The sequence below is a fragment of the Marmota monax genome, unplaced genomic scaffold (genome assembly GCF_021218885.2).
Source record: "Marmota monax isolate L192 unplaced genomic scaffold, Marmota_monax_Labrador192_F-V1.1 WCK01_AAM20220418_F8-fsc00056, whole genome shotgun sequence".
In the NCBI taxonomy this organism is placed as follows: domain Eukaryota; kingdom Metazoa; phylum Chordata; class Mammalia; order Rodentia; family Sciuridae; genus Marmota; species Marmota monax.
Window position 1 is genome coordinate 4,247,901 of NW_026695212.1, and position 72,089 is coordinate 4,319,989.

A 72,089-nucleotide genomic window follows, 5' to 3' on the forward strand; every position below is an offset into this window, starting at 1 on the left:
GTAAGACAACATTTAAAGGTTTATATTTAATACGACTATCAGAATGAGATTGAATTTTCCTTGTCTCTCACTTAACTCTTTCCAGACAGCTAGAACAGATAGCTCCAGTCTTACTAAAATTTTTTAGGTGTTGATCCCTAGCTGGAAAAATTTATGTGAAAACTCCCAAATAGATTAAAAAAAAAAAAAAAAAGAAAAAAAACCTTGGATAGTGAACAAAGATATTGCTTCTCTATGTATATGAGGGCACAATAAAATAAACAGCTGTAGGATCGTCAAATGCACAAAATCGAATGCAGAAGATAGTCTTTGAACATTCTAAAACGAGTGTCCCCCAATAAAATCGTCCGTAGCTGTATATTATTCTTACTAAGGTCCTGCGGCTTTAGAACTGGTTTTTTGATTCACGAAAGATGTGGGTCTAGCCAGAAGTGAGGCTCCGGGCCTTCGGATGGGTAAGGAAGCACCAATTGATCCGCAATGCGCTTGCCCAAACCGCAACAGCCTAGCTCTGCAAACATCGCAAATGGGGGTGTGTGTGGGGGGAGGTCTGTGTGGGAGGGGCGCGCGGAGGAAAACAAGAACCCAAGGCAGAAACGAAGAGCACGCTGATTGAAAGGTTGTATCCAGCACAGCAGCTTAGATCGCCTGCAAATCCCAGCATCCCCGCCTCTCACGGGAGCCAGTGAGGAAGAGACAAGTTCCTACAGCCAATCACATCCCAATGCAGCCTATCACCCTACTGAATTCTGGGACTTGTGGTTTTCACGTGGCAACACTACATCACGGTGGTTAAGGCTAAAAGCCACGCACGCGTCCGTATTAAAATGAGAGCTCCATTTTATGTCTTCTGTTGTTCTCTAAGCTAGTTCCCTATTATTATTACTCCCAGACCTTACACGTCTTAGGAGTCATAAACGTTTTCTGTCAATGTCATACGGAAGAAAACATTCAACCTATTTTCTGAAAACATGTTTGTCCCACTAGTCTTCCGTCCATTAACCGTTGCCCTAGAGTCTCGCGAGAACAGCCCCGTTGAATCGTTGACATGCCTCCTGAAGGCGGTTCATGCGAAGACTGACATTGGCTTCAGCCAACAGAATTGCCCTTTAACTAGCCCCTCCACGGCGTGCCTGAAGAGGCCTCGTGAACTCTGACCTCAGCTTTCCGTAGCGTCCCGCGTCTGCCACCCCCGCCCGCGGAGCGAAGGAGGCGGGTTTTGGCCTCTTGCCCTAGGGAGCGAGTGCGGAGGGAGTGGGAGCGAGACGGCCCGAGTGGAAGTGTCTGGCTTCCTCCCGTAGAGGCCCTGCTGTACGCCCCGCCGCCCATGTACGCCGCCGTCGTTAGGCCGGCCCCCTAACTCTGCTTCCCCCGGGACAGGCTCACGTCTCTTCGGGGAGGGGGCATCCTGTAGAGGCGCCTCCAGTCAGCGCCAGCGTCGCTCTGCGACCCTGGAAGCGGGAGCCGCGGCAAGCGAGAGGAGGAGCCCCAGCAGCGGCGGCAGCGGGCAGCAGCAGCCACAGCGCCAGCGGGCGGGATCGAGGCCGTCAATATGGCGAGCGCTTCGTACCATATTTCCAATTTGCTGGAAAAAATGACATCCAGCGACAAGGACTTTAGGTGAGGTCGAAATCCGATTCTAACCCACCTCGGGGGTCCCCCATCCACGGCCCCGGCCTGCACGCCGGCCTGGCCCCACCCCTTCGGCCTTGGCCCGGCTGCCCCTCTTCCCCGAGGTTTTCAGCCCACCGCTCGCTCCCGCTTCCCCGCGGGCCTCCTCCAGCCCCCGCCCCCAGCCTTTCCTCTAGGCGGTTGTCCGCCGCTGCTCGGATCCCTTCCTTCTGGGTCTCTAAGCGTCCCCGCCGCATTCTTCGGCCCCGGCGACGAGGTTCCCGCGTCCCCGGCAGTGCGGAGGCCCAGAGTCACCCAGTATTGTAGTGGAGGGAGTCGCTCTAGGCGCGGAGACCCGGCGGCTAGGCCTACTCGCCGGCCCTCCAAGACGCTAGGCCTCCGAACGCACCCGGGCCCTAGCTGCTGCCTGCTCAGGGACGCAGCATCTGCCCGCTCTCCCACAGATGTGGACCTGGCTGCGTTCAGCTGGAACGATGAACTTTTTTGAGCTCTTCGCTGATTGGGTTATGTACTCTTTCTTCGGATAATGCTTTTTTGAGAAGGTGGGGAGAAGGGGGAGGGGAGCTGGGATGAAGGAAACTTGGCCGGTAGGGTTTTCCCGCCAGCATCTTGTCAGTCTTCCTTGTCAGGTGAAACCCACGCAAGATCACGGGATTTCTGAAAGTCTGGTATCCTTAGATCCAAAATCACTGCCAGAGGGTTGAATTGCTGAACCTTAAACCACGCAAACGAATCTTCTTGAAAGACGGGCTGGTGAACATGAAGCTTTAGTACAGTAGTTCTGATCCAGGAGACTTGTACTGTTGATTTCAAATTCTTGTAACATGCACATTTAAGATTTGTTATATTTTCACATTTTTTTTTGGTTTGTTTTTCACACTACAGGGATTGTTACATTCCTTACTGCCTGCCTTATATTTCTAAACAAATAAATAAGCTCTCCATCAAAAAGAAAAAAAGCTATTGATAACCTAAGTTTTCTTCTCTTGTGCTGTAGTAACTGTAATTAGCGTTCTATTTAAAAGAACCGGCAATCTTCAATTAAAATTATGGGTAAAGAACTTCCTTTTCTATTTGTATGAACAATAAGTTTTAACCCCTGAAAATGTGTTCAGACCTTGCCTCTTGGGAAGAAATTTTCCAATTTCTGAAAAAAGGAACCATGAAAAAAATCAACGATGGTGTTCCAAAACAAATTTGAAAGTTTTGCTACCAAGAGAGCTTTTAAGTGTTCTATTTGTAATTTCTAAAAACTAATTTGCTGAAGATAGTTTAGTGCCCTGTTTGGGTTTTTTGGAATTTTAGATTTGTGTAGTTCTAGGAACAAAATCAAGATTATTGGAGGAAATAAAATTTCTATGTATTGTATGATGGGGTTGTAGTTCAGTGGTAGAGCGTTGGCCTAGCATGTGCAAGACCCTGGGTTGGATCCACAGCACCACATAAAAATAAATAAAATAAAGGTATTGTGTACAACTACAATTAAAAAACAAATATTAAAAAAAAAATTATGTATTGTTTTAAGGATTGGGATGCTGTTTGATTCCCTTTGGAGTTTTGCTTTTTCACAATTCCAGTCTTGAAATTTAAATAAATGTTTGAATAGAACATACATACATACATACATACATACCTTTGGATCATATAAGGTGTGTGGTGTGATTTCCTCATACCTTATGTCAGATTGGTTATTCCTATAAAAGTACTAAATTTCATTCTGATTTTAATTTTAGTCTACAGGTAGTGCTTCCATCATACTAATACAATTTTGTTCAACTAGACTGAATCAGATATGGATAATATGTTTAGGAAGAGTAAAGAAATCATGTCATGTGGTGATACCATGGATGTGATTATTGATTGAAGTTCCCTTATATTTCTGGCAAAAGAAAGTAATGCATATATACCTGAGTTTTTGTTTTCTAAATAAACTATATGAAAGAAATAACACTTTGATGTTCAACTATAGTGATTGCTGAACTTGATAAGAATTATCTATTTACTTGGGTTGGGATGCATCAAAACTTTGCTTAGAGGGTTGGTTTATTGATATAGTTCTAATGGTTGGTGAATGCTATTAAATGTATCTTGAGGAACAATAAGTGACTTTCAGTAATTTGGCATCTTTAACGTTTTTATTAACTGTTTTAAAGATTTTCTTGTAATATGCTTTAGCCATCTGTTAACAAACAAGTCCTTGGAACTAAAGCACCTTGTGTATTAATTAACAGATATTTAAAGATTAAAATAGCATTTGAAGTTTTTTGAGGATTTTTCTCCATATTTTCTATATAGGCATTTATTTTACATTTTTTAAATGATGCTTTGTTCACATAAAAATTTAGTTATTTTGATGTAAGTACTGGAATCCTGATTACATATTTTAAAATAATTAGTGCCAAGAGGATCTTGAGGGCAAGGATAATTAACATTATTGGATGCCTAACTAACGTGTCTAAAGTACTCTATCTTGTACAAAGGAAAGCGGAAGAAAATAGTGCTGCCAAAATGAAGAAAGTTCTATTTTCTTGATAGAATCCTAGGAGAATTTTACCCAGTCACAAGATAGGAGTTCTAGTCATGCACTATTCTTTGTTGTGAACTGTGAGATCTTGGGCAAGTTACTTGAGATTACATTTTCACTTCTGAGAGGCTTGCACAGGTATAATTACAAAAGGTCTCTTATGGGTCTGAAGTTTCAGGTTTCTACTTAGCTAACTACATAGCTCGTTAATGAAGAGAAGGTAGAGAAACATGCAAAATTTAGAATTTTGAAATTCCAACATTTTAAAATCTTTTTATAGATAAAAAACTTATCAGTTTTTAAAATTATTATTATTTCATGTGTTAGTATTCTTCATTGTTTGATGGTAGGATATTAAGAGTTTGGAGAAATGGAGAAGCTTTGGGAAGAGAAATGTCAAGACTGGAACCTTTTAATAAAATGGGACATTTGTGTGTATCCTAATAATGAGGATAGTGCCTGTCACCTATTAGTCTTAATTTTTTGGGAAAAAAAAATCTTTAAAATAATAAATGCTAATTCAGATAACTCTTTAAAATAAAAATGAAGAAACATTCTTTAGGAGAGTACCTTAGAATAGTTCTCATCACTTACTTAAAGGAAACACCTTCTGCTTCTCCCTCCACACCCAGAAAACCTTTATATCAGTATGTTTTGGTGATTAGGTGATTGTGTAGATAACAGAGTGAAAGCTTTGAGGTAAATGAGCCCTGTGAGTGAGTAGTCCATACATGACTATTAATAGTGAGCATTCAGTGGGTGGAGGCAACTTTTCATCTGCTCACTACCAACTTAATTAAAGTATTGCAAAGAATCAAAAGCTAAGGAAAATATTCACTTGTCTCTCTGTACATATATATTTCTGCTTACTGTGAACGTCATATACTTTATTTATTCTTCATAAGTAGTAAAAGTGGACGGTAACTGTATTACCATTAAGGAAACTGAGATTTGGCTTAGTTATTTCCCCTACGTCATGATAGATTTGGGGTTTATAGAACCTCTTTACCCATGAACTCTTATTTCCTGCCCCCTCACTAATAAATGTTTATTTAAATAAAACATGAAGATATATAACCTTTCAGAATCACATAATCTGCCCATGAACTCTTAACTACCATGCTATGCTACTTCTCTAGAGTTTTAACTAGTGGCATTATAAGTCAGGCCTTAAATTTCAGTTGCCTCTAAAATTAGGCTTATGGAATATTTTATGCTGGAAAATGCTTTTAATAATTCTTTGAGAGGAACTTCAGAAAGATCCATTGCTTGCGCTTAGTGAGTATACATGTTTGCTGAGTGGTCAAGACACTATTGTAAAAGATAAATTATACCATGGCAATGTGTAAGTGTCAGGCATTAAGTGCCAGAGAAGATTAAAGTAAGGAGATTCATATTCATGGAGAGATCTTAGTAAGGTCTTGAAATTCTCAGTAGAAAATGTGAGAACAAGTATGCAAGCACACTACAAAATTTCACTAGGGGAGGGGGAGAAAATAATCTTGACTGTAGATGGGCAGGTATTGTTCAGAAACTTGTTAAGGACAGAAACCTTGTCTTACTGAACTGAAACCTGTAGAATTCTTCTTTAGCCTTGTGGTTCTTCAGTAAGTGCTTATTAGATCCAGAGTTAAGAAAAAAAGTGTGTGTGTACACACATATATAAAACAATTGTAAGAAATCTCTTTAATAAACCATTGTAAAATCATTTTGTTTAAATACCTCTCTATACATCTTAATTACTATTATAGAATACGAGTATTTCTCAGTTGCAGAATGGTTTATGATACAAGTTTGTTAAGGTGTTTTGGATATTTGAAGACATTTTCTCTCAAAATGTTTAAAATGCTAAAAAAAAAAATTAGACCTGTTAAGGAATCATAAGCAAAACACTGTTTGAGCATTAACAGGAAATACCAATTGAAATTATTTTGACTACTTGGAGAAAATCAGGTGTCCTGAGAAGAAATATATTTGTAGAGATATTTTATTAATAAGGTGATTCCTGGTACATTTTAAGTACTTAGCAGATTTATGGCAGCAACTTACTTGATTTTACTCAACATGATTTTTCTTTATATAGATACACTACAAACATTATCAGCAATGGTTAGGATTCACTATTGAAGGAGGGAGGGGGATGTTATAGAGGATACTTGGAAGAAGAATAAAAATTAGTTTTATTTACTTGAACATCACTAAGACTACTTACTGTAAGCTAATTTATAGCCTTTCAGGAAATAAATGAGAAAAAGTTAAAACAGTGTTGTGTGCTTAAAGGCTTTGAAATTTGAAAGATAATTGGTTTACTGGGTGATGCAGTTGGCCCATATCACCTAGATTTCTGTTGTAATCAAGGGTGAAATTGTGTTTGGATAAGAGGAGAAAGATTATGGTGGAAGTTACTCAGCGTGCAGTCAAGACATCTACTTTTACTGTGTTCCTGCTTCTCCACATTGGATTTACTAAAGATAAGTTTTTCCAGGAGTATAAGTACCAGACCATGACAGTCTTGTTCATCACTGTGTTCACAGCACAGTTCCTTATGCTGGGACCCCCAAATACGTTTGAGTAAATCCCACTGAAAGTCCAAAGCAGAATACCTTGGTGTCACCCTTATCCTGCCTTTCTTCTCTTTAGTCCTATGATGAGTATTTCTCAAATTAGTGTCCCTACCTCAGCCTTCTTCCTAATCTAGTCTGTTGTTCGCTCTTGCATAAAGGAAATAAATTCTTTATTTTCAGCCAATTACTGCCTGTTTGACTAATTTTCCTGATGACAAAATAAATTCAAACTTTTTGGCTGTTGCCTCTCTGAGTTCACTGAAACTGCCCTACCTGAAGTCTCTAGCATTCAGTCTTCTGATATAACTGATTCAGTGAATATTTTCTTGTTTTTATTTTTTTAATACATGACAGCAGAATGCATCACAATTCTTATTACACATATAGAGCATAATTTTTCATATCTCTGTATATAAAGTATGTTCACACCAATTCATGTTTTCATACATGTACTTTGGATAATGATGTCCATCACATTCCACCATCATTGCTAACCCCCTGCCCCCTCCTTTCCCCTTCCACCCCTCTGCTCTATCTAGAGTTCTTCTATTCCTCCCATGCTCCCTCTCCCTACCCCAGTATGAGTCAGTGAGCTTATATTGGAGAAAACATTCACCATTTGTTTTTGGGGGACTGGCTAACTTCACTTAGCATTATCTTCTCCAACTGCATCCATTTACCTGCAAATGCCATGATTTTGTTCTCTTTTATTGCTGAGTAATATTCCATTGTGTATATATGCCACATTTTTTTAATCCATTCATCTACTGAAGGGCATCTAGGTTGGTTCCACAGTTTAGCTATTGTTAATTGTGCTGCTATAAACCTTGATGTGGCTGTGTCCCTGTAGTATGCTGTTTTTAAGTCCTTTGGGTATAGACCGAAGAGAGGGATAGCTGGGTCAAATGGTGGTTCCATTCCAAGTTAAGGAATTTCCATACTGCTTTCCATATTGGCTGCACCAATTTGCAGTCCTACCAGCAATATATGAGTGTGCCTCTTCCCCCACATCCTTGCCAACACTTATTATTTGTCTTCATAATAGCTGCCATTCTGACTGGAGTGAGATAAAATCTTAGAGTGGTTTTGATTTGCATTTCTCTAATTGCTGGAGATGATGAACACTTTTTCATATATTTGTTGATTGATTGAATATCCTCTTTGATATGTTTTTGTATTTGATTTGCCAGAATTTTACTGAGAATTTTTGCATCTGTGTTCATTAGAAATATTGGTCTGAAGTTTTCTTTCTTTGATATGACTTTGCCTGGTTTTGGAATCAGGGTGATATTGGCCTCATAGAATGAGTTTGGAAGTGCTGCCTCTTTTTCTATTTCCTGAAATAAATTGAAGAGTATTGGTATTAGTGCTTCTTTAAAGGTCTTATAAAACTCAGCAGTGTATCCATCCGGTCCTGGGCTTTTCTTGGTTGGTAGGCTTCTGATGGAATCTTACTATTTCATCACTTGATATTGGTCTGTTTAAACTGTGTATATCTTTGGTTCAGTGAATATTTTCATTGGTCAATCTATTTGATATTTAAGTACTATTTGTCACTTTTTTTTCCTTTCAGAGTTTCTTACATAGGTATCCTGGACACAGGTTAGGCTTAATGTTCATCACAGTGAGGGAGAACACATACAACGCGGTCTTGGAGGTTGTTAGAAGGAACCTATTTATTTGGGTCATTTAAGGAAAGGTCTAAGGAAGTAGGGCTTGGTGTTTCTATGACCTGGCATCTTAAATTTTATAGGGATTTCTGGGCAGTGGTGCATACCTGTAATCCCAGCAACTAGGGAGGCTGAAGCAAGGACTGTAATTGGTAAAGAAGTAGCACTCATTTAACTAGAGAAGGGGGACATTTTGGTATTTGTGGTGTTCAGTGACCTTGTCTGAAATGGATGTTCTATGAGATTGTTTTATGTCAAAGAAAAGTATGTGCTTTAGTTGTAAGCATTAAGTCAGTTTTAATAACATTTGGGTTTAGATATGAGATTCACGTCAGTTTCTGGATGTCAGGGGCTGCATATTTTTGCTGGTGGTTGTTTTTTGTTTGTCTGTTTTTTCTTCCACTTCCTATTTATGGCCAACTGCAGATGAAATTGTGCTACAGGACTTTGATCCATGGTGTTTATATCTTCATTGTGACTGAAGATTTTGTTGATTTAAGATTAGCAACATACCTATTCAGGGTAGTTGTACTTAAACCAGAGTTAATTCTTTCTCATTCTAGTGAAAGATGAGTGATTGAACCATTTGATGTGACAGTGGCTATACAGTTACATTAAGACTAGACAAAGATACATTAGTGGTGGTAATACCCAAGTCTTTCTACTTCTTTCTTCCTCTTTATCCATTACTTTGCTTAAGTCTAATCCATTTTGAAGAACTATTTTACCTGATAATCTCAAATATAGTTAACCCTTATTCTTGTAGTAATTGCTTTCTGTGAAGTTGCCACAAACATCAAATTTTCATATATGGAACCCTTGCTTCTATGGAAATTAAAAGGTTAGATTATTCTGAGCCCCTGGTCAAAACATTTTTTCTAGTTTTATATGTACTTCTGTTTAAAGACATCTTATTTAATATACTTGGCTCATTAACATTGAACTCTGAGTCAGTAGTACTGTAATTCATGCCTGAATGAAGCTTATCTATTTTTTTTTTTCCCTGAAGGCCCATCTCAGCCTTCTTGCACTGAGGGATCCTAGCTGGACAGCATTTTAGAACTGTGCATGGGGGCTGTATTAAATAGTAAAATCACTAATAAAGGTACCAATGTGGAAAACCTGGCACTAAATAAGCTAAGAAGATATTTGTTTATAATTATGAGAGTTGAAACATAGAGTTGAAAATAGGAGGCTGCTGAGAATGTATGTGTTGAGTGATTCAAACTTTTTACCATTCTTTACTTGTTTGCAAATTATTATGAAATGAGGAGTATTAATTTTGGGCTTATGAATAAATTTAGCCAGTAGGCAAATTTGAAGATATGTATCTGCAAAAATTGAGGATCAGCTCTCCATTTTTCCCCATTTTTATTGATAACCGTAATTCAAACTACCATAATTTCTTGGTTTAGACTGCTGTACTGATTCTCCAAACTGGTTTCCATTCAGTCAGGCTAAATGAAGATTGGTTCTCTCTAAAGTGTTGTCCATAGTAGTGGCTAGAATAGTATTTTTGAAAGACAGATCTGTTTATTGCATTTACTTCCCATCTTGAATCCCATATGCCTTTCAGTAACTTTCCATTACTCTTAGAATAAAAACTAAAATCCTAATGTGATCTACAAATCACTTTAATTCCATCTCTTGTTTACCTGACATCAGTTTTCTCCCTACTCCTGAATAATTCTGCCTGTTCTTCAGAATTTTTCTTCTCTGACCCACAACCCCTAATTTAGTCTAGGTCAGGTTACTTTGTTATACCATTTTTTTTCTTGTTGGCATGTTTCTTTATGCATTTATCTCACCTCATGACTCTATAGGTACTTATGTAATTTTAAAAATTAATATGCTTCTTACTAGACTGTAATGTAAGCTTCACATTAGGAAATATGTCTTCTTTGGCTATTCCTTATATCCATAGCAGCTAGTATAGTACTTGATACATTACATAGTGAATAGACATATATATAGGGCCATTCCTAGCTTGGCCTCAACCTACATTTTCATTTTTTTCTATTAAGTTTCTGTGCTTTAGTCACACTAAACAACTACTCATTCCTTCACTGTGATGTTCTCTGTTCCCTGCCATCACTACCACAAAAAGAAAAAAAAAATGTAAATCCCTAGCCAACTTTTCTCCGTGAGATCCAAAATGACAGGCAGTTCTTTGATGTACTCGTTTTTTTATGCTCTTGAGTGCTGTATTAAAGCAAAATGTTTAACAGTAAGAGTTGTCTATTTACACTGAGCGCAGTGGTACACACCTGTAATCCCAGCAGCTCCAGAGTCTGAGACTGGAGAGAGGGCTGAGACGGGAGGATCACAAGTTCAAAGCCAGCTCAGCAATGGAGAGGCACTAAACAACTCAGTGAGACCCTGATTCTAAATAAAATATAAAATAGGGTTGGGATATGGCTCAGTGGTTGAATGCCCCTGAGTTCAATTCCCCATATCAAAAAAAAAAAAAAAAAATGGCTCAGTGGTAGAGTGCTTGCCTAGCATGTATGAGGCACTGGGTTTGATTCTTAGCACAGCATGTAAATAAATGAATAAAATAAAGGTTTATTAATATCTAAAACATATACTTAAAAAAAAAAGGTACAGGACTTAGTCTGCATATATCATCTTGGTCCTTAGCACCATAACCTAAAACGGTAATGTCTGCTGAAGGGTCATTTCCAAATTAGCTGTTGAATCTGCTATGGACAGCCTTTCAACTGGTCTGACAACTTTCCTTAGAAGGAGATATATTGTGCAATTTTTTTTTTTTTTTTTTTTTTTATCAAATTAATGGAAGAAAAGTACTCCCAGAACTTTCTGGCTTCAGAATCACCATTCAGAAGTAATTCTTGATATTACAATATCTCAATCCACTTTTTCTGATGTTTAAAAATACTGTCTATTGCTAATTTCGCTGATGCTCATTTCACCTTTATTTATTTGTTTATTTAAATTTAACCATGGGTTTTCAAAAATTGGTAGACTTCTTTATACAGAATAAGCTTTTTGAGGTCAGGGCCAAGACTTATTCACCTTTTATCTTTCCTTAGCTCTTAGCTTAGCCTTTCCAGCCTATAATAAGCAGTGAATAAGTAAATGACTAAGGAATGAATTTGTGTACTAGAGCTCATTTAGAACCATAAGAACAATTTTTTATTTGGAATTATCTGCATTTTCACTTAAGTTGACGATCAGTGTTTCTCTTGAAGCACTTAACTGGCTTTGCAGAGGTCTTTGGGTTATTTAACTTCTATGGTTATTTAATGTATTTTATTTAAGTAAAATGGTTAAGTTACTTTTCAGTGCATTGTATGTAAAAGTACTTGTATTAATGTGCTATTCAGTTTTCTTCCACTTCAAAATATTATGAAAATTATGTGGTTCTAATTTTGTCTTCATATTTTATAATGGGGAGAAACTTCCAATTTTAAAAAGTACATGCCTCATTTTTCTTTTATTGTCTCGATGTGAATATAAACTTTATAAGCTGTTTTACAGAACTTGATAAGAATTGAACTACATGGCTTACATATAGTTTAAAACTTAATTAGTATTAAATGAAGATCTTGGTTATTAGAATTATCCTTAAAATTATAAGTAGTGAATTGCTAAATTACGGTGTCAGCCTTTACCATAGTTTATTGCCACACTGCCTATCTCCATAGTTGTTTGTCAGTTTAGCTCCAATTGTTGTCACTAGCTGTGTTTTAAAAATTTAAACATGGATTTTAACATTCACGCATAAAACAAAATATTCGATTTTTATTCAAACTGGATCAGGTTCAATAAAAGAGAAAGATGTTAATAAAAAGGTGTTAAGTAGTTGTCATTTAAGTTGGATTATTTTAATGAGTAGAATGTAGCTAAGAATTATGAGAAAAGTTGATTTGGCTTTAAACAGGTCTTAGAGCTTTATTTGAATGTGAGTACCTTATATTCTGAGAAACTAATTTAAAAAAAATAGTAAATTTTGTGGTAATGTACATTCGGGAAAAACCCAAGATCCTATTTATCTTACCCTCTATTCAGCTTTTTTTATTTAAAGCTTAGGGTAGATGATTGATCACTCTAGGGTATTTTCAGACTATTCAGTGCTAAACTTTACTTTCCTTAAGATTCTTAAGGAGGTGGGAGAGGTAGATGTCAGGTACAACAACTTTCTAGAATTACCTCCTCACCATTTTGAAAATATACTTGATTTCTTGTGACAGAGTTGGAATGGGCATGAGACTTTATACTGGAAAATTTCTAGTAATTTATAATATGTGACCCCTGATGGAACATAACACAATTATGGTATGAGGAATGTATTCTTAATGTTTGTGGTTAAGGGCTTCATAGATAAATTAAAATCCTATGCAAAAAGAAAAAAAAATTTTCCCTAAGAACAGTAATAAAATTACTTAGAATGAATGAACATTCACTGCAGGTCATGTTAGTAAATATGAAATCAAGACTGACCAGGGGATAATAATTTTGAATGATGTTACTTAGACCTAATGTAAGAGCATATTGGGACTTAAAAAATATCCATCTGAATATAATAATTTTTAAATATAATCTGTTATCCTCTTTGGTAGCATTTAAATTTATGATCACTTAAAAGAGTTTTTGTAATATACTCTGTTCCTAATATGTAAATGATATAGCATTGGATTTGAAAGATGCTTTATTATTATTATTTGTTATTTATTATTAATGCTTTAAATTTTTTGAATTAACAAATTTTAATTTGTTAATAGGTTTATGGCTACAAATGATTTGATGACAGAATTGCAGAAAGATTCCATCAAGTTGGATGATGATAGTGAAAGGAAAGTAGTAAAAATGATTTTGAAGTTATTGGAAGATAAAAATGGTGAGGTACAGAATTTAGCTGTCAAATGGTAAGTTGTATTTTGCTACTCCTGTGCCTGTAAACACTCCATATGATTGGTAATTATCTTATTTTGTTTCTAGATTTTTAAAAATAAATTTTAGGTAACTAGTGAATGTTTAGTGTTTGTGGTATATATATTTATTTCCATACATAATGTAAATTAATGAGCTTTTCATGGTATTTCTTTTAACGCTTTTAGAATATATATAGGGAATTCCAGAAGCAATGGTTCTCCAACTTATTTGACCATAGCCTAATTTTTCATATGGGTAAAAGCCTGTTTGCCTCTGAAATATTAATTTCAATAGTGATGGGATTTAAAAACCAAATGTTGAAGGAAAATCAACATTGATTTTTTTTTTTTTTTTTTAAGAGAGAGAGAATTTTTTAACATTTATTTCTTAGTTTTTTGGCGGGCACAACATCTTTGCTTGTATGTGGTGCTGAGGATCGAACCCGGGTCGCACGCATGCCAGGCGAGCACGCTACCGCTTGAGCCACATCCCCAGCCCTCAACATTGATTTTTAAAAAACTTCTTATTTAATAAAGAATGGAAGCAATCAAAGCCATAGGTAAAACTGATGACATGATGGTTACAAAGAATCTTTCCTTAAAATAATGGAAATTCTAATTGTTGTTGGATATATAATGCAATAAACAGGAGCTTCTTGTTAGGTACGATGTTGGCAGTTTGGTTTCTGCTTAGAATAATTGGGTACAGAATCTGAATTCTTAAAAATTTTTGTTAATATACCTATTTAATTTGCAAATACTAAATTTTAGAAATCTGTAATTTATATACCAAGTTATTAGTAAGTATGACCTTCAATTTTACACAAAAATCAAACTGAAGTTATGTCATTTTTGTGTTTATCTTTGGTATCCATTTAAATAAAGCATTGTTCCATTATTGCTCCTTTGTTGAATCCTTAATAAAGATTTCAAATTTATTTTAGGCTAAGTTCTTAAATATTTGCTGTAAAAGCAGGCAGAAAATAAAAAATCATTGGTCAACCTAAAATCTGTAGATACACAGTACAAATATCTCTAATTTGGAACATTTGCAAGTTTAAAACACATCTTCAGGAAATGATAAGTGTAGAATAATACAACTGAATTAGTAATTTTATTCTTTCTATGTTATAATTGTTTCCTGTATGCCTGATAAGCAAAATTCAGCTTTGTTCAAAATGTGCTAAACATTTACTATTGTCTTAAAGCAATAATAAGAAGTAGTCTTTGTCCCAAATTGAGAGTAGCAAAGTACATAGTTCTTAATTCACTTAAGTGTGAATCTTTACTCAAAGAGGTTAGAGAAGAAGTATTCAAGAAAGTAAAGGAATTTAAGATAGAAAAGAATTCATTACCCAACAGAAAGATCTAAAAAGGATCTTTGAGGTTTCAGATGTCTCTGAAATCTTAAAGAACAGATACCTCCAGTACAGATAGTTCTAGTACTGTTTCAGAACATAAGATCTGAATACCGTCCACTTTTATTTAAACTAATTACTGACAATAAATCTTGACCAAAGATAACACTAGAAAGGGGCAACTATAGACCTCATTTAAATGTTCAAAAATAAATGTAGCAAAAAGTTAAGAACAACACACCTATGACCTACTGGGGTTTAACACAAGAGTGTAAGGGTAATCACTTCAATATTGTGTGCTTTATGAATATAGTTATTTTGTCATGTTTCCTATTGGCAAAGGAAGAAAGTACATAGTTGTCAACACACTGATAAAATTCAACATTGATTCTTGATTGAAAAAAAAAAACACACAAGTGCATTCATTACAATTAGAAAGGTGAAAACACATCTTCTCAAAAAACCAACACCATACTAAACATGCCATTAAAGTGAAGAGTAGGTCTTTATCTCCTTGACAGAATTCATCACTTGTTTCAGGTAAATCACTTAATAATATAGGAATTGAAGGTCCCTGTTTATCATTAAATATTACATTTCTTTAAAAGCTAATAAAATACCAGATAAATTCACACTAAGTTCAGAGACAAAGCATCCGGGTATGTTTTTGTCTTTCTCTACTTTTTTTTTTTTTTTTTTTAAGAGTATTAGTCACTATAAGGGACAATAGGAAAAAGCAAGTCAGTCAAGAAAAATGTAAATAATTCAGTGGGGTAGCAGAATGTAAAGTTTAAAAAATTAGTAGCTTTTCATTTACTTATGAAAATCAGTAGCTTTTCATATAAGCAGTTATAACCAATTAGAAGCCATAATGGAAATGAATACCTATTTACTATAGCATCAGAAAAGACAAAACACCTAGAAGGAAGTGTAACAAGAAAATTTAACAGTGGTGATCTTGAATGGGAGTGTTGTATAAGGTAAGGTTACAATTTTAACTTTTTCAAAACTTTTAAGAGGAAGCCAGTGCATTAGTATTCACCTGTAATTTTAGCAACTCTAGAGGCTGAAATAGGGGGATCACAAGTTCGAGGCCAGCCTCTGCTACTTGGCAAGACCCAGTCTCAAAATAAAAGCAAACTAAAAGGGCTGAGAACGTGGCTCAGTGATAGAGTGTCCCTGGATTCAGTCCCCAATACTACCAAAGAAAAAAGTTCTGGGAGAAAAACTTTAAAATATTCTTAGATAAAAATGTTCTCAAGCAAATGGAAAGACATCTGTGTCCTTGGATTGGGTAGCTCAGCATCAGCATTGTAGAGTTGAAGCTAAGACAAATTGACTAAAGTTTATTGGGGTGGGGCGGGCCTGTATACATAAAAGTTGAAAAAACTGTAAAAGTAAAACTATTTCTGGTGGTATAGGGGTAGTATTTAGCCCTATGAAACAAAAAAATCATACTATTATGTCTATAATCAAAGCAGTTAGGTACTGGGGTATTCATAGACCAATGAAGCAAGTCATAGGGCGGCATCACAGGGGGAAAGATGGAACACTTCCCCCCAAACTGGAAAACCATTTGAAAAGATGAAATTGTACTCTTATATAGCATCTCAATTCAAGTTTACATCGTTCAGATTTTGTTCACAATAAATTGGCTTCGCCTGTTATAAAACATACAATGGAATATAGTATGTGCTGCTTTATGTCTGGCATTTTTTTCTGTCTTAACATCTGTGAAATTTGTTCATGTTATGTGTATTAATAGTTTATGCTTTTTTTTTTTTTTTAATCGTTAGTAGTTCACCGATGTTATAATTTGCTTATTCATTTGGTTCCTTTCCATGATCTGGCTATTGTGAATAAATGAACATTCTTGAAACAGTCCTTGTTCGGTCATGTATCTTTTTAATTTCATATTGATTGGTGCCTAGGAGTGAAATTGCTATTATCTATTTAGGTCTTTGAGAAGAGTTATTTCCTAAAGTATATGTTCCATTTTCTTAAGATTAACCAAATGTGCCACATTCTCACTATTTTTACTTGGGTTGGTCTTTAGTTTTAGCCATTCTAGTAGATGTTTAACTGTGGTATTAACTTAGTTTCTCTCATAACTAATGATGTTAAAACCTGTTTCGTATGTTTCATTATTGGCCATTCGTTTTCTGTGGATACTTTGATATTGAGTTTGTCCTTTCATTTATTAAGTTGTAGGATTTCTTCATGTATACTGGACACAGGTTCTTTGGCACATACTTTTTGTAAATATTTTATCCCAATTTGCTGAGTTTAAGTTGGTTTGTTTTTTGTGGTACTAGGAGTTAATCCCAAAGCTCATGTGCTAGACATTGACTCTACCACTGACCTATATCCCCAATCCTTAATTTTCTTTTCTGGTTATTGTTTTCTGTTTCCTCAGAAATCTTTGTTTACTTTGGGTTACTAAAACTTTCTCCTGATAATCCTTACAGGTTTAGCTTGTGTTTTTAGTTCTATGATCTATTGTGAATAATTTTTGCAGAAAATTAGATTCACTTTTTTTTTCATGTGGATATCTAGTTGTTGTAGCACTACTTATTGAAAAGACCTTCTTTTCTTACTGAATTACCTTTGCATTTTTGACAACAAATCAGTTGACTATAAAAGTGTCTATGTTTGTAGACTTTCTTCTGTTCCATTGATCTGTTTGTTCTTATACCAGTTTTTTTTTTCTTTTAATATTTATTAAGATTTGTGTTATAGTGTACCTACCATATGGTAGATCTTGGTGAATATTTCCTATTCACTTAAAAAGAGAGTATATTCTTTAATTGTTGGTTAAAGTGTTTTATAAATGTCAGCTCAGGATAGTTGATAGTGTTTTAGATTTATATCTTGTCTGACTTTTTTGTTTGGGTAATCTTGATTACTAAGAGGGATTTTAAAATTTCCAACTATAATTGTTGATTTATCATCTTTCTTTGTAATATCAGTTTTCCTTTCGTTTTAAAATTGTATTATTTAAAGACAAAATTATTGGCATTTGTTTAAACAGTTAGGAAAACTATTCAGGGTTGTTGTGACAGGCGTCAGGATTATTGTAAAAGCAGACATGGAAATTCTATATTCTTTTAATCCCAAACATGAAAGAAAGTTCCAAAAAATATAAAAGCAGTACTGTTTCCAGTTCTTTTTCTGATTTTTGAGAATGTAATTACTTTTCTTAAAAATGATACTATTCCTCAGATATTTGTCTTAACTGTGAATACAAGGATCAGTGGAGATTTATAGCCAGCAAGCAAAATGAAGGAATTAGGAGACACAAAATTACATGAGACACACCAGGGTGGGCCAATTCTTATTACCACTGAGCTGTACAGACCCAGCAAGTACAGAGCAAAGGTCAAGGCCTAATTGAAAAGTGGTCTCAGAGGAACCTAACTAAAATTTGGTGACTGTGAACACATTTATTATAATTGTTATGTCTTCTTGATATTTGAGTCTTTGAGTATGTTTTTCTTGTAGACAACAGGTAATTGGATGTGGCTTTTTTCTTTTATTCAGTTTTATAATTTCTGCTGTTCGGTGGAGTGTTTAGTTGATTCACTGACATTTATTGTGAGTATTGATAAGGCTGGATTTTGGCATGTCATTTACTTTTGTTTTCTAGTTTTGTTATTATTTTCCCCCTACTTTCTTTTGGGGTAATCAAATACTTAACGCAGCACTTCCTGAAGTTTGGTCTAGAGGGGCCCTGGTATAGCCCTTGACCCTGAAAGGGTCAGACTGTCATGAATAATACTGAGGACTTATTTTTCCTTTTGATTCCATTTTTTCATAGCGCACAGCATTAATTTTCTAGAGGCCACATGACGTGCAATAGCACAACAAACAGTGCAAAAGCAGATATGGAAATTCTATATTCTTTTAATCCCAAACATGAAAGAAAGTTGCAAAATGTAAAAGCAGTACGGTTTTGGTAATATTTTTTAATTTTTGAGATTATAATTACTTTTCTTAAAATGTTACTATTCCTAATATGTAAGTAGTTTTATTTAATTTTAATATGGTAAGCATTGACAGATACACCCACTTAAAGATAATTTCTTTAGGGTCTTAAGTGATTTTTAAAGTGGGTCTTAGACTCAAAAAGTTGGGAATTCCTGTTACATGTTTTGTTTTGATTCTTCTGTTGTCTTTTAAGATGTGTCTCTTTATAGACTCTAGGGATTACAATTCATGCCTTAAATTTATCATGGTCTATTTAGTTAATATTGTGCCACTTGATATGGTTTAATTCCTTCCCGCAATAATAGCAGTTCATTTACTTTCCCCACTCTACCACTTCGAATATTAAAAAAAAAACAACTTTATAATATAAAGGCAATCAAGAAATTGCAAGATAGCGGATGCCTTTCTCTCCTTTCCTCCCTTTCTTCCTTCCTTCCTTTGGTACTGGGCCTTGAACCCACCGCTTTATACCTGGTAGGCAAACACTCTACCATTGAGTTACATCCTGGTGCCTTTTATTTTAAATAGGGTCTCACTAATTTGCTGGCCTCTAAACCCTTCTGCTTCTCGGCCACCTGAGTAGCTGGGATTACAGGTGTGTACGACCAAACATGGTTTTACTTCTTTATCTTATAGATAAGTGAGTTCTTACCTCACTAGCTATGTAGTAAATTTTCAATCATAGGGACCATACCTCCTTTGTTATTTAGTAATCTTGAATACAGTGGCTTCTTGATAACTGTTCATCCATCAAACTTACCTACTATGTGTTAAAGTCTATGGGAAGGTAATAAACAAAGGACTTTCCTCCATAAAGAAGTGGTTCAACCTGTGGATATAATGCATACCTTTATTAACAGTATAAGATACTACCAGGAAAAAACTATATGCAAAGTGCTTTGGGAGCAGACTAGTATTACTACTTTCAGTTGTTGCAACCAGTCAGAATAAAAGGAACTTTGTTATATAAATTAAGGATACTCAAGGACGTTCAGAATTCTTTTGGCTCATGAGGTGGAGTATGGTGATAGTATGATAGTATAAGTAAAAATTGTAAGAAAAATTGTGACAACTGCTATAGTAAATAAATCTTCCTGCTAGTAACAGACTCCTAATATAGAAATGAGGATATAAAAGAAACTTGACTGATAAACTCCTTGTAGTTGGTTTCCAATTTTTTCCCCAACTGGAAACCAACTACAAGGAGTTTATCAGTCGAGTTTCTTTTATATCCTCATTTGTATACTACTTACGATACAGGCATAATTGTATACTTAGTTGACAGTTGCTAGCCAGACAAGTTAATTTTAAGGGAATTTTTCTTCTTTATATTTCAGCCTTGGACCTTTAGTGAGTAAAGTGAAAGAATACCAAGTAGAGACAATTGTAGATACCCTCTGCACTAACATGCTCTCTGATAAAGAACAACTTCGAGATATTTCAAGTATTGGCCTTAAAACAGTAATTGGAGAACTTCCTCCAGCTTCCAGTGGTAAGCAAGAACATTTTTTTCTTATTTAATGGAAGTATTTCTCCCCTGTCTTTAACCCCTGGTTTCTTTTTTCGTTTCCTGGCCAGAGAGGGAGAGAGATCATAAGAGATCTTTATAGGTATCCCTTTAAACAATTAAGAAAAATCAAGGCCTGAAGCCTTGTTTTTCTTAAAAATAAATTTAACTTTAAATAATTATGATTTAATTTAAATATATCAGATGAATTTTTATATGTTGGAGCAAAATTTTATATTGTATGTGCCAAAACTGCAGAGTGGAGTTGTGCTAGCCTATATGTTGAGGGGAAATATAAATAATATTTTGAGTTCTGATTACTATTCTATTTCCAATATTAATTTTCCTTTGCATCAGAATTTTCTATGTAAAATGTAGCAGTTAAGACATGGCTGTGAACCTGTTCCATTTACTAGTAACTTTAAACTTTTAATTACTTTGTAAAATAAAAATTTTGAATTATAACTAATGAATTTGTTAATTAATAAGCTTTGACCTCTAATGAAGTGTCTATGTAAGTTTTAGAATTGATCTTGACTTGTAAACTCACTAAAATTAGCAGTCTACTAGTTATTATCTCATCTGCAAATGGGGTAAAATATTATCTCCCTGCTTCATGGGAAGATTTAATTGGTAATAATGTTACCTAGGTATGATGTTTTTACTCATTTGCTTAGTAAATACTTAATAATTCACTATTCTAGCCATCATGCTAAATGCTGCTTATGTATTTCACCCTAGTCTAAACATCAGCCACCCAAGGAGATCTTAAGATTCTCCTAGTTTGTAAATGGAGGAACTGAAATTCAGAGAGATTAGGTTAATTCATCCAAAGTTTTGATGTCCTAGTCCAGTAAAGATTCAATTTCATTATCTTTTGGTTCCAGATTGATGTTTTTTCCACTATATCATACTAATGTAACTTTATTAAGAAGTTCATTTCATTCAAATATTCCACCGGCTCTGACTACTCTATACAACTCATCATTATTTAAAATTGTATTGGCTGTGTTGGTATTTCCTTTATTTTACTTTATTTTTAACCATTCAGATTCTTTCTTTCACAGTTACTTATGTTTTTTTCTCTCATTTTCAGTGGTAACATGAACTACTTTCAATAGTAATTACCTTGATATATGTATGAGTATGGAATAACATTTCTCCTTTATAATGAAACTATGGAATCTGTGCTAAAAAGGACCTTTATTAGAGACTACATAGCTATCAGGTTTTCTTTTAAAGAAACTATTAAGTATTGGAGCTCAGAATGTTTTTTAATTCACTGAAATTTAAAAGGCTAGGTTACTAAAAAAGAGGACTTAAGTAGAGAAGACTATTGTTATTGCCTTCATTTATGTCTAATAAGTTATTTTATTGAAAAACAGCCCATTTTGAAACATGCTTTTCTAGTATGGAGCTTTTGAGTGTCTTCATCAAGTTTAGAATTGTCAAATATTTGATTTCCTCAATGAATATAAGATGGAATTCAACATCTTTGTCTTGAAATTATCATTGGTTTATTATTTATTCAGGTTCTGCATTAGCTGCTAATGTATGTAAAAAGATTACTGGACGTCTTACCAGTGCAATAGCAAAACAGGAAGATGTCTCTGTTCAGCTAGAAGCCTTGGATATTATGGCTGATATGTTAAGCAGGTAAATGTGCCCGTTATTTGCATTACTTGTTTTACAGATATTATGTTCATTTATTAGAAATTCCTTTTGGTAAATGTAAAAAAGGTATCCAAAATTATTCATGTTTAAAGTGTCTTACAAATGTATATGATTGGGGGTAGGGGGACACATAAGCTATTTATGTAAGCATAATTATAAGCATAGTATAGTTCTGAAAATTAATAAGGTTTGTATTTTAAGTTTTTTCAGCACAGTTGTTTTTTCTTTTTTTTTTTTTTAACTATTATATTCTTATGTATATTGATCTACTTAGATAAGAAGTACAAGTGAAAGTTACAAATTTTCCAGTTAAACAAATGCTGGTAATCTTTAGTAATCATTGTTTGTATTGCATGGTTTGTGGGGAGAAAGGAACTTGACTTTTGAGTCATTTGTTGCTTTTCTACTTTTCTACTTTCTCTTAGGAGAAAGTAAGTTAAATGGTCTGCAGTTATTTAATCCTTGGTTCTTGTAATTACACTTGTTCATTATTTGTGGCTAACTCAGTTCAATTTAAAAATAATAAATAATAATAATAAAATTAGTAGGCAAGATTATTCATATGGAAGGGTATGTGTGTATATGTAAATATATAGTGAGGTGCTATCATTCTAGCACATGAAGAGCATATAGTTTACTATAGGAAATGAGAACACAGATGGCTATAAGGCAGAATGGGACTGAAGACTGGTAAGAATGCATTTTAATTGAAGTGCTGAGTTGCACTTTTGTAGATGAATGTGCCTATATTGCAGGGATAGAATATGTCCATGTAAGTGATGTTTTCTAGAATATAGAAGGAATAGAAAAGTAGTAGGAAATCATTCTGATAGATTGGAGTCATGTTGAGGTGGGTAGAGATTTTGTACTTAATTTGATAAGCATTGACAATACAGTCAGGCTTTCTGTCCTGTGTGTGTTTTGATCGCTGGCACTGTCCTGGCATATTATGGATATTTGAGTACTATTAACTTATTGAACTTTACATGTACATATGAGACGATTTTAAAAGAACATTTGGAACCATGAGAATCTCTGAAATTTTTGGTATTTTGATTTATAGAGAAAAGAAGGCAAGGAAGAGAGAGGAATGAGGTGAGACGGAATATAGAAGTGTTGTGAATCACCCCAGAAACTATGACTAATAAACAAAATCATGTAAAGATCATGGAAGGAAAAAAGTGACAAGATCATTGAGTTTTTGCCTAGCCAGTTCATTAGATAGCTTCTAATGGAGAATGTAAGTCTAGATTCCAGGAGTTCTAGTACTAGTTCTATATTTTTTGTTGCATTGGCAAAAAAATAGTGAGAATTCAGTTTTCCCTTCATTATGAATTTGGGTTTGTCTCATCTAAATTTATACCCTATTGCATATTTATGTTGAGTTCAGAGGACAGATATTTTAGTGTGCTCCGACATCTTGAATTCATTCATTTTTTTCTTTCTTTTTTATTTTAAGGCAAGGAGGACTTCTTGTTAATTTCCATCCTTCAATTCTGACCTGTCTACTCCCTCAGTTGACCAGCCCCAGACTTGCAGTGAGGAAAAGAACCATTATTGCTCTTGGCCATCTGGTTATGAGCTGTGGAAATATAGTTTTTGTAGATCTTATTGAACATCTGTTGTCAGAGTTGTCCAAAAATGATTCCATGTCAACAACAAGAACCTACATACAATGTATTGCTGCTATTAGTAGGCAAGCTGGCCATAGGATAGGTAAGAAATGTTTTAAAGCTGTCTTTAATTTAAAAAAAAAGCATGTTTTTAAGAAAAGGTATGTTTTTCTTAGGTGAATATCTTGAGAAGATAATTCCTTTGGTGGTAAAATTTTGTAATGTAGATGATGATGAATTGAGAGAATACTGCATTCAAGCTTTTGAATCATTTGTGAGAAGGTAAGATATTTAGTTTTTTTTTTTTCCCTTAAGAATAGAATAATAGGGCTGGGGCTCAGTGGTAGAGCACTTGCCTGGCATGTGTGAGGCACTGGGTTCAATTCTCAGCAACACATAGAAATAAATAAAATAAAGGTCTATTAACAACTAAAAAATATTTTTAAAAAAGAATAGAATAATAATTAAAATCTAGAGTAGGTTGTATAAGGAAAAACAGTGCTCAAAATTTCAGCTGTATTTTAAATAGTTCTTTAATAACTGATAGCCAATATTTGAAGATAATGTTATTTTTGTTATCAAATGTGATTATCACATTTACTTTGAAATTGTTTCCATCTCATTATTAGGAATTTATTTTTTAAATGTAGGAAAAGCATTTATAATTATTTCTGCCTCTGTAGAGGGAAAGAGATACAATATATGAAGATATATCTGTCTTGAGAGATCAACAAGATAAATTAATTATTTGATCAGTGACTTTCAAATCTTTTCAACAGTTTTTGTTTAGATCCCTCATATCCATTTTGCTAAGAACAGTGATACTCATTTTGAAAATTTTGATTCTAACATTTTTTAAAAGCTTAATAAGAATTTTTGCAAATATGTACTCGAAGGCAATACTAACCTAGTAACAGATTTTTCCTTTGGCTAATATAGCATAGTGTCTTGGTCTCACTGGACTTAGTCTTCCAGTTATTCCTTGCCATTCAGGTTCTTGAGAAATCACTTTATAATCATATCCGATTTATAAAATTGGAAATTTTCTGATTTATTTCTGTTCCTTTGTAAGAAACACAAAATTGTTCCTTTATTTATTAGCCCTATGTGCATTTATGTATTTTATTTCCTCTCAACATAAAGCTAGAAGACCAAACTAGATGAATATACACTTTAACATTTTCAATAATAATTTGAGTTGCTAAAGAGCACATTTATCTGGGCTTGGTCTTCACATATTCTTTCTACTCTTCTACATTAATCATAACATAGTTATAATGTGTGTGAAGAGGAGGATTCTTCATAAAATTAATTAATTAAATAAATATAATTTAAAAGAAATCTTTTAAAATATGAAGACCCTGGAAGAAAAAGTTCAAGGCCAATTGGTGTTAAATCGTCTGGGAAACACTTTCATAGTTATTGATGGTAATAAAGTAAAATGTGGCAGACACTGAATCAAGGAGAAGAGTTGCTTAAAGCAGGTTTTGTTTTTATCTTTAGATGTCCTAAGGAAGTATATCCTCATGTTTCTACTATTATAAACATTTGTCTTAAATATCTTACCTATGATCCAAATTACAATTATGATGATGAAGATGAAGATGAAAATGCTATGGATGCTGATGGTGGTGATGACGATGATCAAGGTATTTCAGATTGGATGGAAGAAAATTTAAATTTTGTGAAAAACTCAGTATTATAGATGGAGGTGATTCTTACCGCAAATTATACTACAGTTTTGTTCTTTAGTTTTCACAGTTTCTACAAAATGTTTTTGTCAGAACATAAATCAGTGTTGTTTTTTGTTTTGTTTTGTTTTTTTTTAATTTTTGAATCTGCTAGGTATGGTGATGCAAGCCAATAATACCAGCTACTTAGGCTGAGGCAGAAGTATCACAAGTACAAGGCCAGTCTGGGAGACTCAATAAGACCTTATCCCAAAATAAAAATTAGAAAAAGAACTGGGGAAGTAGCTCAATGACTGAGTACTTGTCTAGCATGGGCGAGGACCTGGGTAGGGTAACGTTTAAAGACATTCATGAATGACCTAAACATTTCTAAAGTTTCTAAAATTGATGTTACACTGTGATTTGTGGTATTTACTCTGGAGAGGAATGGCACTTAAAGGATATAGGGTTGCTCATGTTTAGTTGTTTCTTTTTGTATTGGAAGAACTTAAGAGAGATTTTATGAGTAAATCGTAGAGATATTTTAATGGGTAAATATTTTTTAATAATACTTTTTATTTAGTTTGATTCTTTGAATTTATGTAAGAAACTTTCCTATAAAGTTTGTAATTTAACCTATCTTTAAAAAAACAACTAAAAATACCTCCCTTAACTTCTCTAGCAGGTACTCCTTGTTTTCCCTCTACAGCAGAACTCTTTAAATTATGTTTTTCTTTTCCTTTCTTCACCTTCCATCTTGAACCCTGTCCTTCAGTGATGTATAATATTGCAAAGGCTGGACTGACTCTGCCTGTTAATTTTAGCAGTATTTTTTTATTTAGCTTTTAGGATACCAAACTTGGCTGGGTTTGGTCCATTGTTGTGGTACTCCTTTTCCAGGACACAGTCCTTATACTTATCTATTGGACTCTTAATTTTGTTCTGGACTTCATGAAGTCTCCTGACTTTATTAGTATGGTGACAACCCATATCTTATCTTTGCTCCGGATCTTTTCTTTAGAGTCCATATATGACTGTTTAATTGATATCACTGGCCAAATATCTGAAATATCTTCTCTCTACCTTTTGTTCATCCATCTTCAAACTTGTTCTTTCTTTGGTCTTTTTTTTTTTTTTGTCTCAGAATGGCACCTCCGTTCCTCTAGTTTCTCAGGACTAAAACCTTGGTGTCATACCTGATTCCTTTCTCTCATATCCCTCCCATCTTGGAGCTTTCCCCTCCTTTGGCATACCTCTATTTTCCTTCTCAGCATTTTAATTTTGTTTATCACAGTTTCTGACACATTGTATGATTATCTTCCACCTACTTGCTGTCTTCAGGGAGACTAGAAATTTTAACCTCTTTATTAACTGCCTTATGTCAGTGCCTAGAACAGTGCCTAGTACACAGTAGGTAATACATGTGTTATATTAATGAAGGGAAACCTTAGCATGTTGTGATGTGAATATCATTTGAACGAAGTAGTAGCAGTGTATGCTCCAGGTTTTGAATGTTGGTGTTTAGCATGCTACTTTATAAGTTATATGAATTATAAGTAACACCTCCTGTCTTTCTTCCATGGTATTATAAAGATTCATTAAGTAAACATAATTTCAGTGATTAGGACATTTGTTAATTTTTTTACATAAAATTGTTTTTAATAACCCTTATATTTCTATAATGTAATTCACATTGTATGTTGAAATTGGAGAAAATTTGATTTATTTATGTAGAAATTGGAGAAAATTCTATTTATTTTCTTTTAAGTCAATAGTCTTTTCTAGCTGTTCCTTTTAAATTTTATTTAAGTAGGTATGGGAGAATGAATCAAATGTCTTGTGTTTAGCAGTATTTTGTTGAATTATCTATAATGACCAAAAATGAATGCAATTAAGTAAACTATTTGGAGATTTGAAATTTTTATTATATATCATAGAGTCTTCTAAAATCTACTTGGCTATACTTGACTGTCACTAAGCTAATTGGGTTATAAGGCGGTAGAGAGATATTACCCCATACCCTCAATGTTCATATACTAAGGAATCATTTCAGAGCTATAGTCTTATCTAAGAATAACAAAACCATTGATAAATAATTTTAGACTGCCGTGAGAATTGCTTTTTTTGTATTTGCTTTCTTTCTTGGTACAGTGCCTTTCACAAAGGCTCTACCACTGACCTGCACCCTCAGCCCATAACACTTGTAGTTTTTAATTTTTTTGTAGTGCTTGGGATTGAACCCAGGGCCTCAAGAACTCTAGGCAAGTGCTGTGCCACTGAGCTGCATCCCTAGTCCAAAACCACTGATGTTTTTGTTGCCTTTCTGACTTTGTTACTCAACTGATTGAACCAATAGTGTTAGGGAATAATTTTTTTTAAGATTTCACATACACTCACATATATACACTTTTTTTTTTTTTTTTTTTTAAATAGTATTGGAGATTGATCGCCCCTGCCCCTGCCCCAGGGTGCTGTACCACTGAGCTAGATCCCTAGCCCTTTTTAAAAACTTTTTGAATTTTGAGACAGTGTCTCTCTTACTTGCCCAGCCTGGCCTTGAACTTGAGATCCTCCTGCCTTAGTCTCTGTGAGTTGATAGGATTACAGGAGTACGGCACTGTTCCTTTGCAAATTATCTATTACATATGCATAAGTGAGATATAATGATTATGCTTGCTGTGTTTGTGGTTTAACATTAGGAATTTGGAGAAGATGGTAATCTGTTAAGTGGGCAGTGTTTTCTTTTTATCATGAAAAATGTACAGTGTCTTCACAAAATTTTGAAAGGTAGTATATGCATATTTGTCCTAATAGCACATCAACCAGTTTAGTGAAAAGCCTTGTCATAAAGAAGTTCATTTATGTGCAAATTTATACAAGTAACAAGTTCTGTGTGTTTTAAGTTCTAGTTCTTTTTAAACTATGCTTGCTGTATATGTTAATAAAAAGTTAGATTAACTGTCTTTGATTAAAAATTACCAATTTGCTTTTTCTAAAATGAGATACTTTTCTTACCATTAATATCTTGTTCACATTAAAACTTCCCTTTAGGTAGTGATGATGAATACAGTGATGATGATGACATGAGTTGGAAAGTGAGGCGTGCAGCTGCCAAATGCTTGGATGCCGTAGTTAGCACAAGGCATGAAATGCTTCCAGAATTCTACAAGACTGTCTCTCCTGCACTGATATCCAGATTTAAAGAGCGTGAAGAGAATGTAAAGGCAGATGTTTTTCATGCATACCTTTCTCTTTTGAAGCAAACTCGTCCTGTACAAAGTTGGCTGTGTGACCCTGATGCAATGGAACAGGGAGAAACACCTTTAACAATGCTTCAGAGTCAGGTTGGTTTAAAAAAGTATGCCTTAGAAATTCATGATAGTAAATGTGCTTCCAATGTGTGTGTGTGTGTGTGTGTGTGTGTGTGTAAATGTGAATTCTGAAATATCTTTGGAGAAACAAAGTTCTAAGATAAATGTTTGTGTATCAGTAAATGTTCATATTTACTTATAAATCATTTGTTGTAATCAAAGTGTTTCTCATTCTACTTGACAAGTGATATTAAGATTCATTAAAGTAATCTTTATATTTGATATTAATGGAGAATTCTTAGAGCTTTCAGATCATATAGCCATCTGTTTTATCTGTTTCATCTGTTTCATTTAACCTCTGTCTTCTCATTATAATAAAGGTTTACATAAAAGCATTTGGCTCATGTAGTAAGAGATGAAATGATCTGTATAGTTTCAGTGTAGTGCATATTACTTAGTGCTTGACATATGCCAACTCTTAGTATAATAACATACACATTTTTTACTTGAGAACTTTTTTTTCTAAAACATTACATCTTTATAGCTCCCATTTATTGACTAGTATATAGTGGGCATTTTCTTACATGTAATCTCTATAGTAGCTCTATGGAGTATATAAATACTATGTCTTTTTTATTATAAAAGAGATGTTTTAAGTCATTAAATCAGAGGAGGGGATAATACATATCATATCTGTTCAGTTATGATATGTAGCTGTTTAGTATTGTTGAGGGGTTGTTTTTGTTCTTAATCTCTTTTTTAGTTATTGAGGGATTTTAGAAGCTCTGTCTATAGCCTAAATCAAGCTCATCTATAAGAATTGTTGATGGAGACCATATTTAAGTTTTATAAACATTAGAAAGTTTAGACCAGATGTCTACAAATTGTACCCCTGCTGCTTATAGCTACTTTTGAAGTGAGATTGTTTTCCTGGTGACAGGAAACTGAAAGCAAAAAAAACCCCTATTTGATGGTAACCATCAAAAGTAACTTTTCCATAATGTTACTTGTTTTCTTTGTTACTTATCTGTTGTCTTTCTATTTATAAATTAAATTGCTAAATTTTTAGTTGAAAATTATCATTTACCATTTGTTGAATTTTTATTAGTCATGTGCATTTTATAATTAAAAATCAAGGAAAATTATTTTGTTGCTCTGTAGGAAGCTATGTGATATCTTTTTAGTTTCTTATTAGTTGCAAGCAAATAGTTATAAGAGTTATAGTACATGCAAAAAACTTGGTTTAGATCCAATAGTCTTTATTTGCAAGAGCACTAGGAGCTGATTTAGGAATGTAACCCAACAAAAGAAATAAATTCTTACCTTTTTCTTCATTCTCCATAAATTATATTAAATATACTGAGGAGATACCAATGGATGAACTAACTAATGAGTATGTGAAAATTACAGGTTCCCAACATTGTTAAAGCTCTGCATAAACAGATGAAAGAAAAAAGTGTGAAGACCCGACAATGTTGTTTTAACATGTTAACTGAACTGGTAAATGTATTACCTGGGGCCCTAACACAACACATTCCTGTACTTGTACCAGGTATGAAAGAAATAGTATCTTTTGGGGGCTTGTTATGGACTTTTTATTTTAAGACTCAGATAAGTTTAAATAATTATTTCTCTTAAGAGGGAATTTTATGAAAATTTAATTTGCACATAGAATTTTTTCATCTAAGCATCTTAAACATGTGAAGTTAGAAATTTGCAAATAAAAAGTTTAAAATTTTACTGTGTTTAAAATTGTGGGTTTTTTTACTTTTGAGATAATATAATGAAAATAGGAACTTTAGCAGTATTTTAGAGGTTGATTTTTAATATTTCTTTCTTGAAACAGCATAGAAATGATTCGATTTTTTTGTTGGCTTTTTAGGAATTATTTTCTCACTGAATGATAAATCAAGCTCATCGAATCTGAAGATTGATGCTTTGTCATGCCTATATGTAATCCTCTGTAACCACTCTCCTCAAGTCTTCCATCCTCATGTTCAGGCTTTGGTCCCTCCAGTTGTGGCTTGTGTTGGAGACCCATTTTACAAGATTACATCTGAAGCACTTCTTGTTACTCAACAGCTTGTTAAAGTAATCCGTCCTTTAGATCAGCCTTCCTCGTTTGATGCAACTCCTTACATCAAAGATCTATTTACCTGTACCATTAAGAGGTTAAAAGCAGCTGACATTGATCAGGAAGTCAAGGAAAGGGCTATTTCCTGTATGGGACAAATTATTTGCAACCTTGGAGACAATTTGGGTTCCGACTTGCCTAATACCCTTCAGATTTTCTTGGAGAGACTCAAGAATGAAATTACCCGGTTAACTACAGTGAAGGCATTAACACTGATTGCTGGGTCACCTTTGAAGATAGATTTGAGACCTGTCCTGGGAGAAGGGGTTCCTATTCTTGCTTCATTTCTCAGGAAGAACCAGAGAGCTTTGAAACTGGGGACCCTTTCTGCCCTAGATATTCTGATTAAAAACTACAGTGACAGCCTGACAGCTGCCATGATTGATGCAGTTCTAGATGAGCTCCCACCTCTTATCAGTGAAAGTGATATGCATGTTTCACAGATGGCTATCAGTTTTCTTACTACCCTGGCAAAAGTTTATCCCTCCTCCCTCTCAAAGATAAGTGGATCTATTCTCAATGAACTCATTGGACTTGTGAGATCACCCTTGTTGCAGGGGGGAGCTCTTAGTGCCATGCTAGACTTTTTCCAAGCTCTGGTTGTCACTGGAACAAATAATTTAGGATATATGGATTTGTTGCGCATGCTGACTGGTCCAGTTTACTCTCAGAGCACAGCTCTGACTCATAAGCAGTCTTATTATTCCATTGCCAAATGTGTAGCTGCTCTTACTCGAGCATGCCCTAAGGAGGGACCAGCTGTAGTAGGTCAGTTTATTCAAGATGTCAAGAACTCAAGGTCTACAGATTCCATTCGTCTCTTAGCTCTCCTTTCTCTTGGAGAAGTTGGGCATCATATTGACTTAAGTGGGCAGTTGGAACTAAAATCTGTAATATTAGAAGCTTTCTCATCTCCTAGTGAAGAAGTGAAATCAGCTGCATCCTATGCATTAGGCAGCATTAGTGTGGGTAACCTTCCTGAATATTTGCCATTTGTTTTACAAGAAATAACCAGTCAGCCCAAAAGGCAGTATCTTCTGCTTCATTCCTTGAAAGAAATTATTAGCTCTGCATCAGTGGTGGGCCTTAAACCATATGTTGAAAATATCTGGGCATTATTATTAAAGCACTGTGAGTGTGCAGAGGAAGGTACCAGAAATGTTGTTGCTGAATGTCTAGGAAAACTCACTCTAATTGATCCTGAAACTCTCCTTCCACGGCTTAAGGGGTATTTGATATCAGGTGAGTATTTTCTTATCTAAGATAGATTTTCTTGTCTAAAATAAATAAATAAATTTTTTGACATTGAAAGATAGCTAATGAGGACGTTGAACTAGATTCTCTTATATGTAAAAGTTAATGTATGTACATGTACTGCCTTGTGTTACAATGTGGAGCTATATTGATGAAATTTTGTTGTTTACAAGGATAGAGTATAATTAAGTAGTAATGCTTAATAAGTTTGATGTAGTTCTTCATGCTGACTACATTTTAATGTCACTGTCTTAAAATGTGGAAGATTGCTCTAGAATTAATCTAAAGGGCTTGCTAGTGCTAATTATGTTAAAATTGGTGAAAGTATTTAATTCAGTTGAAAGATCTTAGATTTCAGATTTACCAGTGTCAGTGCTATTGAAATAAGTAGAAAATAGTAATGGCTATTCATTCTTAAAATAGATTTCTTTTTTAAATAAAATTTTGAAATATTTATAAGCTATTTATGGATTTAACCACTTCCCTTTTGTGAGGGCTAGATCCTCCATTGTTTCTTCCTTTGGTCACCTTCTTCACAGAAGAAATTATCTTTTGAAATTTAATGTGTTTAAATTTTGTTAGGTAAGTAAATTTTGCTTCTTTAGTATTCTGAGAGCAATAAGAATATCCTTTTTGGCCAAAGAGAATTTTAAAGATTTGAAGACATGGTGTTATATAAAGTAGTGTGAAATGATGTCCATGGGTTTCATGGACCAATAGACTTGCAATTTATTTTTAACTAGGCTCATCATATGCCCGAAGTTCAGTGGTTACAGCTGTGAAGTTTACTATTTCTGATCATCCTCAACCTATCGATCCACTATTAAAGAACTGCATAGGTAAGTGGGGAAAAAAAGATAAGTATAGTGTGTTAACTGTTTGGGTGAAAAAGCTATATTGTCAAGTTTCTTAATTTCAATAACTATAAACATTTCTGAGGAAATTTTTGTTTTGCTTAGAAATTAAAATGCCTTTTAGGTAATTATTTTATTAAAAAGATTATTGATATCTGGGCTTCATGGCACATGCCTGTAATCCTAGCAGCCTGGGAGGCTGAGGCAGGAGGATTGTGAGTTCAAAGCCAGCCTCAGCAAAAGCAAGGAACTAAGCAACTCAGTGAGATCCTGTTTCTAAATAAAATGCAAAGAAGAGCTGGGAATGTGGCTCAGTGGTTGAGTGCCCCTGAGTTCAATGCCTGGTAAGCTCCCTTTGCCCCCCGCCCCAAAGGATTATTTATTATGTATGATCTTATAGCTTTATAAAATTATGTTTGTTTATACTTATTACTGAAAGAACGAACAAGGTTTGTCATCTTCGGAGCAAATGCCCGTTTATTGAGGAACAGCTCTGCGTATTTATAGAGCCAGGGGTGGTTTGACAGTTGGCATGGGGTGCTTTTTGATTGGAGGGTAAGGATCAGGTGAGCCAGCAGGGCTAGTCTGAGTGGTGGGTAGGATCAGGTGAGCCAGCAGGGCTCACCATTGGACGGCTCTTCTTGGGGGATGGGGAAGTTAGTCTTTGGAGTGGGGCGGTTCCCAACATTTACTAGGTGATTTTGCAAATATATTAAATTAGTTGATAATACAAGCATGTCTTTAGAATCAATTACATACTTGATAATCACATTTTGGGGATAATCTAAGATTAATAAATTTTGGGCCAGTTAGAATGTTAACTGAATGAATCTCATTTGAACTGGTAGGGGGGGATTGGAGGGTTACAAACAATAAATAAGCTCCCAGAAACAAACAATAAATAACCTCTCAGAAGAGGTTAGAGATGATACTCAAGAATATCTAGAGCCATTATATTGTACATTGTTAGTATAGTTATTCAGTCAGGTGGTTTTCTAGTTGAATTAACTATTTAATTCAGTATTTGAGTATTTGAACATCAAAACCACCTAGGAATCTTTTTAAATTTCAAATTGAAATTTCTAGACCAAGGAATCGGGACCACAGGTCTACTCTGCAATAACATTTCATTCATGATAAACAACAGTATTTTAGGTGCTTTGCTAAAAGGAAATACATGCTGTCTTATAATTATTCCTCTAACAGTTTAATAATTAGGTAAATAAAGGGGTGGGGAGGATTAATCTGGTACATTTAAATTATTATTTGGGGGGAGGGGGTACCAGGGATTGAACTCAGGGGCACTCAATCACTGAGCCAACATCCCTAGCCCTACTTTGAATTTTATTTAGAGACAGAATCTCACTGAGCTGCTAAGCACCTCACCATTGCAGAGGCTGGCTTTGAACTTGCAGTTCTCCTGTCTCAGCCTCCTAAGCCGCTGGGATTACAGGCATGTGCCACCGTGCCCAACAACATTTAAATTACTTTTGAAACCATGCTGTCTTCTAAACTTACTATTGAGTTTACCAATGTACAGTGTCTGAAATCTCCCCTTATTTTATCAAATTGCTATTTTTCAAATTGATGCTCAAGTTTTTTATTACCTTGTTTTCATTTTCTTGTTTATTTTTAAAAATTGCTGATATAGACTTGGGATCATATAATATTGAATCACTGCTACTTATGCATACCTTGTATGTATCAAGTACTGTGTTCAAACAGTATGCATAATGATTTATTCTGTTTGGTAGCCCTAAAAGTATAATTCTCATTTTATTGATTGAGAAACCTGAGGCTTTGAGAAATTATTTGAGTCACCATTTCTGTAACTTCAAAGATTTTTGCATTATAAATTTCTCCCCACATTGGGAAAAACAAGCAGACTTCAGTCTTATTTTAATTATCTAGAGGCTATGTTTGGTGTTTGTTACTTGTTAAATTTTAGTTTACTCCTTTTATAGTCTTATACTCTTACAGATTCACGTATTTCTTAGTGAAGATAGAAAAAAAAATACAGGTTTTGGAGACTAGTTTCTCTGACACTTGATTGCTTGTATACCTGTTAACAATAGTTCATCTTTCTTCAGCAGTGGATCTGTCCTTGCCTTATTTTGAACTTTGTTTAAAAATTTTTTGTTGTTGCTTTTAGGAAACTATAAGGAAAACCTTGCAACTTAGTCTTTTTGGCTACAGACTTATCACTTTTCTGTGTAGGCCACCTCTGGGGAATTTCATGGACTGTCCTTCCATATACTCTGCAGTATATATAGATAGTGGGTTATCACTTGAAAATGTACTCAGCTTTAGAAATGATGATTTTCCTACTGCTAAAATAAACTTTTATGGTTCACTTAGTATTTTATCAAGTTCTGTTCTTTGACTTTCAACGAAGAAAATAACAGTGATACCAACTATAATAAGCAATTCAATTTGAAAAAAATATTATGCATATTTTATTTTACGCTTACTATAGCTGTATGTTGCTTTTCTCATAATTTTTCAGGTGACTTCCTAAAAACTTTAGAAGACCCAGATTTGAATGTAAGAAGAGTAGCCTTGGTCACATTCAACTCCGCAGCACATAACAAACCATCATTAATAAGGGATCTTTTGGATACTGTTCTTCCACATCTGTACAATGAAACAAAAGTTAGAAAGGAGCTTATAAGGGAGGTAAGTTAGTTAGAGTACATTGTTTATCTGAGCTTGTCTTTTATTTCTTAAGTATCATATCTACACATTCTTTTTTTGTTTTAACAGGTAGAAATGGGTCCATTTAAACACACAGTTGATGACGGTTTGGATATTAGAAAGGCGGCTTTTGAGTGTATGTATACACTTCTAGACAGTTGTCTTGATAGACTAGATATCTTTGAATTTCTAAATCATGTTGAAGATGGTTTGAAGGACCATTATGATATTAAGGTAAGATGTTTGATTGTTTTATAGAACGTTTTAGAGGAAGACTGCAGCACCTAGTGCCCTTGTAATTTGTTAACACCTATAAGTTAAAAAAAAAAAATGGGTTGTCTATTAAGGTCTTAGTAAGCATCTTATAAACTGTAATATGCAAAAGTAGTAGTAATGACCAGCCATGGTGATGCATGCCTGTAATCCCAGTGGCCTGGGAGGCTAGAGCAGGAGGATTGGGAGATTAAAACCAGCCTAGGCAATTTAGCAAGCCCTAAGTAACTTAGCAAGACCCTGTCTCTAAATTAAATATAATAAAAGGGGTGGAGATGTGGCTCAATGGTTAAGCACCACTGAGTTCAGTCCCTGGTTCAAAAAAGAAAAAAGTAGTAGTAAGGTAGTGTAAGAAAAGTTGATATAAAAGAAAAGTCCAAAACTCATTTTATTAAAAGATGAAGTGGAAATGGACACAAAGTTTTTAAGAAATTCTGTGCCAGCTTGCTTAGTGACTAGTCCCTTACCTAGATCTTTTCCAGAGAGTCCAGATAGCTTTTGCTATTCAAAGTATAAATCTCTGACTTTTTGGGCCTGTCTCAATGTTGGACTATAGTTGTTACCCATGAGAGGGTTTCCTAGTTTCTTCATATTGTCTTGGTCTGTCTTTGAGGCTGATCTGAATGATAACTATTTTTGTTTACCTGAATGAGGGCTTTTTGTTTTTCAGTATAATATACCATGTTTAATATCAGAAATTTTATTAAGAGGACAACATGCAATAATATTTTTTAGAAATACAAAGCAATCTGTAGAAGAGCCTAGAAATGACTTCTTAAGTTTAGAACTTGAATTTTGTTTAGAACTGTTTTTTATTTTCTTGTTTGTTCATCTCCATTGTAAATACAAACAGTAAATGACAGATTTGAGGGGGAAAAATGTATTATATCCTTTTCCTCAACTCTTCCATTAGGGCCTTTCCAGGCAGAGCAAAAGTGATAACTGATCAGTATTGAGCTATTCTACCAGAACTTTTATTTGTTGCTATATATGGTAGTGACCTGATCCTCCCAGATTTCAATAAAGAGAGCTCCCCCAAAAAGTAACAGGATATATTGTTTAATTCTATAAATTTATAGCCCAAGAGAAAAAAATGAGGGGTTGTTTAGTTTTATATGAATCAATCTGGATAACAGTTGAGTTAACCCCTCTCCCTAGAAAAAATCTGCTAAGGTAGTGGAAACTTACTATAAAGCTTTTGTCCAGGTTAGTAATATTCTAGTTCAGTGAATTTCAATTCTAGTGCACATGGGCTATTTAAAAGATACTAAATCTGAAGCTGAGGTAGAAGGATCACAAGTTCAAAGTCATCCTCATTGAGGCCCTAAGCAACTTAGTGAGACCCTGTTTCATAATAAAAAGGGCTGGGGATGTGGCTTAGTGGTTCAGTGCCCCTGGGTTCAATCCCTGGTACCAAAAAAAAAAAAAAAAAAAACATTGAATATACAACCCTATCCTGACTAGTTAAATAAACCTCTCTGGGGATAAGGCTGAGGAATTAGATATGTTACAGAACCTTCCCAAGTGATTATAATGTGCAGCCAAGATTGAAAACCAGTTTTCTAGTTTTGTATTTTAGGGTCACATGACAGTTGTTCTCCCTAGCACTTAACTCAGATAAGGTTTGAAATAAATCTTTGTGATTCAGAATGACATATTACATTAAAATGAAGCTCTATTTTACATGTGAGTCATTTTTCCTTTTAAGAAATTTATCAGAATTTGGGATTTTGTCCTTAGAAAAAATATCAGTTGTAAATTTTGTCATTTTTTATTCCTAATAGATGCTAACATTTTTAATGTTGGTGAGACTTTCTACCCTTTGTCCAAGTGCGGTACTACAGAGGTTGGACCGACTTGTTGAGCCATTACGTGCCACATGTACAACTAAGGTAATCCTTAATAGACATCAACGTAGACTATCCTGGGTGTAGGATTTATGGAGTGTGGAGAAAGGGCCAGGGTCTGTTTACCATGTAAGATTAAAATGTTAAAATTTTGTGACTATGTAATTATTTTTTGCTTTATAAGTCTTTTCATTTAAAAATAAAAAGTTTAGGGAAACAAAAACCATGTTTCTTTTTCTTGTGTAACTTTGAATTTAGGATTGGTAGCTTTTTCTGAGGTTTCCAAATTTAATTATTCTAACTTCATATGTAGCAGTTGATCTAAAAATAACCTATTGTTTTATGAACTGTAGCACTGTTAAATGTTATTTTTATTGCTATAATAATATGATATGTATTTTAAAGTACCCATGTAGAATAAGATGTGATATTCAGTTCTGGTTAGGGAGGGAAACATAGGAGACTTCATATGAGGGTGATGATATTTGAAATTAACCTTGGAAAATGATTTTTTAGACCAAGAAGGTTAAACAAGGTTTTTAAATATCAAGTAATTACGTGAATAAAGGCATGGAGATGTTATTATATGGCATTTGAAGAATCATGAATAAGGCCAAAGTAGGATTTGCTTAGCAGATGATATTCCCCAAGTTTCACTTTTTGTTTCAATCATGTGGGTCTGGATTTTCTGTGTAAATTCCTATAAAAGAAAAAGAGACAGCTTCTGCTTTGAAAGAAGTTTAATTCTGGCTATACTTAAAATATAAAGTGCCCTTTGGACCTCTGATAGTAATTTTGCTTATTTACCAGGAATTCCTGTGTGCTTAATTTTGTTTATGTAAGCTATCTTTTATAGCATGTAATTTAAATTTACTTCCTATTACAGGTAAAGGCAAACTCAGTAAAGCAGGAGTTTGAAAAACAAGATGAATTAAAGCGATCTGCCATGAGAGCAGTAGCAGCACTGCTAACCATTCCAGAAGCAGAGAAGAGTCCACTGATGAGTGAATTCCAGTCACAGATCAGTTCTAACCCTGAGCTGGCAGCCATCTTTGAAAGTATCCAAAAAGATTCATCATCCACTAATTTGGAATCAATGGACACTAGTTAAATGCTTGTTCAATACTGGGACCATTACATTTGACCATATAATGCACTGAATTGACAAGTTAATCATAAGACATGGAAACAGAAGTGTCTAAAAGCTTCAAAATGTTCCACTTTTTTTTCCTTCATGGAGACAGTTTGTTCAGCTTTCTTCCATTGTTGTTTTGTAGCATTTATTTGAGAAATGTGTATTTCCATAATCCAGAGGTTGTGAAACCACTAATGTTTTAGTGGTTAGAAGCAACATTTAAAATGGAAACTAAAAGTTAGGACTTACAGAGTGTGGAGATAGAATCCAGTATCTATTTACCCTGTAATGTTTAGGATTAAAATGTTAAAATTTTGTGACCATGAATTTCTTTGTTTTATAAATTTTCTCATTTAAAAATCAATTCTGCAAGACAAAAAAAAAAAAAAACCGTTTCTTTTTCTTGTATAATTTTTTGTTTCAGCAACACAAATTGATTTTTAGCTGGCAGACAAGAATATCCATATAAAATTTGTTACATTTCAGAGGATTTGGCAGTTTTGAAAGGATAATAAGGTATCATTTTTAAGTATGAGGATTAACAATGTCCCTGTTGCACACACTAATTTTGCATGAGCAAGTTTACAAATATGTATTGTCTGTAAAGAAGCATGTGCAGATTATTCATAATACAAAAGTTAAAATAAGTATTACTAGTGCAATTTTCAGATATTTATTTTTGCACAGAAAACATATCTGGAGAGAGAGGAGTAAATTTTGAAACTTTGGTTTTCTTAATGCCAGTGTGAATTTGCAAATGTTTTCAGCAAATCAAGTCACAGGAACAATTTGCCACTTTTTTTCTATTATAGATTTTCTTACACATTTAAAATTTGAATATTTAAGTACTCAGTTTTCTTCAGTTACCCATTGGTGTGCGTGTGTTTCCACCTACAACTTCTTAAAGCTAGATCTTTCTTTCATTACTGTTGAAAGTCTACATTCCTCAGCAGAGGATACAAATACTGTGTATGCTTTTGAATTTTATTTTTAGGAAAATTCTGAAGCCAGCTATCACAGGTTTGTTAACTAATCTTTTAGTTGAGTTAGATTTTTCCCCATCTCTTATAGAGCTAATTTACATATTGTGTTTGGTAAGTGTTGACTCCTTTTTCCGATTAAGGAATCTGTGCTGGGGGAACAAAGCTTTTGCGTTATAGTTGAAATTTTTTTTTAACATATCCTTCAGTGAGCTCATTTCACACTGTAGCCTCTATTCAAATTTGTGGTGCTCCTGTAACAGTAAGAACTAACTTCTGAAATAAAAGACATCTCCTAATGCTGTGCAAACATAGTTTACATGTGTTGAAGGAGGCAGTTGTTGAGTGACCAATTTCAAACTGTCTGATATTTGAAAACTGCACATTTTATTTTTGAAACTGTGAATTAGAAATACTTTACTTGCTGTATTACTTCCTGCTTTAACAACCAATAATGCAGTGGTTTTAATTGATAACATACTGTGGTTATTAGATTAAGAGCTTGATTTTTGAATGTTCCAATGATAACACAGAAGACGTTGCTACTAGTGAGAATTTTGATTAGTACATTGACTTAAAGTTGGTTGCATTTCAAAATATGGCAGGTGAAAATCTTATACCAGAATTTGCATAAAATTGTAATAGAAATTTATTTTGAGATGTAGTATATTATGTCCTATGCATTATTGTGGTATAGATATTGTGGATATATTTAAGGTTTTGGTTACATAGTTTCACAATAAACTACAATACTGCAGGCTTTAGGACTGAATAGGTTTGTGACATGCATATAGACTGACATACATATGTTGTGTGACTGCCTTAGTTAATTGCCTAAAATTAAGTTTTGTTTTTTTTTTTTATTTAACTTCCAAGATGCATGTTATGGGGTTTTTTGGGTTTTGTTTTGTTTTTGTCTTGCAAACCAGTTCATTTTTCTAACATAGCTGAAATTCTTAGTACTAAAGAAATATGGTTCTAGTGTTAATCTACCTATATGTACACCAGCATAACACAGTAACAGGTATGTTCAGCATTTAAATGTTGAATTATCCTGATTAACTCCATACTTCTAGGGTAATGTGGTCCACATGCTGAATTGGAAGTAGCAAGGTGCAGAGACCAGACATATTTTGTCATTTATGCTGCTTACTGTAAATGGTAAGAGGTTCTGCTTCACAATTCTCCACGTGTAGGTTCCTCAGGAGATCTAAAACTTAGCAATATGAGAACAAGCTATTTTCTGGTTTTCATGAAGACATTTAAATATTTAAATTTTAGATCTGTCTTCTATTTTTTTGAAGAAAGTTCTATGGGATTGAGTTTATTTTATCTTAAAAAAACTAAGGCAGAAAGAAAATTTGGTGTAGTAGAGCCTAACTTAAAAAGTTATTTATAAAATCAGTAGCACTGAATAACTTTTAAAATGATGGTCATGTACTTTATTAATGATATCTGAAAGCTACTCAACCATTAGTAATTAGTGTTCTTATAAGGAATACTATGATGACTTCATCACATGTTTGAGAATTTACATGATTTTTATGTAACCATAATTGAATAACGAAATTAGTCTTTTTTCTTACACTTACTTTTGGTAAATAGTAAAAAAGTTAATATGGGCATATCTAACCAGTTCTAGGGGGTATTCTGATATCTATATCTTGCTCAGCCTCAGACATGATTATATGGTCATGATTTAAGTACAAAAGGATGAGTATTCAAAATCCTCAGCCATTGAAGAATTCACTTGAGTTGTTAATTAGCCTTTTATGTTGTATTTAAAGTCATATTACAAAATATAAAGTAGTACTTTTTAATTGAAATAACATTTTCTGCCCACAATTAAATTTTATCAAAAATATAAATTGTTAAATTAATGATATTTAGAGAGTAAAGACCTCAAAAATTTCAGCAAGTAGGTTTTGGGTTCTAGCTGTACTTTGAGTTGAATCCTAATTATCAAACCATGCCCATCCCAAACTCAGACCTTTTTTTGAAATCTTAAAAATTTTCTGTGGAGTGGGAAGTTACCATTGTAGTAACAGGTCCTTTACTATTTGGAAAGTATTATTATGATAAATAGAATATCTTTATAATTTTGGTTGCTAAAATGGAACACAATATAATTATTGGCCATAGCTACCAAAAGCTCATCAGATAAAGTTATGTTCTTTTTTAAAAAAAGCAAAATGAAGTCATATTTTACCTTTCCAATACAGTAAGTTGCTTGTAACTTCTATTAATACTAGAAAAGAATTTGTGTAGACCTGTGCTGTGGTTTATGGCAAGAAGTGTTAGAAACATGTTTTTGCTCTTTGTAACTTAGGAAGTTAGCTCTGATTCCAAAATGGGATTTGTTTTTTCATCGGGCATTTTAAAAGCCAGCTTTAATTAAAACCACCAACGAGGTAATCCATATAATTGTACTTTGTTCAACCCTGTTGTAATATCAATGTGTTAGGTTTCAGAATTTTTAGGAGATGAAGTTCTGTTTTTGGAGTCTTATTACCCTGACCTTCATACCTTTAAGTTATTATTTCAGATCTGGGATGACTTTGGCAAGTTTGTTTTGCTGAGGTCTTTGGAAGTGGGGGAAAAAACTCTTGTATTATTTGAAATGAAATTCTTTACAGATTAGGGAGTATCGGAATTAGTGTATTAACTGTTGTTAGTAATGCTTGGTGCACATTGAGTGAAATTTCTCTAGAATGCTCTTACACACAAAAACTAAAGAATTGTACTTTGAGACTCTGATTAGATGATATCATAATAATGAAGAGCTATATTACTTGTTCACAGATATTTCACTTTTAAACATGATTAAAAACCCAACTACTTAGGTAAGGGCAGCTGAATATGTGCAATGCCAGTTTACCTGTAATCTTAGTATAGCATTTTTAAAAAAGATACTTGTATTTGCTTGCAATCATTACCATTAGTGAATTAAGTTAGGCTTTCCTAAGATGTCCAGAAATAAACTCCTGCTTTCCTATTTTAGAAATAAAATTCATATTATTTTAGATTAGGATTTTAGACCTTGGACTATTAGCATTTTGGACTTGGGTTTTTGTTTTTTTTTTTTTTTTGGTAATGGGGGAGTGCTGTCATGTGCATTGTAGGATATTAGCAATATCCCTGATGTTTATCCACTTGATGCCGGTAGGACCCCACATAACCCAGTTGTGACAACCAACATTGTCTCCATAGGTTGGCAGATGCCCCAGGTGAAGGGAGGCAGGCTTTGCCTCAGTAGAGAACAACAGTTTGCCAGAAAATTTGCTTGTTTCTAGCAGCAATACCCAACTGAGAGTGTATGTAGGTATTTCTCCAGAAAAGGTAAACAGAAATCTCATGTTTACATAGGCAAAGAGTTTTCAGACAATCTTAAATGTCAGTATTTTATTTTCCTAACTATATGTACTGCTTCTAATCAACCTGTTTTCTTCTACCAATTAAAACAATCATGGCTTAGTGAAAATAGGTTTCTATTCTTATGTTCTGTCTTGAGTAAATCCTTTAACCTGGAGTGTTTTTCTCTGGCTATAAAATGGCTTTTTGCATACTTGGTAGAAATATGATTATGAAGGGGGTTGTAAGGCAGTTCAAGTGCTTTTATATCAGTGCTTTTAACTTGTACTGCATACAAGTTTAGGAGCAGTAGTCATGAGCAATCAATGTACTTGAATTCTTCAGTGAAACCAGAGTATAATGGGTTTTCAAAATCATTAACTTTCTGTCCATGGGAACGGTTTGTCCATTAATTTACTTTATTGAACTAAAGGCTTGTTTCCAATATGGACATCTTTGTTTAGCTTTATGCCAAATGGTGATATTTTGTATTATAATTCCAAAATATATTTGGGAAGAATTATTAAAGTCAAGCTGACTCTAGCAGGTTTTTCTAGAATTAGTTTATGATTGGAGACAATAAAATTATTGCCTCTGTATGAATCTTGATAGAATTTTAAGGGATATGGTGCTGGTAGGCAGAAAAACTACCACAAATTTCCCATTTCTTGAAGTGGGACAGTGAGTAGTCCTTCAAATTTCTGAACCATGTCATGCCCATTTGAGAGAAAATGGCCTAATGAAAGATAAGTTAATTGCCTTTTACATAGTATTAATGCAGTATTGAAGCCTATTGGTCAGAAGTTTAAATGTCCAGAATGCTGAGTTTGGAAATCTTGAACTTCGCTACATATTTAGAAATTTTCTCTATGACTGAAAGTCTATATCCATAGTTTTAAAAAATACATTTAAAAGATTTAAATTTATTAATTTGATTCAACAACAGTTTTCCTTTAAAACAAGCCAGCAGTCATGAACAGGTTTGGCTGCTAAGAGTACCACTGCTGATAGGTACGCTGCCAGAGCCCTTACAGTGCTCTACATGTAAAGACACATAAATCTAACAACTTGTGTGTGTATTTTATGTGTGCATTTATACACACACACATATTATGGTCTGTAGTAAACCTTTTAATCTGTTTTTCTCTGACTGTAAAGTGGCTTTTTGAATACTTAATAGTAAGTATGATAATAAAGGGGGCTTTGAAGACAATTTAAGTCCTTTCAAACCAGTATACTACATATAAGCTTAAGAGCAGTAGCCATGAGCAACCAATGTACTTGAATCCTTTAGTAAAACTGGAACAATTATGTTTCCTTGTCCCTGTGCTTCCATCCCTTGTACATGGGTCATCAAGTTAAAGGCAAAGCAAATTTTATTTTCCCATCTTTTGCTACTCTTTAGTACTGTGTACTTGAGTATGTGTAATTATTAGTAAGTATTGTAATATCCAGAGAAATATAAGGTTCTTTATGATTTATGGCAGAGGTTCCTTTGGGGGGCCGGGAGCAAAACAAGCCTAAGAGGGGAAATGTATTCCATATACTAGGAATAGTATTAGAGCCTAGAGGCAAGACTATATGGTATGTTGAGGAGCTCTGTGTGGCTGTAATTTAGAAAAGGGAGAGTAATGAGTGGCTGGGAAGGGCAGAGCATAAGGGCCTTTTCAATAGTTTGAATTTGATTATAAGGATAATAGCCATAAAAAAGGCTTAAAGCCAGAGTGATCAGGTTTGTATTTTGGGGAGATAAGTTGCAGTGCAGAGAAAGGATAGGAAGGATGAGTTAGGACATATTAGGGTAGTATAGATAAGGAGTGGTAAATGTTCTGAACCATTGTAGTTTTGAAGCCGAGCTAAGAACATTTGAAGTAAACTTTGCAGGATTTAGCAAGTGATTGGATATTGGAAGCATGTGTACAGTTGCATGCTGCAATACAAGCAGCCCTCCAAACTGGTGATTCAGAACAAGATTGATTTATTCTATATGTCTTTTGGTAGCTTGGGAGGGAGAGATCTGTTTTCTATCTCATCTGGGACCCAGGATGATCAAGATGCCATTCCAAACATTGCTGGTCTTTGTAGCAGAGGGCTCTGAATGCTTTCACCTGAAATGACACACCTCTTTTGTTCACTTTTTGGTGGACAATTGAATACACATTCACAAGGCATTGGTGGGAGCAGCAAGCTCACAGTTGAGCTGGGGAACGATTCCTTTTTAAAGAAAAACAAGGGAGAGATTGAACCCATTGCATACTCCACTAGAAAATGCCATGTTCCTATTCTCAGGAATTCTTTCCAACCACCCTGCCAGTAAGTTTAAGTTCAGACCCCTCTCCCTTCTCCCTTTACTTTTCCTTCACCATTTAGAAAACCACCTTCACCTTTTCCAAAATAGCAATTTAATATTTTCTTTCTTCTTTTAAATCCATGGCACCTAGGGCTGTGGGAAATGAATTGTTTACCTTAAGCACTTTTTTTCTTTAGTATATTTCAAGTGTATTTTTCCAAACAAAAGCAGCAGTCATCCTTAATAATTTAATGTTTACATTTATCTCCCTTGATCTCCACTGTTTTTTTAAACATCTTTTTTCCTGATTTTATGTCTTTTATAGTAAATTGATAAGTTACAATTTATGTATTTATGGGGCAAAAATGACATACAGTACGAATTTTTAAATCAAGTTAATTACCACATGCATCACCTCAAATACTTTGGTGAAAACATTTGAAACTCTTACCTATTTTGAAATCTACAATGCATCATTATTAACTATAGTCACTGTGCTGTGCAATAGTTCTCAAAAACTCATTTCTGTCTAACTAAAACTCTTGTACCCACTATTTCAACCTATCACTTTGCAAGATATAATTCAGATATTTTCATCCAGAGTTGTTTGAACTAAACTCCAGTATCCTCTAACTACAACCTACCCAGCAAGTTCTGTCATAACCTCAGTCACTGTAAAAATTTCATTAACCTTGTAGAATCTTGCAGTTTCTGTAGGTCTCTGCTAGCTGTCTGGCTGATTTTTATAAATGTCTTTTTCATAAAATTACTTCATCTTTTATTGGAATGTGGACATTCCCTTTCCCACTCCCTGTACTTCAAGTGTTTAACCCTTGCTTCCATATTCAGCAGACAACCACTAACCTCATTTCATTAATATAGTTAAAGCCTTTATAACTCACCAAGTTCATCTGCGGGACTCTCAAAAAATGCTAAGCCTCATCTAAAATAATTAAAAATGCATCTTCAATATAATATCTATTTGTAGAGACTTAGATTTGCTTTCTGAATTTTTTGCCCTTTTCTCAACCTATTCTATAATCTAGCCTTCATCCCTCTTTTGATGATCTTAGCAAAACAAGCTCAGTAAATTCTTAGATGCTTGAACATTACATTTTGTCTTTTTTTTTTAATTTGAATTCTTTCATATTATACTGTTGCTTATGCCTTCTTTGAAACTACCTTGACTTCTAGGACACCATAGTCTTCTGAGGATTTGTTTATACCTGTGTTGTCACTACATCTCATTTGCCTTTAAATATGGTTTACTAGCTCCTTCAGTCTATATATTATAATCATTTTTCGGTCATCTCATCCATTCTTAATGTTTACATAATGTTGACTTCGTAATCTGTATGACTGACTAGCCCAGTCCATATCCCTGTGTTTCGGACTCCTGCTGGAGACCTCACAATGATTCCTCAAACACAGAATATCTAAAGATGAACTCATCCTTTTCCTTAGTTTTTCCTCTCTGCTGATGATACCCTATTTACCTACCCATCCATTCAAGCTAAAAATCTGAGAGCTGCACTTTTCGGAGGCAGAATAGAATAAGAACAAGGACTGTACTGTCAGCTATCACATGAGTTTGAATCTTGGCTGACTTGAATGAATTGCTTATCCTCAAATTCCTGGTCTAGAATATGGGGGAAAATTAGTAGCTACCTTCTAATGTTATTTTGAGAATTAAATAAAAATATTTGTAAATTATTTAAAACAGGATCTGATACATACTAAGTACTATGCAGTTGTTAACTTCTTCCTCTGCCTATTTTTTCCCCAAATATCCATTGTGCCCATCCCCACAACTCTTGGTTCAAGACCTTATTTCCTCCTTATCTATTGGACTGATTGCAAACAATTAAGGCCTCTTAATTACTGTTTTTGTGCTCCTTCAGCAAGCTATTTATTATGCACTTTTATCAGAGCTGTTGGTGCAAGAAAGGTAAGAGATATCAGGAAGCTTGCTGATTACCTTGTGAAGATTGATGTAGGGGGCACCACAGAATTCTACTCACAACAAGTATGAACTCTAAAGTTCATAGAGGAGATGAAATGTCTTGAGAAATTAGTTATTAGAAAAATGGTTTTCAAATGAGTGTGCATCACAATCCCCTGGGGAGCTTGTTAAAATAGGTTCTGATTCAGTACATGGTAATGTTACCCAATAATTCACATTTCTAGTAAGTTCTAGGTCTTGATGCTATCTCCAAAGACCACATTTTGAAAACCACTGCATTAGGATAACCAGAAAACTTTCATTCCTAAGTCTTCTAAAGAAACCACTGCCGAAACAATGGTCCCTACCATTTCACATTAGCACTACATTGAATATATTTGTCTTAGAGGTTTTCAAAAAATAAAAAGAGGAAATTGCTAAGGATTATAAAGTAAGAATCATTTTCTAGAAGAATCCCTTTCTTAGTAGATTACAACAAGAGGAGCTGGTACCTAGAGCTCTTCATTCTAGTATTGATAACCTTCTAGGTCCTCTAAACTCAGTAGATGAAGTATAAACAAAGGCCTGACGTTGTCTCTTTACTTCAGTACTCATTTCTAGAGGAAAAGTCTTATCCTCACAGGGGAACACAAACCTACAGACCAAAACACCTCCAAAGCTAAGAAGTTGTGGGAATAGTTGCCTCTTTCACCCTCCAAAGTCAACCAAGTCCTTGTGTTCTGAATCTGAGTTTTCTTACCTCAGTTATAAGGTTTGTGTTTCATGACTGAAAGCAGGCACTACCATGGATCCAGAAGACAAACACCCAGTTTTTGTTTGGACAGAGAATGTTTAGCAAATGAGAGAGAGGTAAGAGAAGGGGATATAGGAGTACTTGGAGAAAACTCAGTAGGGAGTAGGAAAAACAAGAATGGAACTTTCTGTGACTAGAGAAAATAGAAGTGGAGCATATATCCACAGTTAATGGGGAAGAGAAGAGTCTGTTCCTACATAGGTCCCAAGATTTTGAATAGGATTGCTGTCTGCTATGAGTTCTCTGGCTTACAAGTCTTGAAAAAAGACTCCAATTCTTCAGGAGAATGGACAACAGGCTGGGAAAATTAGTGTCTCAGTGGTGAAGAACAGAGGCCTCTTATCTTAATCCTTGGTCCCAAGATTCTTTCCTGTCCCACTGTCATGAAAAAGATTGAGAATGAATTTCATGCCACTTTGAGTAGTGGAGTTCTGAGATAGGCTTTGCTTTATTTAAAGCAAATTTCAACATCCTTAAATTTCCTCAGTATATTCCACGCATTTGAAAGAAGTTTCAGCATTAAAGAGAAAGAAATTGCAGCCTTGTTAAAATTTGCTAAAAAGGTTAATTTCTTTATAATTCCAGGGAGAAATAGCAAGAAAGTAAGGGGCTAAGAATGGGGAGCTAAAAGTTATTGAAGAAGAACATATTTAGAGCAAATGGTATAAGTCATAAGTATATGGCTCACAGTGAATTACCAAAGAGTGGGTATACCCAGGCCTTCACTCTGGTCAACAATGAGGACACGGTCAGCACCCTTCTCATGCTTCTCATTGTTCCTCTTTGTCCTGGTAACTTGGAGATACCTGGGACTATGACTTTGGATTTCTTACCTACTTTCACTCCCTAGATAGGCTCATTAACTCTTAAGAATTTAAATATGTATGCTGACAACTCCAAAATAAATGTCTCTAGGCAGAACTTTTCCCCCGAACTTGAGTCTGGTATATCCAACTGCCTCCTTGCCCTCCCTAGTTGGACATCTAGTAAGTTTCTCAGGCTTGACAGATCCAGAACTGAACTCTGACTGTCCACCTCATAACTATAGTCAGTATCTTTCAATAGTCATAGTCAAATCCTTCTAATTACTGAAGTCCAGAGACTTCCAGTCAGTCTTGATTCCTCCTTTTTCTCACATATATAATTTGTGAGGAAATCTTATTTGCTGTATTCTAAAAGTCAGCCATAGTTCTGATCACTCCTTGGCATCAAATGCTACCAGTTTACAATAATCACCATTCTACCTGGTTGGCCTCCCAACTACCTTGATGCTTTCTCATGTATTCTTCTATAGTTTAGTCTCAATAGAGCAGTCTGAGTGGTCCTATTAGAAAGTAAATCTAATTATGCCTTTTATAACCCCAACTCCTCCACTGGCTTTCCATTTTACTAAGAAAACTTCCAGATATAGACTTTTACCCCTCTTACTTCAGCTATCTCCTGTTCACTCTGCTGCAGTTTGCCTATCTGCCGTGCTGGTGCTTTCTCATACCGGGTACATTCCTAGGCCATTTGCATTGGCTCTTCCTTCTGCCTACAACACTGTCCCTGAAGAGCTCTGCTTCTGCCAGGTATCTATGTAGCTCATTCCTTCTTCTTTTTTGAATGTTTGTCCAAATATTACCAATGCTGTCCTCAATCCCCATTATCCCTTTTATTCCATACAGTAACCTTTATCACCTTCAAATGTGCAACATTACCTAAGTATTGTATGTTTCTTAACTCATCCCCATAGAACTTAAGCTCCAAATAGGCAAGGATTTTACCATTTGAATTGTTATTAGATTACTAAGAAGCCCATGATATATGCTCAATAAATATTTATTGAATGAATGAATGAGTGAATAAATAAATAATTAAATTCCATGTTTCTGTATATTCCAGATTGTAGTATCAAGCTATGTGATCTTTGGATGTGATTTTTTTTATTAGTTGCTCATGACAATACAATGATCTTGAAATATCATACATTTGAATCAAATGGGGTATAATTTCTCATTTTTCCAAGTGTACAGGTTGCAGAATCACATTGGTTATATGGCTACGTATGGATGTGATTATTTTGATGGAGTCATTTTAATGCCAGAACAATGTGACAACTTTTTTTGAGACTACTGTTTTTACATAGGCAAAAAAATAATAATAATTATTCCTTTAATCAGTAATATATATGCACAGCAGAAAATTCAAAATATTTTACAAAGGGTATATTATGAAAAGCAAATCTCTCTTCTATCTTTATCTCCTAATTTCTCCTCTTGCTCTTAATGCTTTGCTCTTAACTTTCTTGTGTGTCATTCCAGAAATTGTTTAAACATATACACACATATTTGTAGATATTCTCTTTTACCCAAACAGCACCATACTTCTTCCCCTTACTCTTTTTAAGATTAATTTTGAATTTAACAGGGTAGCTTGGATAATCTTGCATATTAGTAGAAATACACATAAGCATACTTAATTCTGTTAAGGTATTCTAATCCATAGTATAGATTTCCCATTATTTACACAGCCACTTCTTTATTGATGCTGTTTCCAACATATTGTTATTTCAAGCAACACTGCAGTCAACATTAAAAATGAAGACATTTTGAAGTTGCCAAAATAAACCAAAGAAAAAGAAAACATATCTAGGTTCTATTTTTTTTAAATTAGTAAGTAATTTTTAAATGTTCTTTTTGGATTGTTTTGGCTACACTAAAATATTATAATTTACAATATATTGAGCCTGACATCATCAACTACAATTCCTAGGATGAGAAACCAGGATAAGGTGGATCAGATGGTCTCTGTGGTTTCTCTGTCACTAAACTTTCTTGCTGTACTCTACTCTGCCTTCCAGTGCTAAAACTGTCTGACCTGCTTCATCAGGGAGGTTTGACCCATCCTGCAAGCAAGCCACATGACACCCCATTTTCTCATAATCCTCTGTATCTTGAATGGTTTGGGATATTTTTAAGTGTGTGTGTATCCACACCATATATTGAATTAATACTAATAAATAGGAAATATATGTATTAATATGTAATTATTAAGGTATTAATCCAATTTTGATTAATAAGTCACTCCTTAATGAAACCTTCCATTTTCAGTCTGAAGACAATGAGATGGACTGGAGATCTTTGGAGTCAAGCTGTGCAGTTGCTGACCTTCCTATATCCTGAGAACAAGAAGATGGGGGGGGGGTGGTAGACATCTGGGCCACAAGATGATCCTAATTCTCAGGTTTGGGTGACACAGGCAGTTTTCAAAATTAAATATCTAACAGTTATTGTATTTCTCAAAGCTACAAACATATTATAGTTAATATTCAAAACTCCTTTACAATGTTTTGGGAGATAGAATTGGGACATCCTTAGAGGCTTACACAGTTTTAGCAGACCTAAAAATATAATTAGTATCAGTAATAACATACTCTGAAAAAAAATCCAAATACATAGGTCTTACAGAAAATATAGGTCTCCTGTAATCCAGCTTAGGTTGATGGATGCAGTAAAGCACAGTAAGTCTTTTTTTTTTTTTTTTTTGGTACATTGTTATTTGGAAATAAAAATTGGAAACCTAGATATGTATACGTTTTTGATACATCCACTTTGATTCAGATGTGTCAAAATGACCTATTTTATAGTGCCATTTTAAATCTTTAATGTCTTGATGACAAAAACCAGATCTGTGTCTTTCTATCCTTTTATTTTTCTCTTTCCCTCTTTACCAAACTGTTCTACCCACCCCACCTTGTCCTTACCCTCCACTACAACCTCCTGGGACTTCTTTCTCTAATTTCTCCTTTACTTAGTCCTTCTAAGCCTAACAGTCAAAACATGAGAAAAGAATAATAGACTATATTTTTAGGTTAAGTTTCTTAATCTATAGACTTGAGTGTTATTATATATTTTTGGTGGTAAGGAGTTGTGATGCAAATTAAATTATTTTTTACTGTTTTTATTCTAGTTTTCCTATAGATACTTTTGCCCCTCTGGATTTGATGTCCTTGAGAGAAAAGAAATATGAGTATTTGATGTTCATTGAGTTATTTTGACTCTGAAATCCTCAGTACACAAAAATAAATAACTTATAAAAATCAACTTGTCAGCATTTTTTATTGGTGACGGTAATGATAGTCTTAGGTATGGGAATATAAGAACAAATAATTAAACAATTCTCTTTAACTGTGGAGTAACAAGTGATTAATGGGAATGAAAGAATTTTCTCTAGAAATAAACATCTGAAATAGTTTATGCCACCCAATATGATATTAAACTCTTAGAATTTATTTGATTTCATAGTAATGACAGTGGAAAAATTATGTTATTTAATGTGATATAGCTGGTATTTAAAAGAATATAAAGGAGTATTTTCTAAATATTGGAATTCCAGAACATTATAATTATATGATTTGGTGTTTTCAAAAGCTAGAATATTGAATGTTTTTCAGAATGCCTATAAACTTCTCCCAGTCCATTTAATAAGGCATAGTTGATGAATAAAAATTTTATATATTTTTGGTATACAACTTGGTATTTTAATATATGGATACTTTGTGAAATGGATGTCTACTTATAGCCAATTAACATATCCATACTCTGTATCCTTACCATTTTTGTTATGAGAATTTTAAATATCTATTCTCAGCAATTTTTAAGTATACATTATTATTAACTACATTGCTATGCTATATAACACTATGCTATATAACTGTACTCCAAAACTCACTTGTTCCAAGACTTTATACTCTTTGATCAGTATCTCTTCATTCCTCCCAAGCCCACCTCCCCTACCCATTGGTAACCACCATTCTACCCTCTTGTTTTAACTTTCTAAGAATCTATATTTAAGTAATATCATGAAGTATTTGCCTTTCTGCATCTGTCTAATAACCTAGCATAATAACTTCCAGGTTTACCCACACTGGTGCAAATGACAGGATCTCCAAAGAATTTTGTTTAGTCTGAATAGTATTCCACAGTGTACATATAAGCCACATTGTCTTTATCCATTCATCTTATCAGTGAACACTTAGGTTGTCCCTGGCTCCTCCTGCTCTCTGCTTCCCAGCTGCCATAAACTGAGCATCTTTCCTATGTGACCAGGCAGTTCTGCCTCGATGTTCTGCTTCACCTGAGGCCTAAAATAATAGGGTCTGTGACCATGGAGTGGCATCCCTGAAACTGTGAGCCAAAATAAACTTTTTCTCCTCTATACTGTTCTTGTCAGGCATTTTAGTCACAGTGACACAAAGCTGAATAACATAAATCATTTGTTCATTTTGTAATTTGAGTTGTTTTCTTGTCATTGAGTTATTTGAGTTCCTTATATATTTTGGATATTAGCCCCTTCTCAGATATTTATTTTGCAAATATTTTATCCCAATATGTTTATTGACTTTTCATTTTATTGATAGTTTTTTGTTTGTTTGTTTTGTTTTGCAGTGCAGACATTTGATGATCTCCTTTGTCAATTTGGGATCATATCAAAAATGAAAAAAAATCATTGCCCAGATCAATTGTGAAAAAGGCTTTCTCCTAAGTTTTGTTTTAATCCTTCTACATTTTCAGATCTTATGTTTAAGTCTTTAACCTGTTTTAAGTGGATCTTTGTATATGATGTGAGGTAAGGATCTAATTTTATTCTCTGCACAGTTTTTTCAACATCATTTGTTGAAGCCACTTTTTCCCTTTGTGAGTTCTTGGCACCTCCTGTAAAGGTATATTAACCATAAATATGACAACTTATTTCTGAAATTTCTGTATTTCATTGGTCTATAAATCTGTTTTTATGAAAGTACCATGCTGTTTTGATGGCTATAATTTTGCAGTATATTATGAATCAGCAGTGTGATGCCTCTAGCTTTTTTCTATTGTTCAAGATTACTTTGGCTATTTGCAGTCTTTTGTTGTTCAACAGAAATTTTGGGATTCTTATTTCTGTGAAAAATGTTGCTGGAATTTTGATAGGGTTTGTGTTGAATCTGTAGATAATTTGGGGTACTATAGACATTTTAGTAATATTAATTCTTTCAGCCTATAAATGATATATTACCATTTTTGTATTTTCTATAATTTTCTTTTTAACAATATTTGATGGTTTTCAGAGATCTTTTGTCTCCTTGGTTAAATTCATTCCTTAGTATTTCAATTTTCTGATGCTATTGGAAATGAAATAGTTTTCTTGATTTCTTTTTCAGACAGTTAATTGTTAGTTTATAGAAATGCTGCTGATTTTTGTATGCTGGTTGTGTGTATCCATATCTTCACTGAATTTGATTATTAGTTCTCACAGGTTTTTGGTGGAGTCTTTAATGTTTTCTATATAGTCAGGCCATCTGTAAGCAGAGACAATTTTATTTCTTCTTTCCCAATTCAGATGTCTTTTATTTCTTTTTATTATCTACTTATCACCATGGCCAGGACTTCCATTACTATATTGATTAGAAGTGGCAATAGTGGACATCCTTGTCTTGTTTCTTGCGTTAGAGGAAAAGCTTGCAATTGAGAGAAACCTATTCAACCAAGAATGGTGAACTTCAAACTGAGTTGAACTAAGCTTCAAATGAGATCACAACTGTTAATGACATTTCAGCCTGAGGAGAGTGCCCAGTTAACCAACACTTGGACATGTAACCCTTGGAAACTGTGAGATAATAAATTTCTATTGTTTTGTTATGGGCCAGGCTATATAAGAAATGACCAAACAGACTCCATCTTACCCTGGGACTCTACATCATGTAAAAACTGCTTCTCCCATGAGAAAGCCCCGCCTCTGTACCCATCAATAGTGGCTTAGCATAGCATGTTTGGCAACACAAAATGGCAATTCTTAAGCAATGTAAAATTGTTCTCTCTTTGGTTCCCATTTTTCTTGGACAATGTACCCTGTCAGAGATTGATTGTACAGATATTAGTAACCATTCTTTAACTTGTACTCAACTAGGGACATTTTGACCCACTCCTCCTTCTGCTTATGATTTTAAATCTCATGACATTTGTTTATGGTTTTGAATCATAGCAACAGCCACTTATGATTAATATGGTTGTGGCCTATAAAATGTATACTGAAACTTCAGGAGGGGGTTGAAGGTTGTAGACTTGCAGCTTGCCCCTTGGCCTGCCAGCTGGTGGATCCAGACCACAAACTGGTAAATAAAGATTCTGTCTACTGCTTCAAGATTGACTTGGTGATTTAGTGCAATCTCGACTTAGTAGTTCTAAGCTGCTAAATTTTGGCAATTAATTATACAGCAACAGAAAACTAAAACATAGTCTGACCTGCTTCATATTCTATTACATTGCAATATATTGTTTTTTTTTTCCTTTTTGAGACTTTTGGATATGAAACGGCCAAGAAGTTACACTCTCTAATGATTATTTGGTTATTTTACTTACTATGTATGCTATTTCCCCATGGAAAATCAGTGCTTACATTTTTCATGCATTTCTAAATTATGTTAATAGTAAAGAACATTATTAACTCTTCCTCACTGCCATATTTGTTGAGATTATTTCATAACAAAATAATAGCAATAATATCAGTCACTCCTAATAATTACTTAGTAGATGCTATATGGTAAGCATTGTGCAAAATGTTTTTTTTTTTTTGAGTTCTCACAAAGTGCTACCAAATAAATATTATTTTTATTACTTTCTTCTTAAAGTCCAGGAGCTTGCTCAAAATCATATACCTTGTGAATGGTAGATCCAGAATTTTATCCCAGGCTGCCTACCTCTTTAGCCTGTACATTTAACAACTATGTTATACTATCCGCAGTGATTTACGATGTCAACATTATTGAAAATAAAAGTGGACCTTTAGCATTCTTGTATTTTACATTTCATATATTTATTTTCAGTGCTAGTGCTCAAACTTGCATGCTAGCCAAGTTCTCTACCACTGAGCTAACCCTCAGCTCTCCTGTGTATGATTTTGACTAGTTCCAAGCAGTCCTGTAGGCCCATGTGATTTTGTTGTAGTATAATTTCATGTCATTTAAATTTGAAGGGGTAGGGCAACTAGCGAGGGACCCAGGCTGATGGCCAGGTAGTTCTCAGCTAATGGCTATGAATGCTCTGATGCTCATTAAACAAACCCAAGGGATCATTTCAGATTTTAAATGTTTTCCTTTGCACTATGGTAAAAATTATATGGTATAGTAAAGAAAAGGGTAGAGTTTTAATGATATTTGGCTTGAAGGATCCAGGAAGGCTTAGGTGTCTGAACATAAGGACCAACAGTAGATGAGAAGCAAGAAGCCATTCTATCATGAGAGATGAGGCCAATGTCCCATTGATATGAATGAAGGGGGCTCTCAGCTTAGGTCTGAGGTCTAAATGGAACTTTCGAGTCCTCAAGCCTATGTCCTAAATTCGGAATCTATTACCACCTCCACTTGGCCTCCTGGCAGAGTAGCTTTCATCAGTGGCCAACAGGTTCAGGCATGTGTTCAGAAATAGGCTGCTGGGCCCTGGAGGTAGCCTTGACTCAGTGACTATTCCTGATGTGGAGAATAAACAGCAGTTAAGCATCTATGCAAGGAAAATGTCTACGTAACACACAACTAATAAACATGTCTGAGTCATTATCTTGGATTCCAGCTGATCACATGAGCTCTCCTCCCTTGAGATACCTAGGAGAGGATGAGCAATCTTCCTTTTAAAATGGTAATTTCAGATTTAGGGGTTTGAGAGTCTGAAAACAACTCCCAAGATGTAAGGTGAATCTATTCTTATTATTTATTGCACAGATGTATACCCAGCAGCATCTAAAGACCCATAGTTGAAGCTGGTTCCAGAATGGACACATTCATGTTTCCCTTTGTTTATGTTTAATTTTATAAGCCCTAAGTCTATGGTCATGAGGTAGAAATAAACAAAGGATAATGATTTTATGGTTAAAACAAAATCAAACTAAAAGCCACTTCTATCCTCAGCTGAAGATTTGGAATGTGATCTGACTTCCAAGTTGAAAGGGAAGAAAAAAAAAAAAAAGCCACAACAGAGCATGGGATTGAAAGGCAGTCTCCTTCCAGGGGGCGCCCTCCAGCCTGTCTATTTACATTATAATCCTATTGTGAGGCTGCTTATGTTGTCACCCACAGTCACTTCTATTAGTTACATTTTAAAGTGAGAAACCAGAGAGCTTTTGAAAACTATGATTAATTTTGAATTCCTTATAAACAGCCAAAGCCTTTCCCCCTTTTATTACTTCTAAGTGAGAGTGCTTTAAAAATATGTTAATATCTAGTTGCATACTCAGGCTTAATTGCCCAGCCAGCCTTTTGAGATTAATTATAAATCCCAAGCTGTCATTACATTTCAGACTGGTTTCTCTGGTTGGGAGCAGTCTGCCTCTGAACCAGTGCTTCCTGTGCTCTTGACTTTCTCCTGTGAACTGTTCGGAAGTTCTTAGGGAAATCTGTACCGCTGCCCTCAAGGTGGCTTATCTCTTTCCAATTTATTTTGATGGGGGTCATATCTGTGAGTCTATTAGATTTATGACCCCAAAGCCTATTGATCTCATTTTTAATATGCTCAAATACAAAGATAGCGAAAAGAGTTTAAGTGGAAAGAATTTGAAAGACAGAAATATAGTAATAATTTTGAATAATTCATTCAATTGACAAAAATGCATTGAGTCCTTCCTGTGTGCTTGGCACCTTATAGAAAGTGGGGACAAAGGAGTGGACCAAACAACAACCTTCTCTCAAGAAGCATATGCTTACCGGGCATTGTGGTGCATGCCTGTAATCCCAGGATCATGGGAGACTGAGGTTAGAGGATGGTGAGTTCAAAGTCAGCCTCAGCAACTTAGTGAGGCCCTAAGCAGTTCAGCGAGACCCTGTCTCTACATAAAACACACACACAAAAAGGGCTGGGGATGTGGCTCAGTGATTAAACACCCCTGGGTTCAATTACCAGTAAACCCCCCCCCCTCAAAAAAGCATATGTTTATATGGGGATAAAGGGAGATGATAATCACAAGCTAAGTGGGGATACATGCTAAAGCAGGGGAGAAGAAAACAGTACATTTCATACAGGATTTTGAGAGAAGGCCTCTATGATAAGGTGACAAATGATCAGGCACCTGAAGAAAGTGGGTGGCTTGTGAGGAGGAAGAATATTTCCTTCAGAGGATGCAGTAAGTACAAAGGCCCTAGGGCAAGAGAGAGAGAGAGAGAGAGAGAGAGAGAGAGAGAGAGAGAGAGAGCGCAAGCATTCAACAAACAGCAAAGAGGCCAGTGGAGCCGAATGGAGGGGATGAGGGGAAAGGTAGGTTGGGGAGATCAAGTCAGAGAAGTATTGGGCTAAAGAGGACTTCAGAGTTCAGGGCTAGAACTTCAGATGGAAAACTTGGGAGAGAATCTTCATTTCCTGTTGCTGCAATAACTAACTTTCACAAGTGTATAGCTTAGGAAAATACAACTTAATTATCTTAACTGGGGGCTCAAAAATCCAAAATGACTTGTAGGGTCTGCTAGTTTGTTAGGGCTTCCACAACATTGTACAAAAGGAGTGACTTAAACCACAAAGACTCATCAGTTTACAGTACTGGAGACTCTAGGCTGAGGTCAAGGTGTGAGTAGGGGTGATGAGGAATCATCTTCTTCCTACCTCACCTTTAGCTTCTGGTAGCTTGTGGCAATCTTGCCTTCATTGGTGCTTTTTATCTTCACAGGTAGCTCTTGTGTGTCTGTGTCCAAATCCTCCCCTTTTTTATACAGATATCTATCACATTAAATCAGAACCTACCCTAATGACCTCAGGTAAAATTGATGATCTCTGTAGAGACCTGATCTCCAAATAAGATCAGAGTCTGTGGCATTGGGGCTTAGGACTCCAACTTGTCTTTTTTGGGGGAGGAGAACAAAATTCACTCTTAACACAGAGGTTGGAATCCAGGTGATGGCAAGGCTGCATTGCTGATGGGGACTCTAGGGGGAACAAGTCTCCTTGGCTCTTCCACCTTCTGGAGGCCACCCACATTCCTAGGTTCATGCCTCTGTCCCACCCTGGTGGCATTGAAGCCTGCCCTTCCATTGCCATGTCTTTCTGATTGTGACTCTGTTGCCTCCCTTTTATAAAGACCCTTGTTAATACACCTGGAACACCAAAGAGAATCTCAAGATTATCCCCATCTCAAGATCCTTAATTTTGTCACATCTGCTCTTTTCCCATATAAGGTAGCATATTCACAGATTGTGGGGATTAAGGGTCAGGGATTAGGATATTTTTGAAGGGTCATTATTTTCCCTGCCCCTGAGGGTTTTGAGGAGAGGAGTGACATGATCTGTGTTGCGTTTAAAAATATTGTTCTCTTGATTGCTGTGTGGAGTCAGAAGAGTTTGAAGCAGAAGACTCATCTGGAGGCTGTGGCCAAAGTTGCTGGTAAGAGATGATGTGTCCTGGCACAGGGCAATGGAAATCTTGAAGTCAAATTCAAAGGTCAAATTCTGGACCTTTCTTGAAGACTTGGCTTACCCACGGATTGTGTTAGAAATGTGAGGTGGTAACAAAGAATCTTTTTGTTTTTTAAGAAAGCTTTTACTGTTGCATTATGGTTATACATAATAGTTGGGTTCATTTTGACATAATCATATTTGCATGGAATTTTTTTGTTCCATTTTAGTCTCCAGTGACACCTGGTTCCCTCCCCTCCTCCCATTCCTCATCTGCTACTGGTCTTTCTTAATCACTTATTTTGTTGTTTTTCTTATTGGTGCTTTACAGATATACATTAAGGTGAAATTCATTGTGGTATATTTATCCCAAGTAATCTTTATTGACTCTTTTTCAGAATAGCAGTAACTCACATTTATTTACCACCTTGAAGTTTTTCAACATGAGTGTGTGTTTTCTTGTTGGAACCTGCCACAACCCTATTATGTATCATTATGTTTATATGCATTATACATAGGAGAGAGGAAGATCAAAGAGGTGACTTTTAATGATTTGATTTTTAGTTTGTGGAGTTTATATTTTTTTAAAATTGTCTATTTCAATGCTTGATGAGTTTTTTATTTTATTTATTTTTAGTTGTTGATAGATCTTTATTTTATTTATTTATATGTGGTGCTGAGACTCGAACCCAATGCGGCACACGTGCCAGGCAAGCGCACTATAGCTAAGCCATAACCTCAGCCCCAATGCTTGATGAGTTTTTTTTTTAAAGTATCACAATGTTTATTGATAGATACAAGTATATAAAATCAGGGCATGAACATGACTTGATAAATTAAGTAGACTTAATTTCAATACTATAATAAGAGGCACCAATTCAAATTCTCACCATTTGTTTCACACCCACAAAAACCACTTCAAGGGCATTAATGATCTCTCAAAACTGATCAGTTTTGTGCAAGTAAACCATGTTTCTTTTAAAAAGACTTATGCACTTGCCCAGGCTCAAGGATATTAAAATCTAGCACATAAAGCCCATTACTAGAGGTAGAAATACAGGCAATATACTATTACGGCAACAACCATCAATTACAGTTAAGAATTTTTCTGTAACAACCAAATGGATAATCAAATATTGCAACAACTCAAGTATTACTGAGCAAAGTGCATTTCTACAGTATTCAGTGTTGCTATTCAGTTAAGCACAGAAATTGTTGGTTAAGCTTAGACTAGTTAGTTATAAAGGGAAACAGACATTCTCTGGTGTCACCTATGTTATAAATAAATTTACTAACCCAGAGCCTACAATAGTTTCATATTTAGTTTGATGGGGATTAAATAAGTTAATATATACAGAGTTCAGAACATTGTCTGGTACATGTAAGAACTCTGTAATGTTGACAACCATGACGGTTATCACTTATGATTTAGATTCAGTTCTTCCAAAAGAAAGGATAAATGACAACTTTAAGAAGGCAAAGCAAAACAAAAAGAAACAAAATTCAAGAAAAATTTGTGTTATGAGTACCCAGATAGTCAACATTTAATTCAGTATATCCAGGAATCATGTCAAAAATTAAACATCATTATATAATATAGTTCTTGAATTGTAATTGAAATCAAATTAGGTAAAGAAACAGCACTTTTATGAAATTCTAATCATAATTCATTGTGCAGTTCCTTGTACAAGAGACCTTGGAGACATGTTTTTCTTTGGCTTTCTTACACATTACATCTTTGTGCAGTGAACTCCTATATGCATGTGCTAAGCTCACAAACTCCAGTGTTTATTTTTTGTAAATATTCATCTTCTCTCCTGTTGTCAGAGTGACTTTTAAAAATGTAAACCTGATCATTACTCCCCTGCTTAAAATTCTTTCCAAACTTTTCATTGCCCACAGTCATATTTTCTAGATTTTTGGTTTATTAACCAAACTGGGAAAGTTTTGAGAATAAAAAGAGATATTAAAATATTAAAATCATATGATTTTTAAAATATTTACTTATTGATCAACAAGCTGTTTTTATATTACTGCTGGTCATAAAAATAGTTCCATTCAAAACTATGTTTTTAAAAGTCTCTCCAAAGATGTTATCTGAATATTTAAAAAACACAAGTGTAATAATTATTCCTGAAACCTATTACTACGCTTAAATAAGTTTCTTAGTTGAATGTGTCTCTTTGACTATGACCCTGTGTTTCTTTCCCTCTTTGCTTCCTCCTCCTCCTCCTTCTTCCACTTGCTTCTTTTGCTTTGAGTAAATAATGCATTTGAGGATATATGGTTCTCATAAAATTGCTTATAATTTTAAAAATTGGATTTTATGATCTATAAATTAGAAAATTTTAATATCTTTAATTGACTTTTCTCTAAAGACCTTATTTTTAATGAGAATGTGTGCTGAGGTCATTAGTAAGCTCAGAGAAAATTTTGCTAAATTAAAGATATTTTCAATTCTATTTTGAAAAATATTAAAACAGGTAAAAAATATTTGGCCCAGATATTTTTATTGGATTAAAAAAATCCATTGTACCTTTCTTTGGCATGCATTTTATCACAAAAGTAGTTTTAAAATGTTGTCTTTCTTTATGATTATTTGGAATGTTTCACCAAATTTAGATTTTGCAAAAGTGCAGACTTCTCAACTCTATTCCATTCTATTCTCAACAAAAGTGCAGTTCATTCAATCAAAAATAGGAGCTCCATCAAAAGATGGTCCCTAAGTCACTCCAAAGAGTAATTACAAATTAAATTCTCTATACTGTTTAAGGCCTTATTTTTTAATTTGGCCACTTCCTTCTACTATGGATACAAATTTTACTACTTCTCAGTTTGTAAATTTCATTTTCAATAACTGTAATTCCCCTAAAAGATTTGCAAGCTGCAGTTCCTTGGTCATCCTTTTTTGAATGCCTTAATTAAAGATTCCAAAACTTGTTAATAAAATGCAACCTTAATTTAGAAAATCTATGTACAAAATGTTCTAATACTATTGTATGCTACTTAGGTTGACTTGAAAAGTAATTTATTTTAAAAAGTCAAACATCAAAAATCCAACTGACTACAGGCAGCAAATCAGAAAACAAAAACAAAAGCACAGGAATTCTATTTTCATTCAATATCAGCTTCATCAAAACAATTTCCTAGTTCAGTTATTTTAACTACATATGTCCATATATATATATACATGTGTGTATGTGCATGTATACTTGTATATACATATATATATATATATATATATATATATATATATATATATATATACATGTATCTGTGTATATGTACAGATTTAGGAAACTTATTTTGAAAAGATTTATATTTTATGTGTGAATTCCATATTCGTTCTTTATGGGGTTCTTTGTTTAGGTTTTTATGCTATGTTCCACAAAAAAAAATTTGTATCTGTATATGATTATTTTCAGTAGTATAATTATTATAAAAAGTTAAAGAAGTACCTGTTGAACTCTTTTGGTAATAGCATTCATGAATAATGAAAAATGATGTTTTTATCTTTTACTGCATGAACTTCTACAGGATTTAGTTTTATTCCTTGAATGAAATGAAAGAAATTAAAGCAACATTGGAATTGTATTTGAAACCTTTGATGTCATGATTTAAAACTAATATTATTTAACTGTTTGTGAATTTCTTTTGCCAATATAGAGAGCATGTTGCTTAGCTTCTCATATATGTGCATAAGAAGACTTGGAATTAAAAATAGGCAACATTCTAATTGGAATAACAATGCTTTTATCTAAATGAAAAGTTAGTGCTTCACAAAGTGCTGTGTCAAAGCTTCTTCTGCATTAGCATGTGTTGGCTTTGTCTGGCACCACATCATTAAAATATTCACTCCTAAAGGGCATGCTGATATTTCCTAGGCAAAGAGGCACCTTCTGGTGGTTTCCACAATGGATGGGAAGTGTCAAAAAACACCTTGTGCTGGTATGTGCTTATCATCAACTATTTGAGAAGTGAAAATTCAGTACTTCTTATCACATTATACCTGGGTGTCTCCCACCTCCCACTTTCTGAATTCATTGTTGCTGAAAAGATTTATTGCAAAATAAAAAAAAAAACATCACCAAGTAATAAAAGAGCTGTGAATTTATAATGCACAATAAATGACAATACATCACATCAAAGGTCTTTGGAAGAACTGCTCAGCTTCTATTTCTTATATCTTTTCTCTCCCTAAACATAATTTAGCATGTTACTTACTCTGCCAGATGCTGGGCTGGTGCTGCCTGGATCTTGAAGAATGTGCCATGAACCAAGGTTCTACTTACTGACTGCCACACTAAGTGGTGCACAGGGGCATTAATGTATGGTATTCTGCTGCACACCTGTAATACCGGTGGCCCAGGTGGCTGAGGCAGGAAGAATCACAAGTTGGAGGCCAGCCTCAAAAATTTTGTGAAACCCTGTCTCTAAATTTAAAAAAAGGCCAGGGATATAGCTCAGTGGTAGAGTTTCCCTTTGTTCAATCCCCATTTCTTCCACCACCGCCACTACTCACCATCAGGAAATTCTTCCAATTCAAAGTAACTGTTCTGATTTAAATCTCAATGTCTTTCAGAATTGGGATCCCTTCTCCTCGGAGGGTAGCTCAGGCAGCTCAACCACCCAAAGCTGTTACATTCTTTTGACATTGGGAGTCACAGCCATTCTGTGGCCTGAATGGTTTTGGCCCTTATAGCCATGACTTATGCTGGTTTACTTCTAACTGAGTCATCAGGTTGTCACAGCCACTCAGGTGACTCTGCATCCACCAGAGGCTCTTGGAGGCTGCTGGCCTTTCTCAGTCATTTTATACTCAGGAAATGTAGGAATGCAGAGAGTGCCAGCTTAGGGTACAGACCCCAGGCAGCAGCCTACACATCTTCCCTGTCTGTGGCTGCCAGATTTAATGTGGGGTTTCTCCCTAAGTCTCCTCCCCTCCTGGACCACTGAGAAGGAGGCACTGTTCTCACCATCTGAGATTCCCCTTAGGCTTTTCTGGGGTTGGGTTGCAGTTTCTGTATTCCTGCTGCCTCCTTGCTCCCAGCAATCTGTCTGGGAACTGGAATGCTGGGCCTTTTTCCAGGGACCTTCCAATTTATTTACACAGGTCTCATCCCCTGGATTCTTCCTTTTCTATTCTAATTTTATTTGGGGAGTAATAAAGCAGTTCACATCACTGTAGAGTTTATTATCTTAAAACCTATGTACCAGGCCCCACAGCATTTGGTTCATGATATTCAAATTTCTGATTTTAGAACAACAACAGAAAAAACCCAAAACAACTCCCCTCTATCCAAAAACATGAAACAAAAAGCCATTATTTCTCAACTTCCTGATTCTTACTGTGGAAAGCCATGGCCTTTGTGACCGAGGAAGGCACTTAAAGATAACTCCTGCTGCTGCTGGTGTGGTGGCACGTGGGACTAGGAGAGGCAGTGGGGGAGGGAGGAGGATAAACGGAGATGGAAAAATGTGTGGTTCAGTATTGAAATATTATCCTATATCACAGTCTGGCAAAGGCTAGTACTGAGAGCATAGAGAGTGAAATTAGTACTTAGAAGCTTAAAAGTGAAAGCTTCTGGAACGCAGATGTTTGAACAAAATGTTGAAAGAAAAGTAGAAAAAATTTGGCATTTTAAATATGATAAATATGCATATTCTGACCTTTGTATATCTCAAGTCTCTGCAGATCATCAAAATTAATTATAGGGGTAAACTGACAATTCATAATCTGGAATCTTCAGATGATAAGCAATATTGGGAACTCCACATCAAATCCTTATTCTAACCAGTCTAGTTTTCTTTCTGAAACAGACACCAAAGCACATTATTTGGAAGCTGTTGTTTGAATTTGCCCATGGGCTTTAGAAGTCAGAACCTGCCCAATATTCATTTTCTCTATATCTAGTAATGATGTCTTATTGAATCACTGATGAGTTTAAAACATGAAGTGATTATTAATGTCCTCACCAGAAGCAGAACTCTTTAACCAAGTTGACTTTAGGAGAAAAAATAACAAAGCCTAGGTTGATAGTAGGGAGAAGAGGTCAAGTTCTTGTGTCTGTGCTCAGGCTGTGCCTGAAACATTAGGTTTATGCAATACAAGAGTTCAGCTGTAGGCCTGGGATAGGGCTATTCTCCTAGATGTTATGGACACTGGTCTTATGGGCATTGATAGCCTGTTCACTTCTGACTTCAGAGAGAGTCAACCGTTCTCCAGAGAGGCAAGGAGTGGCTGAGGAGTTATAAGCTGGTTCATTCATTAAAGGTTTTTTCTTGATGGGTGCAAAACTTTGGCCCATGAGGAGATGGGTCTGTCTAGCCATAAGAGAGTTCTTAGGACAGATTGGGAGGAAAGCAAGTGGGCATATCTTTGTCTCCTTGTGGATTGGCTAGGAAGCATCATTCTGGTTGTTCATGGTGCTGTGTGCCTCTGGAGAACAGCCCCTTCCTTACTGTCTCAAACATCAAGAATGGCCATCCATCTGGCACGCATCTGCAGAGTGCTTTCCATGTGTTAGACAGTCCCGAGTGCTGGGTTGTGGAGTCCCATACCTAATCTCTTCTCAGAATGAACCTGTGGCAATTTTATTAACATGTGCTGGTCACTGCGGTGAGGGCCTAGCAAAGCAAGGGACTACAGACTGCTCCCCAGGAGGAGACAGGAGAGGGACAACTGAGTTGCCATTTAAGGACAAGTAGGCATTACCCAGTCTGTCAAAGGGAAGGCATTTGACATAGAAGCAAGAGCACATGTTCAGTGTGCAGATGGAGAGAGCCTGGCTCACTTAGGGAACATTTCAAGTAGTACTGGGTGCTGGAGTTTGAGTTTGTGTTGGGAGTACACTTGCTGAGAATTTACCCAAAATCAACTCATTAGAGACTGATGAGATCTATAGGGAAAGGATTAGACACATTTTAAAATCTTTTACATAAAATTCATGAAAAATGGTGTCTCAGTGAAAATCTATTCTGTACCAAATGGCTCAGTTTACTTTTGAGTAGTCTTACTCACAGTTTTACTCTCATTTCAACGAGAGACTTGCAGAGGCTTTAAGACAGTTGCTCCATTGGTGGTATTAGAGCCTTGTACATCTTGGTCAAGTGCTTCAGCTACATGTGTTTATCGTGTAGCATAAACAATGGAAATGTTCAGCTGGAAAATAGCTGGATGATCAACAAGAAGGTGTCTGAGACCCCAAGTGACCGAGCAGGTGAGGTTCTATGGTGAGGGAGGAAGCAGCATGCAAGGAAGGACAGGATGAAGGTGACAGGTGGCAAGAATTTGGTTGTGGATTAGTGAGGCATTTCAGGTTCCTGGCTACTTATGAAAACTCAGTTTCTGACCCCAAATGTGGATTTGGTAGGAGGTTGGGATGCTGAAGTACTGTTTTGCTATTGTGTGGGCAGTGTTCTGCCTCAAGAAGAGGATTGGCAGTAGCAGATTTGCTTTCCCAGATACCAGAAAATGTTCCCAGGTTAACTTATTAAGTAACTCCACCTAAGTATCATTGTAAAGAGACGGAGCCCAGGGGAGAGGGAGGCTTGGGTTTAGACACCAATATCCCTACTTGACCCTCATGCTTTTCCTTTTAGTCTGTCTAGCTTGGGAAGTCAAATTCAAAACCTATAGGAATTTAGCAGAGTAAGAATTGTGTCTTTTAGATTTTCTTGCAATACTTCTTATAAGCTAGACCCTCAAGAGTAACTGAATTTAAAAAAAGGTGGGTAGGGGGCTATCACATGCTACTAACCATTTTTTATCAGTTATAAAAGATTCCTTCTAAATTCCTAAATTTTGTATTCCATGTTTTGTGCTTTATAAATTAAGCACAGTCACTATTTAGAAAGGAAATCTGCAATCCTAGCCTACTTCAGGATATCGGAGAGTTGTTTAAGCTCTAAAAATTCCAAAAGTCAGGATAGTGGGGCAGGAGCAGGGGAAATGTTAGAAAGAATAGATGGTTCAGAGGGTGCCTGGGAGGGTTGGTGGGAGTTGAGTTTAGGGATTTCTGTGCCTACGTACAAAGAGTTTATGATGTGGGAATGTGAAGTGATCAAATGCAATGAAGTTCTAAAAATTTTTTTTTCACTTGTAGCATAAGAATACTGACGGAAAAGACACAATTATCAAAATAAAAGTGTGTCTTAAAATATTTTAAAGTGTTGCATTGCATATCTTTGTTGTTATATGAACCAAACCTCAAGAAACAAAGATGGGCCCTGGTGTATGGAAAGCCAAATACTCAGATTCCTTTGGTTTTGTTTGTGCCATTTGTGTAAACAACTCCAACAAGCTACTCGGGAAAACAAGAATTAATCAGGGAAAATTCTTAGTCTTGTTACTAATGTTTTGAAATCCTTAGAATTCAATTGCCAAGTTCTGAGGCTTTAAAAGATAAGGATGGTTATTTTTCAGAGCCAGAGTGTGGAAATTATTCTTTTGGTATCTCACTGAGCTCCTGCAGTGTTATTGACTCTTAAAAGATGGGAATCACATATCTCTTTACTAATGAGGACTCAGCCCTTCTCTGGGGATTGGCAACTTTAAAGGCTCATTACTCAGGTTTGATGCTATCATTTGCTCTTAAATAACTGATGCTGGAGTTGGGCACATTTGCCTTTTAGCTTTCCTATTTGCCCAACATAATGCTAATTTATGTGGGATGTGAGTCAAATATGTATTTTCAGTAGCTATGGAATGTTTCTTTCTTGAGACTTGAGGAAAAGTGTTTTTGCTTGAAGTCTGAAATCCAAGCACCCCTTCTGCATTCTTGGTCTCTTCCTCCAGGAGATGGCGATAGAACATCATAAATATCAAAGTACAAAATGTAAGTGTTTTGCCCCCCAAGGGCTCCCACCGTAGAGCCCCTCAAGGGCTCCCACCTTAGAGCCCAGTGGGTTACTCTTCAGGCTGTGAGCCATGGCTAAGCTCTTCTGTTGCAATATTTGATTTCCACATCATGTGTGAAGAGAAGGATTTTCAGCTCAGTTGCTCTCTTCTTATTCCACTTAGCATCCTATTTTCTGCATTTATACTGTTGAATGTTGGAAATATTAAATAGGTTGGCTTCCTGTTGAAAGATGCTGGGATTTACATCCTCTATTGCTGATGAGGCTTTTTAACCTAGAATTATTTCTTTTTCCATAAACCAGGATGGCAGCTACTCAGTTTTCCAGAGGTATGAAGGTACTATAGGCTCTATTAGAGAATGATTTTTATTTTTAAATATATTTTAATTGACACATAATAATTGTAGCTATTTGGGGGCATGTACACAATATGCAATGATCGATCAGGGTATACCTATTGCTTCAGATACTAATCATTTCTTCGTGTTGGGAACATTCAAAATCCTCTCTGCTAGCTGTTTTGAAATATTCAAATAATTGTTGTCACTCATAGTTGTCTTGCTGAACATTTGAAGTTATATCCCCCACCCAACTGCTCCTCTGTACCCAAGAACCATCCAGAGACTGATTTTTTAAAATACTCCCTGCTATTCCTGACTTTTTATGTTGAGTGTTTTATATGGTGTTCTTCAAGTTGGTATTTGGCAGTATCTCTGCTGAAGGATAAGGTTGAGAAAAAGAAGCAAAAAGACATTCACTAAGAAACAATTTCACAGGACTTTGTTTAGGGAATGGGAATTTGGTATCTTGCTTGTTTACCTTCCAAATGATTTCTGGTTTCCTTAGGGAAGAGAGAGAAAGCTATCCGAAGCACTATCATCAATGGCTTCCTGTCTAGGATTAGCTACCTTTCAGAATGATCTCACGTGAAAATATCTGCTTTGTCATTAACTTGGAGGTTTTATTAAAATGAAAAGTTCCTGATTTAGCTAAAACAACTCTAAGCAAAATTGGAATAAGTGTGCAAAAGGGAGTCCAGTGGAAAGTTGAACATAAGAAGAAGAGCAAGAAAGACGCTTGGCAACTAAGGGTGGGAATTTTCCATTGGGCGATTTCAATGCTTTTTTTATTCCCTAAAACATATAACAAAATCGCAGCATTCCACAACTAAAATTACTTACTTCCAGGTCAGTAATTTTGCTAGGTGTTCTTTCTCTGGCATGAAAGTTTTAAACATTAATTTCTTGTAAAGTTGTAAACATTAATTTTTTTATACATAAAGGTGTCCAACAAGTGCTTATTTAATTCATTCACAGCATAAACATTATTGAACTCTTACTCTCTGCCAGGTCCTGTGTTAGGCAATAGAAATGCAAAACATGACAATAGCGGATGTAAGAAATAATAAAAAAAAAGAAATGCAAAACATAGTAAGTTTGGGAATGCAAATGTTCTGTAATGGGTGGTGATAGACAGATAAGCAACCATTGGTGAGCAATGTCTTCTAAAATCCAAGACTCCAGATTTTACTTGCCACAGCGTGAAAAAGAGCCATGAATACCAGCTGTATGAAGACTAGAAAGCTGGGAAAGTATCACAACAGTAAATCTCTGGTGTTGAATTCTGGTTTGTTGGTCACTAATTGTGTGCCCTTGGGTAACTTTTTAAAACTTTCTAAACTTCAGTCTTCTCATGGCAAGTGGGAATGGTCATACTTACTGGGAATTAATGAAGTGTGCAAGTAAAAGATTCAGTGCAGCACTTATTCAAGACTCTCAGCGGTGGCTACTGGATGGCTTCTACCTGTCTCCCTACAGTTAACTTCTTCTCCTGCCAAGTGCTGAGTGCCCTTCAAGTTTGTTGTTCTTTGTGATGGTGGAGATTCAACCCACTCCCTTTGCTTATGTATTTGTTGTGGTGGTGACAGGGGAACATCTTCTCTTGCCTCTTCAAAACTGTAGGCACTCTCAGAGGCTTCCTCTAGGTTTGCTTCCTCCAGTGCTTAGGGCTCTATTTCTAGAACTTACTTCAGGCTCCCATCTCTGCCTAGTATTGGCTGGCTGGGCTGATAAATGAGCCTTTGGCAAAGAGGACATCTCTTGAAAGTCTAACTTCACTTTCTGTCTTGTTAAAGGAGGGTGCCTCACACCTGTTACTATGCCTAAAGGCATTCTGACTTTTTTCTTGAGGAATAAAATGTGAGGTTCCACAGGACTGCATTCTGGTTCCTGGTGGAAGAACAGCCCATGTATTCATTTAGAAGCACATATGGAGCGACCCTGCATTTTGAGATGTCAGGAGTGTACAGAGGAGAGGAAAAAACAGACACTGATGTGTCATTGAACTCGAACAAAAATGGGACTACAAAAGGCAGCGGAGCACAACAGACACTAGTATGGCAATTTGTAAATCAATGGATGTGTAACTGATGTGAATCTGCAATCTGTGTATGGGGTGAAGGTGGGAGTTCATAACCCACTAGAATCAAAGTGTGGAATATGATATGTCAAGAAATTTGTAATGTTTTGAACAACCCACAATAAAAAATTAAAAAAAAAAAAATAAAAATAAAAAAAAAAAAAAATGGGACTACAAACATTGATAGACCAATACGCAGGAAAAAATATTTACAAATTTAATAAGTATCACAAAGGAAGCAGTATGAGAAAGAAGAGCTGGCAATCTAAATTCAGATTGAGTGTGTTTTAGGGCTGCCATAATCAATGCCACAAAGTGAGTGGATCTGTATGTTCTCATAATTCTGGAGACTAGTCTGAGACCAAGGTGTGGGCAGGGCTGGTTCTCGTGAGGACTGGGAAGGTGAATTTGTTCCATGCCTCTCTCCTGTCTTTTTGGAGTTTGCTGACAGTCTTTGGGGTTCCTTGGCTTTTGCCATATCACCTTAATCTTCACCTGCATCTTCACATGCACACAGGAGTTCCACAGTTTGAGTTCCACACTTAAACTTTCCCATATTGGAGAAAAATGAGACACAAAGAAATGGTCAGATGACTGCGGCTTATATTCTCATGGACCACAGAAAAGCTATGGGACCACAGAAAAGCTATGGGCTTCTGGGAGTAGTAGAAGCAAATGGGAGCCTGAGGAGAGACGCCTGGTTGATACAAGGTGGTCAGGAAAAGGCCCATAAAGCAAAGTTAGAGTTTACCATGCAGATTTAAGTTGATGCGTTCTTCATTTACTTAGCTAATGATTTAGATATAAATTTCTCTTGAAAAGGGGTAACTTATGAGAGTTTCTGTGTCTAAAAGTTTCTCAAAATGACCAACTCCAAAATAACCAATATGCAAAAAAGACACATTTTAAGGTGGTGTTTTCTGGTTCCCTCTATCCATGTTTTGAGGTGGTATGTACTATTCTGCATCATCTTCTGATATGGCCTGAATGTTCGTGTCCTCCCAAAATTCATACGTTGAAACTTAATAGTGAATACAGTATTCAGATGTGGGGCCTCAGGAAAGAGGATGTACCTCACTCAGTTGCAGCAAGTGTCTAGCATGTATGGGTGAGGCCCTGGTACTGCATACAAAACAAAACAAAAACAATCATGTACAGTGGAATGTCTGTAGTCCCAGACACCCAGGATACTGAGTTTGGAGGATCACTTGATCCTGTGTGTTTGAGACCAGCTGGGCAACATAAGTGAGATCCTGTCCCTTCAAAGGTGAGTCCTTCAGAGGTGATTAAGTCATAAAGATGGAGCCCTTATGAATAGAATAGTGCCCTTATAAAGGAGGTGGGAGGGAGCTGTTTGTCCCTTCCACCATCTGAGGACACAGAAGAGTTAACATCTTTGAAGCAGAGAGCAAGTCTCTATCAGCTACTGAATCTGCTGGAGCTTTCATCT

At 35.2% G+C, this 72,089-nt stretch overlaps 1 protein-coding gene across 1 annotated transcript; it reads left to right on the forward strand.

Annotated features, from left to right (window-relative positions):
• Positions 1-1,225: 1,225 nt before the first annotated feature.
• Cand1 (cullin associated and neddylation dissociated 1) lies at positions 1,226-39,886 on the forward strand. Its single transcript, XM_046430635.2, has 15 exons — positions 1,226-1,620; positions 13,136-13,279; positions 19,968-20,122; positions 21,670-21,793; positions 23,271-23,527; positions 23,601-23,706; positions 24,928-25,073; positions 28,146-28,438; positions 29,816-29,957; positions 30,288-31,781; positions 32,537-32,632; positions 35,154-35,323; positions 35,411-35,575; positions 37,399-37,506; positions 38,348-39,886. The coding sequence occupies exons 1-15, from the start codon at positions 1,553-1,555 to the stop codon at positions 38,570-38,572; spliced, it is 3,693 nt and encodes a 1,230-aa protein (XP_046286591.1). The 5' UTR covers positions 1,226-1,552; the 3' UTR covers positions 38,573-39,886.
• Positions 39,887-72,089: the final 32,203 nt, after the last annotated feature.

Excerpts from the sequence above, each read along its gene's own strand:
- Cand1 (XM_046430635.2), top strand. The coding sequence starts at position 1,553 with ATGGCGAGCGCTTCGTACCATATTTCCAATTTGCTGGAAAAAATGACA. Across the intron at positions 23,528-23,600 it reads GCAAGCTGGCCATAGGATAG|GTGAATATCTTGAGAAGATA; the intron begins GTAAGAAATGTT and ends TGTTTTTCTTAG. Across the intron at positions 32,633-35,153 it reads ACTATTAAAGAACTGCATAG|GTGACTTCCTAAAAACTTTA; the intron begins GTAAGTGGGGAA and ends ATAATTTTTCAG.